Source organism: Spinacia oleracea, chromosome 3 (genome assembly GCF_020520425.1).
Source record: "Spinacia oleracea cultivar Varoflay chromosome 3, BTI_SOV_V1, whole genome shotgun sequence".
Classification (NCBI taxonomy): Eukaryota; Viridiplantae; Streptophyta; class Magnoliopsida; order Caryophyllales; family Amaranthaceae; genus Spinacia; species Spinacia oleracea.
The window spans coordinates 6,877,317-6,948,609 of NC_079489.1; the positions used below are offsets into that span (position 1 = coordinate 6,877,317).

At 34.2% G+C, this 71,293-nt stretch overlaps 7 protein-coding genes, 1 long non-coding RNA gene and 1 other non-coding gene across 9 annotated transcripts; 5 read left to right on the plus strand and 4 right to left on the minus strand.

Annotated features, from left to right (window-relative positions):
- Nucleotides 1-5,207: 5,207 nt before the first annotated feature.
- LOC110797355 (growth-regulating factor 7) lies at nt 5,208-8,337 on the plus strand. The gene is made up of 4 exons (XM_022002465.2): nt 5,208-6,004; nt 6,685-6,864; nt 7,038-7,446; nt 7,551-8,337. Exons 1-4 carry the CDS (start codon nt 5,563-5,565, stop codon nt 8,098-8,100), a joined length of 1,581 nt encoding a protein of 526 aa, XP_021858157.2. The 5' UTR covers nt 5,208-5,562; the 3' UTR covers nt 8,101-8,337.
- A 4-nt stretch (nt 8,338-8,341) lies between these two features.
- LOC110797365 (protein IQ-DOMAIN 17) lies at nt 8,342-11,823 on the minus strand. The gene is made up of 5 exons (XM_022002477.2): nt 11,423-11,823; nt 11,012-11,320; nt 10,009-10,218; nt 9,773-9,901; nt 8,342-9,035 (listed from the first exon to the last, which is right to left on the minus strand). The coding sequence occupies exons 1-5, from the start codon at nt 11,558-11,560 to the stop codon at nt 8,502-8,504; spliced, it is 1,320 nt and encodes a 439-aa protein (XP_021858169.1). The 5' UTR covers nt 11,561-11,823; the 3' UTR covers nt 8,342-8,501.
- A 3,559-nt stretch (nt 11,824-15,382) lies between these two features.
- On the plus strand, nt 15,383-18,676 carry LOC110796551 (small heat shock protein, chloroplastic). Its single transcript, XM_022001614.2, has 2 exons — nt 15,383-15,813; nt 18,002-18,676. The coding sequence occupies exons 1-2, from the start codon at nt 15,522-15,524 to the stop codon at nt 18,418-18,420; spliced, it is 711 nt and encodes a 236-aa protein (XP_021857306.2). The 5' UTR covers nt 15,383-15,521; the 3' UTR covers nt 18,421-18,676.
- A 1,861-nt stretch (nt 18,677-20,537) lies between these two features.
- On the plus strand, nt 20,538-27,219 carry LOC110796899 (subtilisin-like protease SBT5.4). Its single transcript, XM_022001993.2, has 11 exons — nt 20,538-20,771; nt 20,933-21,039; nt 21,155-21,261; nt 21,562-21,729; nt 21,819-21,930; nt 22,560-23,154; nt 23,249-23,361; nt 23,885-24,142; nt 24,230-24,344; nt 25,437-25,632; nt 26,487-27,219. The coding sequence occupies exons 1-11, from the start codon at nt 20,688-20,690 to the stop codon at nt 27,131-27,133; spliced, it is 2,502 nt and encodes an 833-aa protein (XP_021857685.2). The 5' UTR covers nt 20,538-20,687; the 3' UTR covers nt 27,134-27,219.
- Nucleotides 27,220-29,814: 2,595 nt separating this feature from the next.
- LOC110796909 (subtilisin-like protease SBT5.4) lies at nt 29,815-37,668 on the plus strand. Its single transcript, XM_056838041.1, has 7 exons — nt 29,815-29,924; nt 30,049-32,086; nt 32,496-32,602; nt 34,693-34,950; nt 35,510-35,624; nt 35,960-36,155; nt 37,094-37,668. The coding sequence occupies exons 2-7, from the start codon at nt 31,592-31,594 to the stop codon at nt 37,666-37,668; spliced, it is 1,746 nt and encodes a 581-aa protein (XP_056694019.1). The 5' UTR covers nt 29,815-29,924; nt 30,049-31,591.
- A 2,485-nt stretch (nt 37,669-40,153) lies between these two features.
- Nucleotides 40,154-41,180, minus strand: LOC130469332 (uncharacterized). Its single transcript, XM_056838502.1, has one exon. The coding sequence runs from the start codon at nt 40,941-40,943 to the stop codon at nt 40,494-40,496; it is 450 nt and encodes a 149-aa protein (XP_056694480.1). The 5' UTR covers nt 40,944-41,180; the 3' UTR covers nt 40,154-40,493.
- Nucleotides 41,181-55,429: 14,249 nt separating this feature from the next.
- On the plus strand, nt 55,430-55,501 carry TRNAK-UUU (transfer RNA lysine (anticodon UUU)). Its single transcript has one exon. It is a non-coding gene; the product is annotated as a tRNA-Lys (tRNA).
- An 864-nt stretch (nt 55,502-56,365) lies between these two features.
- LOC130470643 (uncharacterized) lies at nt 56,366-58,375 on the minus strand. The gene is made up of 3 exons (XR_008931354.1): nt 57,839-58,375; nt 56,831-57,214; nt 56,366-56,661 (listed from the first exon to the last, which is right to left on the minus strand). It is a non-coding gene; the product is annotated as an uncharacterized lncRNA (long non-coding RNA).
- A 5,464-nt stretch (nt 58,376-63,839) lies between these two features.
- LOC110797371 (polyadenylate-binding protein-interacting protein 11) lies at nt 63,840-68,454 on the minus strand. Its single transcript, XM_022002487.2, has 11 exons — nt 68,123-68,454; nt 67,361-68,041; nt 67,159-67,269; nt 66,991-67,035; nt 66,825-66,897; nt 66,628-66,740; nt 66,445-66,504; nt 66,285-66,332; nt 66,119-66,187; nt 64,395-64,456; nt 63,840-64,303 (listed from the first exon to the last, which is right to left on the minus strand). Exons 2-11 carry the CDS (start codon nt 67,940-67,942, stop codon nt 64,246-64,248), a joined length of 1,221 nt encoding a protein of 406 aa, XP_021858179.1. The 5' UTR covers nt 67,943-68,041; nt 68,123-68,454; the 3' UTR covers nt 63,840-64,245.
- Nucleotides 68,455-71,293: the final 2,839 nt, after the last annotated feature.

Genomic DNA, 71,293 nt, shown 5'->3' on the forward strand with positions numbered 1-71,293 from the left:
TGGACATACACCTTTCCCACTTTTCTATACACTTTTCTCACTTTTCTATACACTTTTCCCACTTTTCTATACACTTTTCCCACTTTTCTATACATCATTGTTACCTTTTCTTACACATTATACACTTTTCCCACTTTTCAATCACCACCTCCACTTTTATTTATACTTTATCAATAAACAATTATCTACTTTTTCTTTTCCCAAAAAAAAAAAACATTCCTAATCATTACCTCTTATTCACCATTCAATTTTATTAATTACCGTGTACGTGTTCAAAGTGGACACGTATTTAGGAACGGAGGGAATAATACTCAAATAAAATAGGTACTCTATACTCCATCCGTCCTTAAATAGTTAAATGTTTGAACAGTGTACTCTTTTAAGTTGAACTGTTGAATTTCCACCAACTTAAAAGAAAAAACATAGTCATATGAGATAATGTTAGACTTGGTTTAATGTTCTCATGTTGTATCTGCGTAGAAATTTTAAGTATAAAATGAGTGGGAAACTCGTCCAAGTGAGAGACCGCCGTCCTATATTTCTATCCTTTGGGACTTGTGACCTACAAAGTCATCAGAGTGAGCTACCTCGGAGGGTGTTCCCGATAAACCCTCTCCAACGCTCAAGTCAGTTCCGTGTTGCAAACTAGAGAGAGCGAGAGAGTTTTGTGGGGGGGGGGGGGAATTGATCGAATACCTAAATAGCTACTCCAATGATGTGATGGATCACTATTTATAGGGATGCAGAGAATGACATACTCCGTATATAATAAATACATGCATTTGTAGGGGTGTAAATCTTTGGGCCTCTAGGAGGACGATGTTTGGACCTCAGAATTGTGGAGAAGGCTCATCTCGAGGTTGTCGTCCTAGTTATTTAGGTAATTTCACCACTTGAGGGTATTTTGGTAATTCCATAGTATTTTGAGTGTGGGTCCCATGGCGGGCACGACCACTTAGAGTTTAGAATATCAAATTTTCAATAAAATTTACGCGTACAAAACCAGAGAAATTTATGGAGTACGTTTTAAGTCATGTCTTAAAAACGTGAAAAATCAAATGGAACAAACAATTAGAGTAATAGAACTTCACCACAACGTATAACATTGCAGTTGTACGTATACTAACCACCAACTTGATGATCTTTTAGATCAGACATTACATGATTTTGTTTGTTCTTGTGGAGAATGGATAGACGGCTAACCGTTATGTGTTTATACTATTGATTTTTTTTTTTACTATTGTTTTCATTTTTGACACCATTGAAAGTTTAATGTATTTACAGAATTGTCATGTTATATTTTACTTATACATAACAATTATTGAAATTTACTTCCTCGTTCTTGTGAGGTAACGACAACTACTCTTTCCAATTCGTTAAACGTATAAGGTATTTTTTCACATTTTTTTAAAAGGTGTTTTTTTTTAAAATAAAATATAAAAGGCCCTTAAATTATCCTAAATTTCACAAGATTGTTTTAAAAGTTTTGTGTATTTAACTGTTAAATTTAGGAAGTCATCTATTGGTATTATTTATGTTAATTTAAATTATGTTTTTTTCTTTTAAGTTTTACAAATATTCGTATTCAAATTTCAATACCTTTTGGCTTCCTTGACAATCGATTAAACCTGACTCGGGTAGTATGCTAAAAACCCCCCAAAAACTTGTGTTAAATTCACAAGGTTTTCCACCCTTTATTGGGACATTGTTATCTTTTCGGTTCTTTCCTTGTCTTTCAAGCTCTACAGGTTTTTGAATGAGACTCCAATGGGTAATCATCCTTGCTTCTACGCTATCTCTTACTCCGTATAAAGGATTCACACTCACAAATAGTCTTAGCACGATAGCACCTAGTTAGTGGTGTAAACAAGGCAGGTTCGACAAGCATGAGATGACACAAGGAGAGCATACTTCCCTCTTGGTGTTGTGGCCTATGTATTTTTATTTTGTTAGCAATGCAAAGTCTGTAATGGTCTATAAAGACCTAAGTGCTTTAATAGTTTGTAGTATGTAGTTTGTAAAACTTTCTCTTATTATGCAAATTAAGCCTATGTCAAAAAAGAAAAAAAATAATACTACAATCGATTAAACCACCAATAAGGTTTTAATTACCAATTGTCGGTTGGTTGGTGATTGAGGCTGAACTTGGTAGAGAAGACTCCGTGTTCGATCCCCCGCAACAACAATTAGGAGGAGATTGAAACCTATTAACTCAAAACTCGTCCCGAATCCGAATTATCCATAAAGGTAAACCGGGTGGTATGCCCAAAAATAAGGTTTTAATTTAAAGAGTTGCGTACAACAGTCACTTTATTAAATTGTTTTAATCGATCACACATTTACACCACTCCATCTATAACTAACAAATAACACCCTTCCTAACCAGTAACTTGAGTTAATGAGCATTTGTTGGTTTGAATGTTTTGAGGATTGACAATTGGCCTTACTCATCAACACATGTCATTCTACATTTGACATTTCTACTGCTCTCTCCATATTTACTAGCGCCACCCACCCAATGAGTGCGTCGAGGCGGATATCGGGCATGCAACAACAAACACATATCAACTAAAAGACAAATAGCTAAAAGACAAAAAAGGAAGTACCATTCATGTAAAAAAAGTACCATTCTAGTACCATTCTGTAAAAAAAAAATACCATTCTGTAAAAAAAAGTACCATTTATGTTTAGAAAAGTACCATTTAATATTTTTTTTGTCCTTTTTCCTATTTTGTCTTATGTTCTGATATGTATTTGGACACACATATCAGATATGTGTTTTTACTTCCTCCCCACCCAATGAATACAACACTTTTAACTTACTTTTACCTCAAAAAAATACTTCGAATTTCATATTCACTTTATCTCAAGTTAACCTAAATTTCAACGGTTTGTCTAATGAATGTCCGTGACACTTTATTAAAATGCATTAATTGAGTAAACAAAAACAAATTCAAATAGAAGACGACAATCAATCAAGTGATTAACTCGGTAAAATACACAACATTATTATTGACATAAAATTACTTTTCCATCACTACAAGCATCGAGAAATCTAAACTCGTGAATGAAATAGAACAACAAATTGAATACTTATAAGTAGACCTAGTAACCTAGTTATTGGATGAGTCAGGTTAGGGTTGGTGTGGGAGTCAAAAGTGGGTCATAATGTAATGAAATGATTAGTTTTACCGGGTTAATAAAGGACGGGTCGCAGGTCATTAGCGGGCCGATAGTGGACGAGTCATGCAAGGAAAAATGAAAAGAATGAGTTGTATGCGAATACAACTGAATATGAAGTATATACATTTTTTTTATATCATAATTATTTTAATTTTCAAAGTTATTGTGTTATAAGTTTGACCGTGTATTGAACTTGTCGAATAAAGACTCTATCTAATAATAAAAACCTATTAAATTGGCCCTAACTCTATGTCCAATTGTCCATTGAGCTACCCTGTCTAATAATGAGTTCTAAATTCTAATCTAATTCTAAGGAGAAACAAACTAACACTTTTTTTTAGGGAAACTAACACTTACTTAAAACTTACTCCCTCCGTTTCAAAATGTTTGTTACGTATTCCTTTAATAGTGTTTCAAAACGTTTGTTACATATAAAATTTTTCTATTTATAAACTTGTTACTATTATTATTTTATGAGCCAACTTTTATTTCTAATTGGTCCAACTTTTCAACTCAATAAATGTCATTCACAATTTGACAAGTTAGCAATCTGTGTGATTTTTAATTATTGGTTCATTTTGATAATAAAATAATCTTATTGGTTGTTTCAATGATTAGTGGATTGAGGTATATTTTTTTTAATAAAAAGATGAAAGAAGATTTGCACTATATTCATAGGGAGTAATAAATGTCAAAATTTGAAAAGATGAAATCAGATTTATAATTGAATCTAGAACATTTAAAATTAAAAAAAAATAAACTTAATTTACGTTAATAAACGTGCCAAATTCCAAAGGTAACAAACATTTTTAAACGGAGGGAGTAATAAATGTACATAAAACACTCGTGAGTAGGTGTGTGCACAAGTTGGTACGGATCAAAAAAATGGATCGGGCTGGACGGACTCAGACCAAACAGTACCGGATTGAAGGCAATCGGTTGTGTCTCCGGGTCGAAAAATATCAATTTTCGGTCTTCGTTTCGATCCGGTCCAAAATTTAATTTTGGACTGAACCGATTTTTCCTTAATATTCTGTAAAATACAATATAAACTATTAAATTTTTTTAATTCCCTCCGTTATTATGTTGTACTCCCTCCGTATTTTTTTAAGAGATACACTTGGTTGTGCAGGGGTCTTAAGAAGAATAAAAGAAGTGGGGTTGGGGTGGATATTTTAATAAATAAGTACATTGGGGACCATGTCCTTTTGAACAAGTGGAGGTGGGGGTGGGGTGGGTGTAGTTGTAAAATTATTTTTTAATTGGATGGTGGGTCATAAAGTGTAGTAGATATATTATTTAATTAGCTGGTGGGGTTGATAAGTTACCAAAAATGGCAAGTGTATCTCTTAAAAAAATACGGCCGGAAAAGACAAGTGTATCTCTTAAAAAAATACGGAGGGAGTAAATATTACTATTATATTGTGATATATTTTATTTTATCTTCAAAAAAAGCCTTAACCAATTGGTTTTTTTATATTTTTTTTTCTTTTTTACTATAATTTTTAGAAAAAATAAAAACATATAGAATAGGTCTACAACCGATTCAAACCGGTCCGGTTCGGGTTTAGGACTGATTTGTCCGATCCGATCCGATCCGATCCGAATCTGATCCAAGCATAATCGGTCCGATCTTCAGATATTGAATTATCAAAATTTTGATTTTCTGTCCAATCCAGATCAATCCGGTCCGGGTTTGAACGGATGAACATCCCCACAACCCTACTTCTTCGTTTTTTCCAAAATCTTTTCTACATGTAAAAATAGTACTGATTTTTTAAAATTTCTTTTTAGTTTCTAACTCCAATAAATAGGCAACGGTAAAAGGAGTAGTACTGTAATAAAATTTTAGGCTCAAGTTCCTATGTCATTAAAATAAATTTTACTCCTCGGTACGACGCAACATGCATAAAAAGATAGCCCTCTCCAATTGCGTGGCATTTCAAAAAATAAATATCTATATACCCAGATTAAAATTTAAAGTTAAAATAAAATTCATTTTTACTCGCAAGTTGACATAAACATCGCAATTATGTCATATATCTAGAGAGGGAAAGTAAATATATCTAGAGAGAGAAAAATAAGTGTACTTTTTTTTGCAAAATGGTGAGAATGTTGGAAGCATGGAAGCATATCAAAGGCCTAGAATGGCGGCAACCATTTCCTCTCTAATCTTCTCTATTTATTAAATCCCTTTTTTCTTACAAAAAACCCAATTTCTCAAACACTCAGAAAAAAAATCCTAAACAATTTTCATTCTTCTATAAAAGAAATTTCCTAGTTTCCTTTTATAGAAACTAAAAAAACAGGGAATTTTTTTTCCAACAAGAAAAAAAATAACAATCTGGTTATAGTATTTACTTTTCTATCTTTAAAAGCATGAAGAATAATACTGAAAATGGTAATGAGAGTGGAGTTTCAAGGAAGAAATTCCAAGAAAATGAACAAGTTGTTGTAGTGGAGTTGGGTCTGAAACTGCATCAGCAGCAACAGCAAGATCAGGACCGTTCATTTCTGTACAATGAAACAAGAAGATCTGATCATCATGATCATGATTATGATTATCATCACAGTGATGAAAACAGTGGGCCCAGATGTAATGTGTACAACAACAATCTGATGATGATGAGTCCACATATATACAGTTGTAGTCCTGTTGTAGCTGATAATTCCCCTTCCTCTGTTCATTCTTCTTCTACAACTACAACTTCAACTTCAACTGCTGCTGGTTTTGTAAGAGGTTTGCAGCCTTTGGATGTTTCTTCTTCATATTACAACACTTCTTCTCCTGCAATTGCAAATCCTTTCTTCAGAAACTCAGGTATTTTTACTTTTTTACCCCTTCTCCCCCCACTCTCATTTTTAATAATTCATAGGAAAAATGACAACACATTTTTAATATTGTTGACTTTATTGTTATTTTTCTGGTAAAAAGATCAGAACTTTAGAATGTTTTTCTGGGTAACTAGTACTTGAAACAGAGAAGTTCTTTGTTACTAGTACTTAAAACAGAGTAATTTTGGGTAATTAGTGCTTGAAACAGTGCAAGATCTATTTTTTAATTATTTTCTTTTCTATAGATTAGATTTTTATCATCTATTTAAACTCAATTTTATATTCTAATCTTGTTTTTTACTGTCTTGATTATAAAAACGAAAACTTTACAACGTTGTCTGCTCCCAAATATCTAGAAAATATCATTAAAAAAACAGAGCAATTCTACCTAAAACAGAGCAATTTTGGGTAATTAGTAACATCAAACAGAGCAAGATCCAATTTTTAAATTGTTTTCACTTCTCAAGATCAAAATCTATTTTCTATTCTAAACTACACTTTTTACTGTTTTGAATATAAAAATGAAAACTTTACAACATTATCTTCTCTCAAATATCAAGAAAATTGTACTTAAAAACAGAGCACTTCATACCCATTTTTGGTACATCATTTTTGTCTTTTTATCTATAATTTTTGTTTAAAATTTAGGGGTAATGGATGAAACAGGTGGTATGGCTACAGCAGCAATGGGGTTTCCATTTACAGCAGCACAGTGGAAAGAATTGGAGAGACAAGCAATGATTTACAAGTACATGATGGCATCTCTTCCTGTTCCTCCTGATCTTCTCTATTCCTCATTTCCCACTCATTTATCTCCTCCTTCCACTTTTACCCCTGCCTCCTATTGTATGTCACTCACTCCATTCTCCCCCCTTTTTATTTTTTATTGCATGTACATTGATTATCTCATTATCCCCAAAATCACATAAAGAGGTCAACTTCAATGTGATTTATAAGATCTTAGTGTTGTACTAACTTGGGCATGTTCTTTTTATGTTTTGGAATTGGTGGAAGGGCAGTTATGGGAAAGTATGGGGGTGGACTTAGCATGAGATGGGGTGGAAATAGTAAAGATGCAGAGCCAGGGAGGTGTAGAAGAACAGATGGGAAGAAATGGAGGTGCTCAAGGGATGTGGCGCCTAACCAAAAGTACTGTGAGCGTCACATGCATAGAGGACGTCCCCGTTCAAGAAAGCATGTGGAACAACAACTTCAACAACAACAACAACAACAACAACAACAACAACATTCTCTCTCCAGTTTTTCTAACAACAATAAACAAAAAGACAATGTTACCCCTACCAAGAAGACTCGATTGAGTGATGATGTCTCCTCTCTAAACCCACCTCAATGTGTTGGATCATCATCTAAAGTTTCAGTCTTTGATCATCCCTTGGTTTCTCCTGCTAACCCTTTTGAGGATTCCAGGTGGGGTTTTCTTAATCATGTTTGCTTTTGTCTAATTAGTGTAATATTGATGGGGTTTTGTCCTTTTGAGTGTTAATTATGTTGAATTTTATGTCTGGTTTTAGGAATTTGGGTTGGAATGATGAACAACAATGGAGTCAATTGGTGCACACAAACATGAATTCTTCTGTTTTTCAGCAACAATTTGAAGGGGAGCCCTTGAGTTTGAACTCCCATACTGGTTACAATCATAAATCTGGTGAAATGGGCTTGTTAGAAAGGCCTTTAATTGATGCTTGGTCAATGGGTGTAGCAGGAAATAATGAAAACAATGGTAGGGATTCATCCTCAAATAATGGAGGTAATTCCAATGTTATTGATGAGGAGATGTGTCAAATCCACATGGGCCTTGGGCTTATTGACTCATGGGTTTCTACTTCCACCACACCCGGTGGGCCGTTGGCCGAAGTTCTGAGACCCGGTAATCTGACAATGTCTGATGTCAGTGAGGTTGAGTTTATCACTCCACCGGCGACTGCAGTCTCGTCGCCTTCCGGTGTTCTTCAGAAAACTCTTGCTTCATTTTCTGATAGCAGTGAGAACAATAGCCCTACTACTACTACATGCCATAACTCGAAGGCGAACTCTGATATGCCATTCCACTGGTTGAACTAGTATGCTTGTTTTTTTTTCTCTTGAAGTTAGTTGTTTGAAGCTTCAAAGAGAGTTTAGTAGATGAGGGGTGATCCAGGATTAGTTGGATGTTTCCTGCAACTAATCAGCTGGAAATTTTGTATGCTTTTTTAAATTTAATTTGTTCTTGAATGTTTTTTGATGTGTATGAATTCCAACTTGTGTAGAACTTGGGAGTTTGGTGGCAGAAAGAGTGCAAATGATGTGAATTATGATTTATGCCCTGTTATTTTACTGTAAAATGTCAGAAAAACTCCTGAATCTCTAGAATAAAACATGATTTCTGCATCATTACATGATGCTTCTAAAACTTCAATGAGTTCTACTAGATTAAACACACTTCTATAAGAATTACTGTTAGAGATTTCATAGTCCAATGTCAGTCATCTCTGCATCCTTGGAGTATTTCTGCAAGATGGCGAAGCTACCTCTTCCGAAGAACCAAAAAACAACCGCCTTTTTGGAATTCCTATCCACTCTCTTTCGGGTGTGGAAGGTCTTTCTTCTCTAGGCACACTATGTGACCTGATTCGAGCCTTAGCAGATGCCGTGTCTGCCATGTAACTCGGCACTGCAGTGTTGTTTCTGTAAGAGCAACTCAATCGCGGTGTCTGAGACTTTGAGTAGAGTGGTGCCTCTTGTCTCGGGCAACGCGGGCTTGCAGAATGAACTTGTAGATGTTTTAGCCCAGGTTGGTACAGTTTGATGGGTGTTTGGAGAGATGAGTAGGAACTTTCCTCTTCTCTGAGTTTCAGAAAATTTGACATTAACCTGTGACTTGCATTGTCTGCTTGAAGTACTTTGATGGGGTTTCTTTGGTCACAAGAATATCTTCTTGGTCTTTCCCACTGAGTTTCTTCCCTCCAGTTCAAGTCACCATCTGACTTTTCTGATTCTTCCATGTGGGATTTCCATATCTGCCCATGGAACAAACATGAACACATATTAACTGATTAATGAGTATCATATTGTCTCAGTATTAGGGGTGAACAAAAAGTCAGGGTACCCTGAATCGGAATTGAAATCTGTTGTGCAGGTTCCGGTAACAAATTTGGGAACCTGTTGCAACAGGTTGCGGTTCTCAATTTTTTTGGAACGGGTACTTTGTTGGGTACCCTTTACACACTAATTCTAACATGAAGTACCCAAATAAGGAACCGGGCTATATAAAAATGCTTCATATGCCCAAAATATAAAATAATCCAAGCTCATTTTTAGAAAATATAAATATAGAATTACAACTAAAGCCCAAACTATAAAATAATCAAAGCCCAAACCATAATGTAGATAGTTTTTAAATAAAATTTTAAAATGACAGGTACCCTGAGTCTAAACCTGTTGCAAAGGTTCAGGTTTTTATTTTCAGGAACATGTTGCAACACGTTACACGTTCCGATTACGGTTCCCATTTTCAGGAACCTGTTGCAACAGGTTTTAACAGGGCACCTTGTTGTTCTCCTACTTAGTATCGAAAAAGAAAACAAAAAAGGCGAAGAAAAGGAGTCGTTTCCTTCAAGTACAAGCAATGTAGTAGTTTGATCAACAAGATTCTAAACATGTTTCTGTTTGCATCTTTAAACTAAAGCATAAAGAGCAGCATTAGTAAATTGTTGATGCAGGAAAACAATTTATAACAGAGAAAGAGTAGGAGAACCTTGTCAGAGAAGGCGTAAGCAAGATCCCTTTCAGATTTCCAACCAGCTTCCTGGGTGATTCCAAGCAAGGAAGTCGAATCGATTTCTCTTTCAACACTCTGAAATTCATCCCAATCTTCATATTTTGACTGCATTGCAGCATACAGGGTTAGCTAAATTCAGAACAACCCTGTAAGTAACATAAAAGTTGGATACTGAAACTGGTTAAATTTGCTGCAGATTTTCTCAAACTTACCAGGGGAATTTTGTCAGTGAAAGAAGTGGAACTGAGGCTGCCTTCGCGTGAGACTGACAGTCTTCGACGTTGATCACAAACTCGAGCTTGAACCCGGACAAGAGCTTGCATTCGCGTCAGAGCTAATGTTGTTCTCTTCCTTACATTGTGACCTCTTACTAATGCTTGCAGCTTTACCAGCCCTTTCAGTGCAGTTAGCGCGCGTCTTGCCTAGCAGGATTCACATATGACACAAGTTAGTTCACATTGTAAACTAGCTTTCAAAAAATAATAAAAAGGTATTAATAAGGTTGAAAAGGTAGTTAGATTAGAAACCTATACATGGTTTGTGATTTTCTACATCTTACATTCTATCAAAATTCATAACAATAAGAAGTTATGCTCACAACGCGTTATCAAAATCCATATACACGAATACACACACTTCTAATTTTCTAGAGCCATTCTTACAGAAAGAGCAACAATAGTTAGAGTTGCATAAGTAGAAAACACAAGAAAATCAGCTCCAAAACTGTTATAATGAGTAAAAAAAACAGCTTTTTATCAGTAAAAACCAATATCAATATCAGCTCTGTTAAAACAAGTGAAGAGACAGGGATTAGTACTAATCCTGTTAGTGCCAGTAGATGCTGCATTAATCTTTAAGCTATGAACCTAGCTAGCTAGTAGCTACACAAATTTTCTGTTCTTAGCCATGACACAAATTAATGTCAGAAAAGCGAGTAAGTTCTAGTTCTGCTGAAACACTGAATCAGTTATTCTATTGTTTAAACTACACAAAACACCTTAATTTTGGTTCAAATACACAAAATAACACCAATACAGACTAATAATGACACCACAAAATTCCCACAATATTCAAGATTTTGTAGGAGGAATGAAGTTTCTAGATTATGATTTCAGCTTTTGCATGCAACCTAAGAAGCTCAATTACTACATATAGATACACTACAGAAGAACAAAGAGTTAGTAAGGGGGAATTAGAGGGCCCCAAGTAACCTACCAGATATCCTCTGAATGCTTTCTGAATGACAACAACAGCTTGATTTTCTTTAACCAAAATGCATGGCCTAGTCATCCTGATAAACTCAACTGCCGCCTGAGCTGTCGCGACAGCCGCCTCAGCCGCTGCAGCAGTTGCTATCGCCACCTCAATAGCATTCCTCTTTTCCTCCTCCCCCACCAATTTTGGTGGTCCAACACCACCATTTTCAGTTCCATGACACTTAATATTAGTAGCTTTTGTCCCTTGATTTTGTTCCTTGGTGTTTAAGGCTGGTTTTCCGAAAAGCCACCTTCTCTTCCCTCTTCTCTGCAACATCACATAAAAAACCCAACAAATATTATAAAAATCAGATCAAAACTGCAAAACAAACCACAAGAAATGATGTTGTGAATGAAAATATATGATCACCTTTTCTTGTTCTTGTTGTTCAAGATCTTCACTTCTACAACTTCTCTTATCACTATTCTGCTTATCCTTGCTAGGAGACCTAAACGCCTTCTTCACCGCGCTTAGCCACGAAGAACTTCCTCCATTGTTCTTCCCCATTTTTAGTACATAGGTTTATGTTTTAGTAGCATACAATATATATTTGCTTTGGATGCTTTTAATTGGGTACAAAGAATTAAAGAAGAGAGTTCAGAAAAATTGTCCTAGTACAGAATTGAAGGGTGGTATCTGAAATGTCATTGTAAACTAAAAATAGGATGCAGGTTGGTGGTGGTGGTACTTGCAATATGAATGTAAATATGCTTACTGTGTGTTTTAAACAACTTCTGCAAAACAAAAAAGTGCACAAGTTCTTCTGTCGGGTATTTGCTGCAAAAGGAAATAAAACAATTAAAGATTTGAACTTTGAAATACAGTAAGGTCCACTAAGAAGAGAGTACAAAGCTAAGCTAGTACTCCGTAGTTTATGTGCATAAAAAGTCACAATTGCGACAATTTTATTTAAGGACGGAGGGAGTACATATACAAGATCGTGTTGAGATCTTGAACTATGGATCACTACGTACGGATGCAAATCATAGATTTGTAAACATCTTACCAGTTTGTTCAATAATTTTGTTGCATTTCTATGATAGTTTGGGGCCTAGACTTTCAGTAATATTATCCATGCATAAGGAAGAAAAGAAATGCACTTGTACAAATCGAAAATTTTGTACGGAGTAGCACAAGAATGTTTTAGTACAGTCTACTACACAAAAGAAATGTGATCGAAGTAAATCATAATATAAGCTTGTAATCTCATATAACAACACACTTTTGCCTGCATCTTACAGTTAAGTGTTACACTTTACCCTTACATTAATACACTCCCTTATGATCCAAATGCCACTTTATTTTCCTACTTCTTCCAAACCATTATATTGTGTTTCCTTAATTCCATTCACAAATATAAATATTAGTCCTCATTTTTTTTTATTTTTGTGTAAAGGTTTTCAAGAACGGAGGAAGTATATATCACCCTTTCAGTATGGAATTTCTTGTAATTATTAGTAGGAATTATGGGTAAATCAGCCTAGCTACATACGCAAGTCTCATCCCCAAGAACCACGTACAATTTTATTTTATTTTATTTTACATAGGCTTAATTTGCATAAAAATAAGGTTCAGAAATTACAACAACGAGCTTACGTAACACACTAAAAACAAAACTACTTAACGCTAAAGTTCTTCTCAGTTGGCCCCCTGATTGTTGACTTGACTACCGAGCAAATAGCACACCAAAGCCATTTTTGTTGATTTCCTTGTAGTTCTTGAACCTTGTAGTAGTGAATTAGTGAGACAAATGGTTGTTTGTTTGAAAAGCAAAAAATATCATTATCCCTGGTAATGGTAAATAAAGAAACTATAAAAAAAAAAACTAAAGAAATGATTTAATGAGAGTTAAAGGTACCTCGAGACAATTGAAGTGTGTGTGTATAAAGAAAGAAAAGAAAAAGAGGAAGAGAGAGAGGGAATAAGCTTAATTTGCTTTAACTTCCTTTCTCTAAAGTAGTTCAGTCCAGTTACTAAGGTCCTGATAAACTCTCATGGTTTCACCTTTCACGTGTTGTTTTATTACAGTATTTTTACTGTAATATCGAATGGTACGTACTTGCTGCTTGTTATTAGTAACTTAGTACTAAGTAGGAATATTTTCAAAAGTCGAAACTCTCGCCTCCAGGGCCACTGTCCGGTCTCTCGAGCATCGTAAAGGAAATAAAGTTGTGACATTTGCAATTGGTCAGTTTATAAGGAGTTGTGTTTCTCACGGAATTTGAACCCTGCTAAACATGTCATACATTATTGGTCAGTTTACAAAGAGTTGTGTTTTTCACGGGATTTGAACCCTAAGCACGTCATATATTTTCGGACTTGGCCCATTTACTTCACCAAATGAGCTATGCGTTGGATGAGTGTTAGTAGGAGTACTTACTAGAACTAAGAACCAACAGTAAAGGACAATGATTTGAGCTTGCAGCAGGATTCAAGTACCCCTTTTGGTTAGTGGAATTGTGCTTAATTTTGTCCTTATGTTGATAGTTAGTTTAGGAAGTGAGATGCTGTACTACTGCGATACTCAGATTACTATTATTGCTCCTGGTGTTCTGTTGTAGACACCTCATGTTAAATGATACGGAAGTACTCGTAATCGAATTTAATTGTTGTGTTATTGTGCTCTCTCACTGGTGTACCAAAATTCATTTTTGTTGTCATAAAAACATTGAATTATACACAAGTCCTTACAAAAGAACAGATTGGTCACATATAAGCCCAATAAGTTCTATTCTAGAATTGATTGGTGATAATAGGTGGAGTAGTCCATCAATCTTACTTCGTATATATTTGTCTTATTTTTTTTAATGGGAAATAAGTAAATAACTAATGTAATAGTCACACGTGGATAACTGTCTCACTATGTTGTGCCGAAATCACTTATCCTATACTAATTTGTGAAGTTCCATTCGAGGAGTAATAAACTTTGCCATACAAATCAAATGTCACATGAAGTACTCCCTCCGTCCCGGAATACTTGACCTGTTTTCCTTATCGGACCGTCCCTTAATACTTGACCTGTTTCTAAAAATGGAAATATTCTAACAATATTATATTATTTCTCACTCCACCCCTATTAACCCACCTACCCCCTACTCCATACAAAAAATAATTAAAAATTCAACCCATACTCTCCACCAACCTCACCTCTTAACCCACCTCTCACTAACTACATTAAAATAATACCCCACTATCAACTACTACCTATTAAATTAAATAAGTCAATTCAAGTTCCTTAAACTCTGTGCCGGTCAAACCGGGTCGAGTATTGCGGGACGGAGGGAGTAACTAGGTTGGGCATGTGACGGGCCAACACACGGGTTGTTATTTCAACATAAAATTGGCTCAAATAGAGTGCGAGAGGCTATCGATGGGCCATTCTCCATTTTTTTTTTTTGAGATTTGGCACGAGTCCGACAGAAATCCCCAATACACTTACTTTTAACCAACTTACAAATACGCTTAAAATTAGTAAGGGGTTTGATTGCCCAAACACGTGAGATCAGTCATACATGAGCCTCATTTATTAAAAGACAGACAAAAGCATGGTACAACTCATTTTTCCTTGACCCATTCTAAGTACAATATGGCAAGATATACATGGGCCTATACGTCCCAACAAAAGATGGCTGTGGGCCGGACCGGCCCGAAGCCCGACCCGACACGAAAATAGCCCGGCCCGACACAAGCACGAAAAAAGCACGGTTCGGCACAAGCACGAAGTCATGGGTCGTGGGCCGGGTCTGGGTCAAAGCACGACAAGGCACGACACGACTCGACCCGACACGACAAAACACGCTAAATTTAGTAAAAGTAGCCTAAGCACGACGGGCCGACATGGCCAGCACGAAAGCCCGTGGGCTTGGGCCCTGTTTTTAACTTTTCGGCCCGGCACGAAACAACATGGGCCCCGTAACCCGACCTGACCCACAACCATCTTTAGTCCCAGCACGTGCCCACCTCTGGTTAATTTTTTTTTTTTTTTTTTGGTGTAGAGAGAGGCACAACGTGCAAGATAAACGAGACTCGATTCCAAATTTTGTACACCATTCCCACAAGACTTTACCAACTAAATTACTTGACATCTATCTAACTCTAATTAATTGATCTGTAAATAAGATGATCTGTAAATAAGATGTTTCTTTGTAATAATACAAAGTGAAGCCAAAATACAACGTTCGACGTGTATCGCAAAATCAAGAGGCTTCCCGAATAAAAGAGACAGAACTAGCTAGAACCCAGAAAACGACACCGTAAAACATCACAACCTAGAAACTTCATAGTTGCACTCAATCCTTCACGATTTCTCCCAACCAAAACACATTTCTTCCTTCTTTCAATATATAAACCCACTTCACTCTTCTAGTCTTCTCACTTTCGTACATAAAAGATTAATTAGACAAATCAACAATTACTTGGAAATTTGATCTTATTTTAAAAGAAAGTTAATTTTTTGTAAGGGAAAAAAATGGCAAGCAAAGGTATGGTATGCAATGCTTCAACTGCACCACTAGTTTCAAGCAGGAGTTTTAGCAAACTAGTTGGTCTAAGGCCGTGTTCTGTGGCTTTTCCGGTACCGAAAAAGCCGTCTTTGGGATCACGATTAGTCGTAAAAGCTCAACAAGCAGGCGGTGCAGAGAATAAAGAAGGTGGTCATCAAGTTGATGTACAGCTTCAAAAGAGTAACAACTCTAACCGCAACCAGTCCGCCGCTGTTGAACGCCGCCCTCGAAGGCTCGCTGTCGATATCTCTCCTTTTGGTAAGTTCAATTAAATGTACCATTAGTCATTATCAAATTCTTTCATATGAGACGTATTTGCACGCAGCATGTTTCAGTTATGGGTTTGTAACAAATGTTAGCAAGTGAATAACAATAAAACAACCATTATACTAAAATGAAGGCTTAGTTTTGGGTTGTTTTTGAACAAATGAGTAAATGACCATTATTTACATTTTGACTTTTGACTTGGTTGGCATTTTATTTTAATTAGAAAATATAATCACGTAGAATCATAATTAACATAGTTAGGTACTTAGGTCTTAATTAGTGTGTAGTTTATTAGTATACTTCATGGGTTCTATTTTATTTATAACTAGTTTTTAGGCTTGGGCGATGCCTTGGGTTACTACATTAATAAAATTTACGTTTACTTATATATATATTTTTGTAATGATAACATAAAGAATGCAATAGCTTAGTGGTAAAAGCTTTATTGTTTAAACTCAAGGTCATGAGTTCAAACCTTACACAAATCATATTTGCCATTTTTTTTATGTAGATGAATATTACATGGAGAGAACGACCCATAAGCAGAGCGTCACGTGTCACGTATACTTTCTTGTAAACGCCTTTTAATATATAGTATAGATGTTTTGACTTATATGCACATCTTTGATTGTTTATATCTTTAATTATTTAAATAAAAATTGAAAAAAATGATATTGTAAAAGTATAAATTGATGAATTTAATAAGTTTTACTCGATTATATTTTAATTTATGAATAATATAGATGTCAAAATATTGCAACTAATAAAGAATGACGGACGTGATTTTTTTTAAAAAAGAATCATTTTTGCTTACTGATACGGGGATCTTTTATCAAAATGACTACTTTTACAATTTTATTTACCAAATAGCTATTTTTGAATTCTATTTCCCAAATTAGCTACTATTTATTTTCCAAAACGACTAATTTGACTTTAAGACAATAAATAAATAAATAATGAATCGGTTTGAGTTTTTTTTTTTTAGTAGTGAACCGCTTTGGGTGTTTTTAATAATGAACCGGTTTTATTTGATTTGGTTTTTTTTTAAGACTAAAAAACGAGTAATTTTTGCTACTAAAATCAAACCAAACCATTTAACAAACATTCATTCTATTTCCCCTCTTTTTGCTATTTATTTTATATACCAAAATAGCTACTTTTAGACAAAGCATACTCAAATAAAATCAACTCAAAACATAAATTACAAACTAAAGAATAATTACTTTATTTTAAAGAAAATAACTTGTATTATACTTAGAATAAAGGACCATGCAAACATAAACATTGATCCAATCGCACACATATCATAATAAGCCCTTAGTTTTAGGCAAAACAAAAAAATACTACGGTATGCAACTAAGTTTTATTGTCTTACACAATAAACCAACCCAAAGTGTAGAAAATAAAGGAAAAAACATATCTGAGGCTTACAACCTCGTAAGCTAAAATCTCTCTTATAATAGACGTTAACCCTCAATCAAAGTATACAATTCTCAAATTTTCTCAACCCAAAGAAATTTCTGATTTCTTATTAGAATTGAAACCAAAGTTCCATAAAATTGAATATAATTAAATATAATATGCATGAATAATAAGCTTTAAATATTCAAAGAGAAAGAAAATTACATATTTTTATCAATTTTTCTATTGGAATCTTCAATCGAAAAATATTAGGGTTTATGAATGTCGATGGTTAATTGGAAAAATAGAAATAGTCGTTTGAAAAATGGAAAAATAGAAATATTAAAAAAACCCAAACCGGTTCACTACTAAAAATAACTCAAACCGGGTCATTGTTTTTTTTTTTCTTTTTTTTTGCCTCAAAGTCAAAATAGTCGTTTTGATAAATAAATAGTAGCTAGTTTGGGAAATAGCATTCAAAAGTAACTATTTTGATAAATAAAATTGTAAAAGTAGTTAATTTGATAAAAGATCCATGATATTGCTAAACTGCTAAAGTTGCATTAATAGGTGTGATTAAAGAATACAACAACTAGAAAGAAATAGAATACAAAAGCGATTTTCATTTCCTTTCCTTTATTTTATTTTATAATAAAAAAGTGCACTTTAATTTGCTGAATAAAATCACATAGAACAGAGGAAAACAGGGGAAACAGAGGATATACTCAAAATGGTTAAACATTTTAATGCTTAAATGCATGGTACTTGAACTTTGCAGGGCTTAACGACTCATTCTCACCAATGAGATCAATGCGCCAAATATTGGACACAATGGACCGCCTCTTCGAAGACACCTTAACAATGCCAGGAAGAATCGGCGAAATGCGATCCCCATGGGACGTAATGGAGGACGATAACGAGTACAAGATGAGGTTCGATATGCCGGGACTCGACAAAGAGGACGTCAAAGTATCGGTCGAGGATAAAATGCTTGTAATCAAAGGAGAACATAAGAAGGAAGAAGGAGGTAACGATACATGGGGTAAAAGAAGCTATAGCTCGTATGATACTAGACTTCAATTGCCTGATAATTGTGAGATGGATCAGATTAAGGCTGAGCTTAAAAATGGTGTTCTTAATATCTCGATTCCTAAGGCTACGGTTGAACGCAAGGTTGTCGATGTACAAATTCAGTGAGATAATTGTCTTTCATAGTTGAATGGTTATGTTCTAATTGAAGGGAGCCTAAGTTTAAGATTGGAAAGAAGCTCGTAAAACATTGTATTATGTAACTAATGTAAGAATGTATACATCATCTATTGTGTAACCGAGTGTATTTAGCTCTAGCACATGTGTTTGTTCACATATTTTGTATGTGAATCTATGAACCTTGTTTAGTGAAAGATCGAAAAAAAAGTGTAATTACACAATTAAGGCTCTGTTATGTTCGACTTATTTTGACTTATTTCAAACAAAATAAGTTCAGAAAATTTCAGATAAATTCAGATAATATAAATTCTGCTAAAAATAAGTTATTTCATATGTTTTTACACACAAATAAGTTTATTTCAGACAAAATAAGTTTTAAGTAAAATAAGTTCAGATAAGTTCATTAATATAAGTTCTACAAAAATAAGTTTTTTCAGGCATTTTCACACAAAAATCAGTTTATTTCAAACAAAATAAGCTTTTTTCAGATAAAATAAGTTCAGATAATATAAGTTTAGTCAAAATAAGTCCAATAGAATGGAGCCTAAGTTTAAGAAGAATTATACTAATTGATACGGAGTATAAATTAGAAGGTATTTTCAGGATTAAATAATACAATTTCTCAAGTATTACTATGACACCGGGCCGGCCCAGCCCGAGGGATGGTGTGGTCCAGCACGAAAAAGTAAAACTAGGTATGAGTATGGAAAAATCACGGCCCGACATGAGTACTAAGTCGTGGGTTGGCCTTAGGCCGCATATTTTTGAGAAAAACACGATTAAACATGTTAAATTGATAAAATAATGACGATATGGCCCGGCCTAGCACACGAGCACGAGGCTTCAGCGGTGTTTGTGCTACAATTTTGAAACTTTTGGTACAACATGACCCGACATTATTTCAATTTTCATCCTATTCAATAAGAGTTAGAAGTATAATTTTGCGAAAGGGCAAGTTCGTTATGAAACAACTTCGACCTTGGCGCCAACAAAGTGCCGCCACAAGTATGCGACCCTCCTAATGTTACCATTACAAGCAGACCTGTCAAAAATCGACCCGACCCGAAAACCGATCCGAACCCGATCCGAAAATACTGGGTCATGAATAAGATTTTGTGACCCGTAACCCGATTTTATCCGAACCCGAGCAACCCGAAAAGTAATGGGTCAAAACCCGACCGAACCCGTTTTGGACCCGATCGATTGAAAATCATTGTATTTATACTAAAAAATGAGATTATGAGATAATTTAAGCATAATAAACACGTTGTTTTTACTATTGTTGTGTGTAGTATGATTTTAAATTGAATTATACGTCATTTTATGGTTGAATTTGACTAAATATAAATTTGTGTAGGAAAATTTGTTAATTTCTGCTCATATTTTATATATTTATCACCTAAATTAATGAAAATATAATGTGCGTTTTAAAATCTCTCAACCCGTTGGGTCGACCCGAACCCGAAAGTTCTGGGTCATGAACAAGCATTTATAAACCCGAACCCGAAAATAATTTTTTACATCCCGACCCGACCAACCCGTTTGACAGGTCTAATTACAAGTGATGATATACTCCTTTCTCAGTCGAAAACTCCTATTTCCCTGGCCAATCCCTCCTCACCACGGAGAATGACAACCTCCCCTCGGATTTACTCAAGAATCAAAAGACGTATTGAAGCTTTGAAGAACATACGTCCATCGATCTACTGCTAACAACTCTTTGTGTTGCAGGATTAATATTGGTTCCAAGAAAAGTTCGACATGTCTCACAGAAGTGGTATCCCAACAAAAAAAAGTTTAATAGCTCTAGCGGCTACCAATGTGTTTTAAAGTGTAAATCCAATTGTGATAACTTAGTTTTTGTTTAAGTTGTATTGTACGTTTAAGCCGTCCAAAAAATTTGTTTAGGAAGCTAGGCAGTCTTCTTACACGGTGATTTTCGTAAAATTATTTTCTACAATGTAGACCTCATGATTATGTGTGGACGAAATCTTACTCCATGGTAAAATGTGTTCATAAAGAAAGACTGATCCACTTGTAATAAAAAATAACTAACTTAGAGAAAGACACTCCTATTATCTTGGTTGTAATAATGTTTGTGCACCACAAATGGTAATTAGTTAAGGAAATTAGTGTTTTAATTTATTGATAATGGAAAAAAGAAAAACCTCAAAAATCAAAAATTTTAAATGATAATTTGGGAAAGAAGAAGAAGAGATAAAAGAAGCAAATGAAACAAGGAGAGACACAATTCAATGGAGAATTCGATCATTTTACATTGTCTCTTATCGATTCTTCTTATACCGCTATTACAAGCACCCGTTGTTGCGGTTCATAAGGCAAAATCTTAAGCCTACATGCCTTTTTTTTTTTTTTTTGCTTAATTAGAAAACAATTTTCGATAATTTGTGAAATAATCTATGTTTTGATAAAATAATATGAATTGTTTTCGTAATTTGTCTAGGTGAAGAAATAATTTCTTTAATTTTACATTTTGCAGCATTATATCGTTTATTTAGGATCGTTCGATGGGGGAGATCCCATGCTAGATGATCCCAAAAATGTAACAAGATCTCACCACGACATGATTTCCTCCGTGTCAAAGAGGTATACTCGTATAGGTAGAACACAACATACTCTTACCCAATTTATTGTAAAAATTACTTGTTTATAAATAAAACATCTAACGTGACTAGTTTTTATTTTTATGGATGTTTACTAGGAACGTCGATTCTCACGACCTTTCGAAAAAGCTAATTTATTCTTACACAAAAATATTTAACGCTTTTGCTGCAACTTTGCAAGAGGAGGAGGTTGCGGAACTTGCAAGTAAGAGATACAATAGTGATTTAAGCTTAGTTCGCAGCCAGAAACCGCGTTTTTAATGTCTGATTTTACTGATAGGTCATAAATTAGTCGGTAAAAAGAAATTTATCGAGAAAAAATTATAGTCGAAAAAATTGTAGTCGATAAAATAAATAAATTGTAGACCATTTTCGTACTTTTACCGACCAATTTATGCCGTCGTTAAAAATGCGGTTGCTTGTTGTGATTACTTCTTTTATTTTAGATTTTTTTTTTGGAATTTACACAAAAATTTACATTATTTTACCATTGCTTTTATGGTAGAGCATCCTAATGTTATATCGATTTTTGAAAATCGCGATGTTAGACGACAAACAACTCAATCATGGGAGTTCTTGGGATCATTTCAACATCAAGTTATCCCTACTAAAGAATCCATTTGGGAGAAGGCAAACTTTGGAGAAGACATGATTATAGCAGGAATTGATACTGGCAAGTTTTACTTAATTGTATTTGGATTCCTCTTTAATGAGTTTCTTAATTAGGCCAAATGTCTTTGACAATATAATTTGTGATGATAGGTGTTTGGCCTGAATCTAGGAGCTTCTCGGATGAAGGCCTTAGTGATTGTATTCCCAAAAGGTTTAAAGGTGGATGTTCAAACAAAAATGACCCAACATTCAAATGCAACAGGTTAGTGTATGTATAAAAATTTTTGTACAAATAAGGTCTTGGCATAGTGGTTAAAACTGAGGGTCTGTGTACGATAGGTTTCAGGTTCAAATCCCCCTTCCCCATTTGTAATTCTCTTGTCTTTCATGACTCATTCGCGCAAAAAAACACAAAAAAAAAAAAGAAAAAAAAAAGAGGAAGACACGGTCGGAAATAAGATAATTAGTAACTCCTCAATCCTATAAAGTTTTTCAGCAGTATATTTGATGGTAACGTGAGAAACTTTTCACGTGATAAAGTGAGAAGTTACCATTTATAACTATGTTCTTTTTATCGGGTTTATTCTGATTTTTCTAGTTTCTGGTCTGTTCTGGTCTATTTGATTTTTTCTGGTATGATTTGATTTGGGCTGGTTTGAATTTTTCTGGTTTGGACTGGTCCGGTTTGAATGTTTTATGTGGATGCCTTATCTTTTTGTGATCTGGTCTGGTGACTCTGGTCTAATTTTTCTAGTATGGTCTGGTCTCATCTGAAATTTTCTCATCTGATTTGATTTTAAGAAAATATTACTAATAAGCAATCATAATAAGATGAAGAGAACAAAGTCATTTTGTATATAATGTCTAGTGACAAAATTCTTGTGATGATAGAAAGCTTATTGGAGCAAGATACTTCAACAAAGGGTTTGTGGAAGTTCTAACAGCAAACAACTTAACCTTCCAAACTGTGGCGAGCCCTCGTGACATGGGTGGGCACGGAACGCACACATTATCAACCGCCGGTGGAAGTGTTGTCTCGGCACCAGAGGCAATCTCCATAACTCAGTTAGGGCTACAAAATAGCACGGTAAAAGGTGGTGCACCAAAGGCAAGAGTGGTTTCATATAAGGTGTTATGGCCAGAAGCCATTCCAAAATTTAGCAATATGGGGGAAGGAAATTTCATGGATTGCTTGGCAGCCATTGAAGCTGCTATTATTGATGGTGTAGATATTATCAATTTATCTTTAGGGTTCCTCATCCAGGATTCCATGAAAGGTGGAGATTTCTATTTTCATGATGCTTTCTCTATTGCGTCTTTCCATGCTATGGCTAACGGCATCCTGGTGGTTGCCGGGTCCGGAAACGATGGACCGGCCCCTGGCACCGTAAACCATGTTGCCCCTTGGATGCTCACCGTTGGTGCTAGTACTATTGGGAGAGAGTTTGCATGCGATATCTTATTAGGCAACCAACAAAAGATCAGGGTATGTAATCTATTGACTTTATTTTCACTTATTTTGAAAAATAAATTCAGATAAGTAGGACTTTTTAACTCTAATCTAATTATAATTTATGCAGGCTGCTCGGTTTTTGAATGGCAATAATGACAATAAAAGCATAAGTGATACTTCATTTTACCCTCTAATTACCGGTGGAAATGCCCATATCAATGCTAGTGACTTGACCAGAGCGTGAGTGTTCAATAAAGGTTAAAAAAACATTGCATATACGTAGGATGTTTTTTTTTTTTGTTTTTTTTTTAAAATTTTATTTTATAAAATGTGACATGAAGATCATTGGTTACTTTCATTGCATTTAAATTTGTCCGAAAGTACAAAGTTGAGTTTGGGAAGACCTTTTCTTTATCCAAAAGGAAATGACGTTATTGTCAAAGTACATGTTAAGAGTATAATTCACATGTGAGTGTTAAAAGCATAAGAGTTTTGTAAGAGTTTATACTAACATTACTAAAGTCTTATGTATTCAGCGGCGGAACTAGGAATTATAATCTTACTAACATTACTAAAGTCTTATGTTAGTATAATTCACACGTGAGTGTTAACAGCTAAGAGTTTTGGCCCCTAAATGTAAATGTATAATTCCTACTTCCGCCGCTGATACTAACATAAGACTTTAGTAATATCGTTACATTTGAACTTAATTACTTTACTTCGTACTTCGTATATGATTATGGATCACATTTTATGTATCTAGATCACACTGCAAACCTGGATCTCTCGATCCATTGAAGGCGAAGGGTAAGATTCTAGTTTGCCTCCTAGATGAGTGTAGCAACTTAGCAGCACAAAATGACATGGGCAAAGAGGCAATGGCAGCTGGAGCTCTGGGCCTCATCATAGCAGACCATGTTGCTGGATCTAAACTGCCCTTTGACTTGATGCATCCACTCCCTACCGCACACATTAACTACAAAGACCGTAAAACCATTCTTTCTTACTTCCACTCTACAAGGTAGGTACATAAGTTTGGATTCAGCTGTCGCGTTACTAGTTTAGTTTAATCACGATTATTATTATGACAATCGTTAAAATTATATAGGGATCCGATTGCATTGATGACTAAAGCAAGAACAGAGATGGGGATAAAACCCGCTCCGTATATTCCCTTCTTCTCATCCAGGGGTCCCAATAAAATCACCCCCGAGATTCTTAAGGTATGAATTCTAGTTCAGAGTAATTTCCAGTTGTAATGAGCTATTAAGGCAATATTGTTACATGAGTGGCGGATCCACAATAATATATTAGTGGTGCAATTTTTTTCTTTTCTTTATTTTAGTGGGTGTAAATGGCTAAGCCTTTGTTTTCTTCATCTGTTCTGGTCTGATTTTCTAGTTTATGGTCTTATCTAAATGTTTATGTGAGTTCTTTTTTCTTTTTCTGGTACGGTATGTCTAATCTAATAAGCAATAAAAATAAGGTGAAAAGAACAAAGTCTAAATTTGTTCTCCCTCCGTAAAGAAATGATTGATGCACTTAATCGGCTGTAACTAATGATCGGTGTACTTTCTATTTTTGATAATTTTCCCGTTATTTTATTATATCCTTCTTACACCCAATACTCCACTACAAATATTTAATTATTTAATCCACATTTACCCCACTTATCACACTTTCATTATCTTTTATTTCAATTATTTAATCCACACTTACCCCAACTTTTTTCATTATTTAATAAAATCAACTCATTTTCATTAAATTACTTGCCGATCACAGTGCATAAATTATTTCCATACGGATGGAATATACAGTGTAAAAAACTTGAAATTTTCTGATTTTATAAAAAAAAGTGCCTAATTTTCTATTTAAGCGGAGTGAATTTGTGATTATTGATCAGGTTAATTTGTCCACATTCTTGAATATAGGGAGTAGGGTAATTACTTCCTCTGTATTTATTTAAGGGATACACTTGTCTTTTCCGGCGTATTTATTTAAGAGATACACTTGTCTTTTCCGGCCGTATTTATTTAAGAGATACACTTGTCATTTTTAGTAACTTATCAGCCCCACCCTCTAATTAAATAATATATCTACACCTCACTCCCATCCCCCACTCCCTAAAATGACATGGTCCCACTCATTTTTCTTATTAAAATATCTACTCAACCCCACTTGTTTTATTACTTTACTTTATTCAATTCTTTTTCTTAATACCCGTGCCCGGCCAAGTGTATCTCTTAAATAAATACGGAGGGAGTAAATTAAGTCCTCCAATTAACGTTTACTCGTATATTAATAACCTACCACAGCCTGATGTAATAGCTCCGGGAGTAAGTATCATGGCTGCATATACAGAAGCTAAAACCGTTCCCCTGCCTGATAAATTTCTACCACTGTCCGGGACATCTATGTCGACTCCTCATATCGTCGGTATTGCTGCTCTTCTAATAAAAATACATCCTCACTGGAGCACCTCCGCCATCAAATCCGCAATCATGACTACAGGTATGCCCGTATATAGATAGTGTAACGCTTTTATAAAATTTGAAATTCATATTGATCTTAATAAACCTGCACAAGTTGGTGAGTTTGGTTGGAGAATTCACTTTGTGGCCTGAAGATCACTAGATCGAGTTCAATCAATTGCAAAATGTTTGCGTAGACCTGCTGCAAGGCTGACTAACATGTGATTGGTAGTGGCACTACAAAAATTTGTATCTTTTACGACAACCTAATAACGACGGGTAAATCCCGTCGTGAAAGGGCTTTTGCGACGGGGATAACAACCCAACAAAGACGGGAACAACCGTCGCAAATGTCTTTTACGACGGGTTAACGACGGGATTTTCCATTAACGACGGCCCCCTTTTATGATGGGTTCGCGACGGAAAATCCCGCCGTTAATCAACAATTATTGGCCTTTAGCGACGGGATTTCCCGTCGTTAATAGTACAATTTCTTGTAATGTGGTCCAGGCTGACTAACCAGTATTGATGCTGGTTGGCTAATCTGTGTACTACAAAAAACTAGGCATTGATAGAAAACGTATTTTGAGACAGATACTATAAGAGCATCTCAAACATGAGACGTATTGTTAAAATTTTGTCTCTAAAAATAATTGAAATGAAATTGTATATGGAGTTCCAAAATTCCTGTCTCAAATTAATGAAATTACCTCTAAAGGGACGCCCTATTTTATCTGAAATCCGTCTCTAATTAATCATCATTTTGAAATGAGTTTGGACTAATTAGAGACGAAATTCCTAGTCATTATTTTAGTAGTGGTGATTGTTGCTGGTTCACTAGGGTCCTAAAAACAAAAAATGATTGATTTTAGTTGTAATTGGTTGTATATGCAGCAAGCTCAGTAGACAGCAATGGGAAGCCATTCCTTGTCGATGACATGGTGCACGAAGCTACACCATTTGATTATGGTACCGGGCTCGTACAACCCAACCTAGCCATGGACCCTGGGCTAGTTTACGATATGAATCACTATGATCACCTTGCATTTCTCTGTGCACACCATTACAACACTACAATGCTCAAAGTCTTCACCAAAAAACACAACTACAAGTGTCCCGAATCGTTCAATCTCTTGGATTTCAATTACCCCTCCATCACTATTCCCGAGTTTTCCGGCGCAGCAACTGCTACGCGGAAGCTGAAAAACGTTGGAGATCCGGGCGCCTACACTGCGCGCATAGAAGCGCCACACGGGATCTCGGTTGTAGTGGAACCTAATACCCTGGTGTTCTCTGAAAAAGGTCAAGAGAAAATGTTTAAACTTATCTTTTCCGGCGATGCCCATCATCTTCCGACGAATTATACTTTCGGGAGTTTGGTGTGGTCAGATGGGAAGCACATTGTAAGAAGCCCTATTGTATTGAAGGGCAAAGCTTGTGTTGAAAAAACACCAAGTAATGGTCATCATCAGAGTGGAAATAATGTTAAGAGGCTAACACAGAACAATGATCAGGGTGAAAGTGACATTTCCCATAACTAGTTATTGGTTCGGGTGATGTATGAGATCATTGTATGAAATATGAAATATAAAATATGAAATATGAAATTAAGTACTTTTTGAATTAACGCTACCATTGAATAGATTTTTGTCTAGGAACGTAATATAGTGTAGCAATCTATACTACTAGCCTTATATGCACGCGATGCGTGCGAGATTATATAAAAAACTTAAAATTGTATTACATAGCTACATACTGTCAGGATTTGATTTACCCAATGATCAAAACACATACCAAATAGGATGATATAGAAGTACAACTACAAATTAAACAAGACCAAAGAAAGAGTGACAGAAGATTGAACCCCCCTACAATGCTCATGATAAAAAATAATCAAGCAACGATAATATAACCTATGAATTATACTATATATTAAAAAACGTTTATGAGAAAGTTTGTGTGACACGTGGCGCTTTGTTTACGAGTTTTCACTCCATATAATTTCATATACATAAAAAAAATGTTAAACGTTTGAGTTTAAACAATAAATCTTTTACCACTAAGACATGACATGTTTCATGTTATCTTTGGCAAAAGAAAATCTAACTAAATGTTAATGTTATTAATGTAGTATTCGGGGCATCATCCGGACCCAAAAACTAGTTAAGTAACTAAAAGTATGATTGACAATAAGTTATACTTCCTCCGTTTAAAAATAGTTGCATCACTTTCACTTTATGCACTATGCATATATTAACTTTGACTCTCTTTTTACACATATATAAAATATAAATGTTATTATATAAAAAAATGGTTGGATTAGTCTCAATGTCTACTTTTCAAATTATCAAAAAAATAATTATTTTTACTAATGGATAATTAGAGATGTTAACGGTCAAAGTTGTGTGTTGGCAAACGTAAAAGTCAAAGTGATGCAATTATTTCTAAACGGATGGAGTAATATAATGTACGTAGTATATGCGAAATAGAGAAAGTTAGTTGATATTTTTGATAGAGTATTAAACTAATCTTGGGGCTTCAACCATCAGCTAAGCTTTTGGTTGAGTTGGTCATTTGACATGGTATCAGAGCCAACGTGACGCAAAGGTCACGGGTTCAAATCTCATCCACCCCTCATTTCAAAGTGGTATATTTCCCCCTCGGTATGAGGAGGCCTATGCTGCATCCACACTTCAAGCTCAAAGGGCTTTCATGTGAGGGGGATGATAGAGTATAAACCTAATCTTGGGGTTTCAACCATCAGCTTAAGCTTTTGATTGAGTTGGTCCTTTGACAATTTTGAACCAATATTATTGAGACGAAAGATCTTACATGAGTAACATGACCTTATTTATCATTTATAACTAGTATCAGCTGGATCTGGGCGTACCCTGAAATAATACATAAATATCAATTTCAAATAAATTCAAGATTTACTAAATTATCATTTTATTATATTTTATTATAAAAAGATGACATATAATTTGATTTGGATTAGTACGTGTATTATTTGGTTCACAAATCAGAGGTCACAATATAGATATCAAAAGTCAACATTTATATGGTACGTACAACAAAAATGGAGGAAATAATCTTTGCATAAGATAGTAGTTCCACATTACATATCTCAAGTTTGAATCTTCTCAAAGTAAGATAAATGATCCGAGGCATCGCCTTGCCAAACTGGGTTCTACACCCACAACAATTGGATTATAGGGTTTTTCATTGATATTGTTACAATATTTTCTCGATTTTAATCTGATTCGACAACAAATGTAGTTTTGTAGAGAAGTGGCCAAGTGTACGTACAAATTTGTTTTCACATTTGCTAAACATAATGTAATCATTATAATTATAATGTTTGTGCACCACAATTTATAATTAGCGTTTTTATTATTAGGGAAAAGAATTTTTAAAAAGTTAGTAATGGAGGAAATAAGAAAAACATAAAGAGTTTAAATTTTAAAATTTAATTTAATTAGAGAAAGGAAATGAGCTAAAAGAAACAATTCAAAACATACAATACAATGGAGAATTCAATCATCTATAGTCTCTTATCAATTCTTCTTTTACCGCTATTACAAACACCGGTTGTCGCGGTTCAAAAGGCAAGTCGATCTTTAGTCCCGCCACTACGGCTTTGTTTGGTACAACCTTTGTAAAGGAAGAGAAGGGAAGAGAAAGAAAAAGAAGAGGAAGGAAAATTTAATTTATTTTCCATTATTTTGTTTGATAGAAGAAAGTGAGGAGAAAAGAAAGGAAAATAATTTGACAACTTTTAATTTTCTCTTTACTTTCGAATTCCCCTGTTTTTTGGAGGAAAGGAAAATGAAGATTTATTAATGATGTTTTCGTTTCATTTCCTTTTCTTTCCCATCAAATCCCATTTAATTTTTATAACCAAACGTAGAAACTATATTTTTCTTTTCTCTTCATTTCCTTCCAATTCCCCTTTTACCAAACAAAGCCTATGTTTTGTCACGAAGAACACTCCAATTATAATGACAATCATAGTATTTGCAACTACTAATCAAATCATACATGGAAATCCTAGATTGCAAGTCACTATTTAATCACATCACCAATCAACAAATTAACTCTACATTCCCAATTACTCCCCAAGAAACACCCCTAACCCTAACAATTGGACTACTCACTACACATTCTTAATTAGCAATGATTTTTTGAGGCGAAGACGTAACTTCTTTAATATAATCTCTTGCAGCATTATATCGTTTATTTAGGATCGTTCGATGGTGGCCGTCCTTCACGAGATGATCCCGAAATTGTAACAAGATTACACGAAGATATGATTTCCTCTGTCTCAAAGAGGTATACTTGTATATGGACAGTTGGACACTTATTTTTTATTTTATTTTATTGACATTTATTTTTCTTTGTGATACTTCTTTTATTATTAACTTTATTTTATTTTTTATTTTTCGACACTTATTAGGAACGGAAGTTCTGAAGACCCTTCGAAGAAGCTAATCTACTCTCACACAAAAATATTTAACGCTTTTTCTGCAATTCTACACGAAGAGGAGGTTGAGGAACTTATAAGTAATAGATTAATAAAATCATGTTTCAAGCTTTGTTTTAAAATTTTCGAATTTACATCACAAAATGTACGTACCCTATTTCACTATTTTTTTAATGGCATGCAGAGCACCCCCATGTTATATCGATTTTTGAAAATTGCAACGTTAGACGACAAACAACTCATTCGTGGGAGTTCTTAGGATCAATGCAACATCAAAATACCTCTACTAATAAGGAATCAATTTGGGAAAAAGCAAACTTTGGAGAGGACGTTATTATAGCATGTTGTGACACCGGCAAGTTTCGATAACTTGCATTCTAATTACTCCCTCCGTCCCGGAATACTCGACCCGGTTTGACCGGCACAGAGTTTAAGTGACTTGAATTGACTTATTTAATTTAATAGGTAGTAGTTGATAGTAGGGTATTATTTTAATGTAGTTAGTGGGGGGTGAGTTAAGAGGTGGGGTTGGGGGAGAGTAAGAGTTGAATTTTTAATTATTTTTTGTATGGAGTAGGGGGTAGGTGGGTTAATAGGGGTGGAGTGAGAAATAATATAATATTGTTAGAATATTTCCATTTTTAGAAACAGGTCAAGTATTAAGGGACGACCCGATAAGGAAAACAGGTCAAGTATTCCGGGACGGAGGGAGTAGGATTTTTCTATAATGACATTCTTAATTAGACCAAGAGTGATGGATAGCTTAGTTGGTTAGAGCTTCCATCTCAGTTTCAGGTGATCCTGAGATCGATTCTCATTTCCGCCCTTGTGGCTCATTCGCACCAAAAACAACATTCTTAATTAGACCAATTAATTAACCGCGTTTTAATAATATAATTCGTGATGATATAGGAGTTTGGCCTGAATCTAAGAGCTTCTCAGACGAGGGGTTTAGTTCTGTTATTCCCAAAAAGTTTAAAGGTGTATGTTCTAACGGAAATGATACAACATTTAATGCAACAGGTAAGTACGTGTTTTTATACGGCATAAATTCTTATTTACATGGGTGTACGATAAATATTGTACATCGAAGTTAAAGTTAATGTAAAATGCTTAAAAGTAACACTTATATAAGTAAAAGTTATCTATTTTTTACTGATAAAATTTTCATTTTAATAAAAAAAAATTCTTCAAAATCACTACAAAATTTATCATTTAGCCCTATCAAATGTTTATCTATCAACTTTTTTTTTTAATAATATAAAAGTTAGAGAAAAATGGGTAAAAGTTATGTTGATATATAATAAATTTATTGTAAACCTTGTGCATGGAAAACATTTTGTCTATACAGACCTTTTGTGGTACGTAGATGAGTAACTTACACGTTATAACGAATTTCTTGTGAGTTGTGATCGATAATAGAAAGCTTATTGGAGCAAGATACTTCCACAAAGGGTTTCTCGAATTTTTAAAATTAAATAAACTCTCCTTCGACGCGAGTTTGAGCCCCCGTGACATGGGCGGGCATGGGTGGCACACGTTATCCACCGCCGGTGGAAATGTTGTCTCGAAAGCGGACGCGATGTCTTTAACTTCGCTAGGGCTAAAAAATAGCACCGTAAAGGGCGGAGCACCGAAGGCGAGAGTGGTTGCTTATAAGGTGTTGTGGCCGGAAGCCACCGCTGGCGGTTTCGGGGAAGGAAATGTAATGGATTGCTTGGCAGGTGTTGAAGCTGCAATTTCTGATGGAGTTGACATTATCAATTTATCTTTGGGACCCATCGTTGCCCATTCCGGAGATGATGAAGATTTTTATTTAGGTGACGCTTTTTCAATTGCTGCCTTCCATGCTATGGCCAACGGCATCCTAGTGGTTGCCGCCGCCGGAAACGACGGGCCAACCCCTGGGTGTGTAACCCATGTTGCCCCTTGGACGCTCACCGTTGGTGCTGGTACTATTGGTAGAGAGTTTATTTGTGATATTATCTTGGGCAACAAACAAAAGATTAGGGTATGTGTACTTGTACTGCATTCTTTTATAATGATCTTTACAGTTATATTGTTCACACAAAAGTGAAAGCATACGTAAAAAGGCGGGTGAATATAATAAAATATGAATAAAGTAAAATTGAGAGTAAAGATGGTTGTCCGATAGGATGCATGTAAGGAAAAAAATGAATAAATTAAGACAAAGTGAGTAAAAAGTTGTAAATGTACATTATGATCAAGATAAAAGGGTAAGGTAGTAAATTTTTAATGTCAAAAAATAATACACGTATAAAACATAATGTAAAGGTCACTATAAAACGGACTAAAACTAGATTATTTGAAACAAAGGTAGTAGGAAATATTTCACCAAGTAAAATATGTCCAAGGTGCTCGATTTTTTATTTCTAATATTTTCGATTTAACTTTTGCAGGCTGCTCGGTTTCTGAATGGCAATGATACCGACATAAACGATACTTCATTTTACCCTCTAATTACAGGTGCAGATGCCCGGCGGGGCACAACTGACTTGACTAGCGCGTGAGTGATTAACAAAAACACCATTGCATATTTGTATTTGCTTCGTATTCTATTCCAATAACCGTCTAGACTAAAGAAAATTGTGGGTCGACCTTCATATCTTGGGCCTAAACGGGCTTGGCCCATACCGCCTGCTTGTTGTATGTCAATTCATGCCTGGAATTTTAGCAAGGGGTCTAGGCACCAATTGCTAACTGCTGTACCCGGGTACAGCCAGCTCTGGCTGTACCCCCAAAAACGACGCGCTCATATTGTTTGTTCATTCTTGTCGACTGTTTGTTCTTTTTTATTGTACTGTTTGTTCATTCTTGTTGTACTGTTTGTTCTTTTTTGTTGTACTGTTTGTTCTTTCTTGTTGTTTTTTAAATTCATCATCAAATTTTCATAATTGTTGTATTTTTTGTTCTTTCTTCTGGAATTTTATGTTCTTTTTTATATTGTTTGTTCTTTCTTGTTTATTTGTTTGTTTATAATAATCATATGGTTAATGTTCATAATTAAACTCTTCATTCATCTTTTATTCTTTCTTTTTGTATTGTTTGTTCTTTCTTGTTGTACTATTTGTTCTTTCTTGTTGTTTTTTAAATTCATTCATCAAACTTATTGTTGTATTGTTTGTTCTTTCATGTTGGCTTTAAAATTCATCATAAAATTGTTCATAATTGTTATATTGTTTGTTCTTTTTTTCTGGAATTTTATGTTCTTTTTTATATTGTTTGTTCTTTTTTGTTGAATTATTTGTTCTTTCTTGTTTATTTGTTTGTTCATGATAATTATCTGCTTTATTATTTGTTCTTTCTTGTTGTATTGTTTGTTCTTTCATGTTGGCTTTAAAATTCATCATAAAATTGTTCATAATTGTTGTATTGTTTGTTCCTTTTTCTGGAATTTTATGTTCTTTTTTATATTGTTTGTTCTTTTTTGTTGAATTATTTGTTCTTTCTTGTTTATTTGTTTGTTCACAATAAATATATGGTTAATGTTCATAATGAAATTGTTCACTTCATTGGTCTTTTATGTTTTTACAAGCGCCTATATTGTTTATTTCCAAATAAATAAATAAATGTACATTTTCAAAATAGTAAATGTTCATTCCAAATATATAAACAAATGTTCATTTCCGAAATAGTAAATGTTCATTTTTGTAGTTTATTTCCAAATAAATAAATAAATGTTCATTTCCAAAATAGTAAATGTTCATTCCAAATAAATAAATAAATGTTCATTTCCGAAATAGTAAATGTTCATTTTTGTACTAGTGTTTGTTCTTTCTTGTTGTATTGTTTGTTTTTTCATGTTGGCTTTAAAATTCATCATAAAATTGTTCCTAATTGTTGTATTGTTTGTTCTTTTTTCTGGAATTTTATGTTCTTTTTTATATTGTTTGTTCTTTTTTGTTGAATTATTTGTTCTTTCTTGTCTATTTGTTTGTTCACAATAAATATATGGTTAATGTTCATAATGAAATTGTTCACTTCATTGGTCTTTTATGTTTTTACAAGCGCCTATATTGTTTATTTCCAAATAAATAAATAAATGTTCATTTCCAAAATAGAAAATATTCATTCCAAATAAATAAATAAATGTTCATTTCCGAAATAGTAAATGTTCATTTTTGTAGTTTATTTCCAAATAAATAAATAAATAAATGTTCATTTCCAAAATAGTAAATGTTCATTCCAAATAAATAAATAAATGTTCATTTCCGAAATAGTAAATGTTCATTTTGTACCAGTATATTAATGTTCATTTTAAACAACACAAAACGACATCGTTTTGGATGGGGGTACAGCCAGCTTTGGCTGTACCCGGGTATAGCCAAAAATTTGCAGTCTAGGCACAACCCAAGGCTACGGGACATGATGTTGGGTCGGACCTTCATACATAAGCCTAATTTTACTCTATTTGAGGTGATTTGTTGTGTCTGACCATACCTTTTCAATCTTTTTCCAAAGAAAATGCGGCCTAATTTCGGACTGAACCCTTTTCGTGTTACGTTGTGCCGTGACTCGAGTCGGCTCTACCCAATGCCATCTTTACCCTAGGCCCATTGTCTGACATTTAATTAATTTCTTTTTCTCTTATGTTAGATCACAATGTAATGCGTTAACTCTTAATCCAACGAAGGTGAGGGGGAAGATTCTAGTCTGTATGGTGGAAGATCCTAGCAGCATAAAAGAAAAGGATGATAAAAACATTGCGGCAAGAAAAGCTGGTGCCCTTGGCCTCATCATAGCAACCAAAACTGCTGGAACTGAAAGGCTAAAAGACATGATGCATCCATTAGCTACCGCGCAGATTAACTACAAAGATACCCAACTTCTTCTCTCCTACATCAACTCCACAAGGCAAGCACTCTGCTACCAAACACTTGTGCATCATCTTCGATTTAGTTGTCGTGTTATTAGTTTACATCACCATTACTATTATAGAGAAATTAACGTATATAAGTTGGTGGAGTCGGAGGGAAATTCACCTTTGTAACTTAAGGGTCACATGGTTGAGCCCCATCAGCTGCAAACACTGAAAGTATACCATTAACGACGGGAAATTTCGTCGCTAAAGACCAATAATCATTAATTAATGACGGGATTTCCTGTCGCGAACCCGTCATAAAAGGGTGCGTCATAAATAAAAAATCACGTCGTTGACCCATCGTAAAAGACATTTGCGGCGGTTGTTCCCGTCTTTGTTTGGTTGTTATCCCTGTCGCAAAAGGCTTTTGCGACGACTCGTTGTTATTAGGTTGTCATTAAATATACAAATTCTTGTAGTGAAAAATGATTGAGAATGACTCGCGTTTGACTTGTATAGCTGAGCTGACTAACTTGTAATAGGTGTTGGTTCAGTACGTTTTTCTTCTTATCTAATAATAATAAAAAAAAATTACTAATAATATACGTACAGAGATCCAACCGCGCAAATTACTAAAGCAAGAACAGAGATGGGGATAAAACCTGCTCCAGTAATCCCCGACTTCTCATCCAGGGGTCCTAACGTAATCACCCCTGATATTCTAAAGGTATGTTTCTGAACTTTTTTTTTTTTTTTTGACATTAGCTTATAGAAAAAGGAACAACTAAAACATATTAGAAAAGGACTAAAGTAGTTGTTGCTCCACTGGCCAAGTCGTGAGCTTGTTGGACTCTCGGTCTGTCGACCTTGTTAATGCTGCAAAATGCAAAACTCCTGCCGAAGTTACGGATTTCCCGTTTCGTCTAACAGAGACGCAATATGTAACCGTCTTCATATATATAAGAATTGTTCAATAAGTCTGAATATTAGGTGAACAAAACTGGGTCAAACTTTTTCATACATGTAATTATTGTTCATTGATACATGATTTACCACATGCAGCCTGATGTGATAGCTCCCGGAGTAAGCATTTTTGCTGCTTATACAGAGGCTAAAACCGTTTTCTTGCCTGATAAATTTCTACCACTATCTGGGACATCGATGTCAGCTCCTCATATCGCCGGTGTTGCTGCTCTTCTTAGAAAATTGCATCCTCAATGGAGCATATCCGCCATCAAATCTGCAATCATGACTACAGGTTCGTATACTACATCCATTGATTGACGGTTTTGAATTACTTTTATGATCACATATGTTGTGTTATTGGAATGATGGTTGCTGATTAGAGTTCTAATATACTGAACATAGGTTTAAAGATTCAAGTATTAATTTTAGCAATTCACCATTTTATTGTTTGTATGAGAAAATATTATTTGTCAATTTGTGAAGTGACTTGGCGCCATATCACATGATAAGATAATAGCAACTCCAATAGTGAGCTACAAGGTGGTGCGGCTAGAGATGACCAGTGGGTCGGGTTTGACTCAACCCACCCTGACACATCCCATAATGGGATACGTGGGTCGGACACACTTATGATCCATGACACAACTCACCTAACCAGGATTTTTTTGATATGTTATGGGTCAAATTTTTTCAACACCGCCCATTTCGACCTACCCATAGAACCCGACACAACCCTCCAAGGCACACCCTACTCACCCAACCCAACACACGAACCCAACCCATACAACACACAAACCCAACCCACCCAACACACGAACCCAATCCACACAACACACAAACCCAACCCACCCAACACACAAACCCAATCCACACAACACACAAACCCACCCAACCCAACATGACCCATTGGAATCACATATGTCGTAACCCACCAAACCCATCAGCTAGACCCACCCGATCCACACAACCCACCTCGATCAACGACTCACGTAACTCACGACCCATCATGTAATGTGTCCATTTTTTCCGACCAACAACAAGGTTTTAACAGCTGCTTATGTGTCATTGTTATACCAATGGTAGGCTACTTGCTCACATTTTATTTTTATTTTTTCACCATAGTCTAATATGTATTGCCATTGAATTTTCATAATGCACATTGTATATATAGGATAAGATTCATAATAATGTACTCCGTACTAATGATCAGTTCGTTGTGCTTGTATGCAGCAAGAGCAGTAGACAACAACGAGAACCCAATACGTACAGATGACATGGTGAATGGAGCCACACCATTTGGTTACGGGTCGGGCCTCGTACAACCCAACCTAGCCATGGACCCTGGCTTAGTTTACGACTTGAATCTCTCTGACTACCTTAACTTCCTCTGCGCACACCATTACAACTCCTCATCACTCAAACTCTTCACCAAACAACACAATTACACGTGTCCCGAATCGTTCAGTCTCTTGGATTTCAATTACCCTTCCATCACCATTGCTGAGTTCTCAGGCGCTGCAACTGCTACGCGGAAGTTGAAAAATGTTGGAGAATCCGGCACATATACTGCGCGCGTAGAAGCGCCACACGGGGTCTCGATTGTAGTGGAGCCTAAGACTTTGGTTTTCTCTAGAAAGGATCAAGAGATTGGGTTTAAACTTATTTTTACTGGTAATGTTAGTCATCTTCCTAGGGATTATAGTTTTGGAAGTTTGGTTTGGTCAGATGGGAAGCATATTGTGAGAAGTCCTATTACAGTGAAGGGTAAATCTTCTGACGGAAAAGCACCAAGCAAAGCACCTTAGATTTAGAATTGTTATGCCGTAATATCATGTTAGAAAGCCTAGAATGATTTAGCAATGACAAAGATTTTAGAAGAAGGTAGATCAAAATTAATGTAGAGAAAAATTGATCATACTCTAGGTTTTCAGACTGTAAACACAAAGTTCAAGTCTGTAAATGCAATTTTTACGTGTCTACATATGCTACATGCCTATATATGTATAAGAAAAGATGATTGTGGGTCAGGTCGTGCTTCTTGCCTTAGGTCTGAATGGACGGTCGGGCCAATATATCAAAAAGGCAGCCCGGCCAGGCACAACCAAGCTCGTGTGCCTCGTGTGGAATCAGATAGGACTATGCCTTTGTTTCTAAACCTAGTCTCACTCAATTTAATGTGATTTGTCGTGTCTTATCGTTCTTTTAATCTCGTCCTAGTATATGACGTTGTCCTCGTGCTAGTCCGTGGTTTTATCGACCTGGGTTGGGTTGTAGCCCGTAGGGTTGAGCATGGGTCGGGTAGGTGAACCAATAGCATTCGGATCGGGTAACCGATAACCAATAATATTATCATGTACTTCGGTTACCCAAACTTTTGGATCGGATACTAGGTACCCGTTTTGATATCCAACTAAAAAGAATAAAATTCATAACTAGACTATTGAAATATTATTCAACACTAAATACCAACATTACCACATGATTTTGACTGCATTACTAATGAAATTATAATATACTAATTGTACATTGATTATTAACATTTTGGATTTTGAGCTATTGGGAAAAAATATTTAAAAACGTTAATAAAAGACTTATCAGATCGTTATCGGATACCCGTTATTTATAAAACGATATACATAACCATATATGTAACCATATCCAATACCCCAATTTCGAATCGGGTACCCAAACCGATAACCATATCGGTTCGGATACCCACTTGTTCGGATAGGATACCGATTTAGATTTCGGACTTTTAGTTATTCGGATAGTTACTTACCGCAAATTTTTGGCTATACCCGGGTACATCCAAAGCTGGTTGTACCCCCATCCAAAACGATGTCGTTTTGTGTTATTTAAAATGAACATTAATATACTGGTACAAAAATGAACATTTACTATTTCGGAAATGAACATTTATTTATTTATTTGGAATGAACATTTACTATTTTGAAAATGAACATTTATTTATTTATTTGGAAATAAACTACAAAAATGAACATTTACTATTTCGGAAATGAACATTAATAATTTATTTGGAATGAACATTTACTATTTTGGATATGAACATTTATTTATTTATTTGGAAATAAACAATATAGGCGCTTGTAAAAACATAAAAGACCAATGAAATGAACCATTTCATTATGAACATTAACCATATATTTATTGTGAACAAAATAAATAAACAAGAAAGAACAAATAATTCAACAAAAAAGAACAAACAATATAAAAAAAAGCATAAAATTCCAGAAAAAAGAACAACCAATACAACAATTATGAACAACTTTATGATGAATTTTAAAGCCAACATAAAAGAACAAACAATACAACAAGAAAGAACAAATACTGGTACAAAAATGAATATTTACTATTTCGGAAATGAACATTTATTTATTTATTTGGAATGAACATTTATTTATTTATTTGGAAATAAACTACAAAAATGAACATTTACTATTTCGGAAATGAACATTTATTTATTTATTTGGAATGAACATTTACTATTAGGGAAATGAACATTTATTTATTTATATGGAAATAAACAATATAGGCGCTTGTAAAAACATAAAAGACCAATGAAGTGAACAATTTCATTATGAACATTAACCATATATTTATTGTGAACAAACAAATAAACAAGAAAGAACAAATAATTCAACAAAAAAGAACAAACAATATAAAAAAGAACATAAAATTCCATAAAAAAGAACAAACAATACAACAACTATGAACAATTTTATGATGAATTTTAAAGCCAACATGAAAGAACAAACAATACAACAAGAAAGAACAAACAATAAAGCAGATAATTATTATGAACAAACCAATAAACAAGAAAGAACAAATAATTCAACAAAAAAGAACAAACAATATAAAAAAGAACATAAAATTTCAGAAAAAAGAACAAACAATACAACAATTATGAACAATTTTATGATGAATTTTAAAGCCAACATGAAAGAACAAACAGTACAACAAGAAAGAACAAACAATACAAAAAGAAAGAATAAAAGATTAATGAAGAGTTTAATTATGAACATTAACCATATGATTATTATAAACAAACAAATAAACAAGAAAGAACAAACAATATGAAAAAGAACATAAAATTCCAGAAGAAAGAACAAAAAATACAACAATTATGAAAATTTGATGATGAATTTTAAAAATAACATGAAAGAACAAACATTACAACAAGAAAGAACAAACAGTACAATAAGAATGAACAAACAGTACAATAAGAATGAACAAACAGTACAATAAAAAAGAACAAACAGTCGACAAGAATGAACAAACAATATGAGCGCGTCGTTTTTAGGGGGTACAGCCAGAGCTGGCTGTACCCGGGTACAGCAGTTAGCGATTACTTACTTACAAGCGTGCGTAATTGCCAATTTATTAAGCCGTACAATACATATAATCATAGGATTACAAGCATTTTGAGGATTAAATCCCTCTAAAACCGTTTTATTTCCCTCTTTTCTTTACTAAATCTAGAAGATAATCCCAAAAGACGAAGATTATCTTTGTTTGATATGAAATATATGCTCGATCTAATGATTCATTATCTACAAATTACCTCATTATCTACATGCTCTTCTTGATCTTTAAGTACTTGAAGTACTTGTCACTCACTTTCTTCCCCAATAGGATGTAGCTTTTGCATACGAGGCAACGACATCGAAATCGGACTACACAATTTCTTACCAATATCCAAAAGTATTGTATCGATTTTCACCGTATGATTCGACAAGAGTTGTCGAAGTTGCTTCTTTGTTATGACCATTTTGATCCTTACAACTCCATTTCTTGGATTTGGAATGGTAGCAATAAAACAAGGAAGAAGGTAATAAATCTTCCCAATTTTCAACTTGTATTCAAGAGGTAAAGGTTGTGTAGCCTCCTTAAATATGCCTACATAAAAATTTGGATAGTTTTTCAACAAATCTTTCACTTTAATAGGAGCCCTAAACTCTAATAACTTCCCATCATTAACCTTCATAACTTGTAAAACCTCGTCTTGCTTCGACGACGTTGAGCCGCCTCCTACGGCGCACGCCGCGAAAAAGTTCCCCATTGATGAATTTTTGTGTGTTGACTATGATCAAGTTATGTGTATAGATATGGTGAAGTTTTGGTGAAATATAAGGAGAAGCTAATTAAGGTTTATTTATCATAGAAGAAGTGTGAGTGAATAAAAGGGGTTAAACTAAAAAGTCGGAGAACTTTGTGTGAAGGAAGTGGTTCTTTTTTGGTTTAAAGTGATCTACTTTTGTTTGAGAAAAGGCATGATGGGCTATGAGATTAAAAAAAATTAAGAGACGGTTAAGGAAATATATATATATATATATATATATATATATATATATATATATATATATATATATATATATATATATGAATTTGTAGGATTTAGGAAAACGAGTTTATGCAAACACGTTTCGAATTAAAATTGGTTTTCCTTCTATTGATAGAATGACCAACACTATTTCTCGCTTATCTAACATGAACCCACTTAAATAATTTAAATAACTCATTCATTCTAATAGTGTCGTTATATATCAAGTAAATTATTTTTTTTTTATAGGGAAACTCAAGTAAATTGGTGTAGGCCCCTTTTCTCTCTCATAATTTACGTGGGGGTTTTATTTGATTCGTTTCGATGTATTTTTTCTAATCATCAATTAATATTTTATTTTTTATAATAAGTAAAAGATATTTAAGCTTAAATATGTGCTTTAAAAATGGTGTAAAAACTGAAAAAGAATAACTTTTCTGAAACAGAGAAAGTACTCCATCTAAATTAAAAGAGTTAATTTATGATCTCCATCTCTTTAATGGATGGTCCATCTTTTATATTAACGATTGGGTATTCACTAAGAGGGAAATGTTGTGATTTTTTTGTTTTCAAGTCTATAATTTAGATGTCATAATGTTAAGATATGAAATTGATGAAACTATTAAACCTAATTGAAGTTAGGATTAAATTTGTCAAATACGCATGCGACTTAGGGAGGTTAGTGTGGGCCAATTGGAAGCTATTTTAGGCATTGCAAAAACAATTTGGTAATTCCATTCATACTAATAGTCCAAATAGCTTCATCTAGACGTCTATGTAGTTAAAGGGGCTAGTCTAACCTAAGTTATGGGCCGTGTAGACTTGGTTTCTTGTCTTTGATGTCTACATAAAGTAGGGTTCGTTGGACAGATTTAAAAAGTTGAGTATGGGCAAGGTCTTGTCACAACTCACGAGTCACAATTAGAGGTGAATCGGACTATTAAAAAATTTTGTAAAACTAGCTAAAACTTGTTTAAAATGGAAATATTGATTAGTTACTTTTTCTGTTTTCGAATATTAGTCTTTTTTGGAATCTTGACAATATTTACAGTTGAAGAGAATCTTCTAATTTCTTTGCAATATGTACTTCAAAACATATTCATGTGAGACCTTATTTTGTTCGTCTTAATGTGTAGTTTAACAATATCAAATTTTTATATTTTTTCTAACATACGTATTTGAATATATTTACGTTTAAATATTGAGTTGAAACGAGTTCAAAGTCAAAACATGACTAATATTTAAGAACGGAGGGAGTACTTGAATTTAAACCAATACTCTTTGGTAGTCATCTTAATCAAGTCATATGCTTCGATATATACTTCGTATTTTGTGGGAAATGTGTGTCTCGTTCTCGTATGTTAAAGTCATATCAGGTCTTGTCACAACGCACAAGTCTCACAAGTCACAACTAGAGGTGGATCGAACTATTAAAATTAAACGGTTCTAATTTAAACGGGCAAAAAGGTGTATAAAACGAAAATATTGATTAGTTATTTGAATTTAGACGAAAATTCTCTGATAATCATCTTAATTAAGTCATACGTCTGGGTATAATGATTTCACGGGAAACGTGTGTCTAATTTGTCAAAGTAATATTGTAAAGTACAAGATTGAGAGAAAACAGTTTATCCTTTCGTATACACAGAGTGAAATAGTTACACAACCCTAACGTATTAACAAAGGTGACCACTAGATGCATGCATTCGGGCCACTTTCTTTAGGGACCTCCTTTAGCTACGCCACAATCTAAGTTATTACTATCAAGAAATACTAATAATTTAACAAAATAATCGGAATAGAAAGAAAATGAATCAATAATTTAATTTTGTCAAATGCATTTTTGAAATGGATGTCACTATCCAACCCATAATTTAGGGGAGTTATGGAGTGAAGTGAATCAAGGAAAGTGTGTCGTTACCGGTGTCAAGAAGCACACAATTAAATTGTATCTTGATCTTCATTTTCTGGTTTGAAATTTTGTTTTTTTTTGGGTCATATCTACTTGTATTGTACGAGGTTTTATCATACAACGAAATATTTTGGTTGTTTAGTTTGTTACACACAATAGCTTGTATGAATATGATCAAAAATCAAATTTTGTCAATTAATATGAAATAAAAGCGTTAGATATCGAGGGTATAATTAACTTCAAAGTTCATGTAAGGACGAATTCATGAATTCATTGTTAGGAGGCCAAATTTTACAGGTTCGGATTTCCATAACATGTTTGTTGAACATGGATATTAATGGTGATTAATTGATTATTTAAATTTGTTAATACAAACTACTCGGTAATTAAATTAGAACTTACATAGTTCAAAAAAAAAAAAAAAAAATTAGAACTTACAAACTCTGACACACGAACTGAACACAAAGAAACAGGAAAATTAAAAACGTGATCGTTTTCACAATTACTCCGTAGAAGAAACCGTTAATAAAGAGATAGAGTACATCATCATATGGCCATATGGGCAGCTAGTTATGTCATTGGGAAGAGTTTCTTCATAAAATGGTAAAGGGGTTACAACTTAATTTCTACACAATAGAGTACGCTACTACGTAATTAGTAGTTTTCCAACATATCACGTTCTCCATTTTACACTACATAATTACATGTGATACGTCAGCGTTTTGAATTAACTTCATATAACATGCAATTTCTTAAGAAAATTTATCAAACATTCTTTTCACTAGGGTTTAAAAAGAATTTATTAAACATTCTTATCACTAGTGTTTAGAACATCGATCCAAGCAAATGTATGCCAAAATCACGGGGTGTTTGATTAGGAGAGATTTAAATGAAAAATAGTTTTTTGAGGTGAATTAGAGGTTTGACTTTTTGAAATAGCTAAGTATAAGTGTTCGGTTGTGAGAGGTTTGGAAGTGGGGATGTCAGTGGGGCGGGTTTTACAGGAGACCCGCCTCGCATCCGCCCCAAGTAGGCGGGGATGGAGGGAGGTTTGGCGGGTGATGAGTATAAAAATCATACTCGCCATGGGTGATAGGACCGGTGTGGATTTTGTGTTGGACTCGTTGTAAGATTGAAGAAGAAAACGAAAAATATTGAGGGAAAGAAATCTCAATGATAGAGTTTATAATCTGATTTTCTTAATCTGAAAAATGAGCTTAAAGTAGCTTTATATACAAGCTAAAAGTATCTCCAACAAACCTCTAACTAACTCTAACAAACTTGTAATAAAATAATAATATAAATATGCTAATGTTGACTTTGACTTTCCTATACTCTCCTATACTCCCCCTTCAAGCTGGATTTTGGATACAAGTCCAAGCTTGGAAGAAAGAAGATGATGTTGAGAGGAAGGAAGAGCCTTTGTCAGAAGATCAGCAAGCTGATTGGAGCTAGAAACATGCTTAGTCTTGATGAATCCATTTTCAACTTGTTCATGAACATAGTGCATTTCTCTTTTTAAGTGTTTGGTTTTGTCATGAAACATGGGATTTTGAGCCAGATGTTCTGCTGAGGTATTGCCACAATGCATACAAACAGGTAATGGTACAGTCACATGGAGATCTTCAAGCAGACCTTGAAGCCAAACAAGTTCACTGGCAGTTGCTGACATGCTTCTGTATTCAGCTTCTGCAGAAGACTTACTAACACTGCGTTGCTTCTTAGTTTTTCAAGAAACCAAGTTGTGGCCAAGAAACACTGCATATGCACTGAGAGATCTACTACTGAATTGGCAAGAACTCCAATCTGCATCACTGTATGCAGACAGATTGATGCCAGAATCAGCAGAGTACCACAAACCATTATCCAAGGTGCCCTTGAGATATTTGAGAACATGAAGTGCAGCTCTTAAGTGAGGTACTCTTGGTGTGTTTACAAACTGACTGAGATGTTGCACACAATAGGAGAGATCTGGTCTTGTAATCCCCAGATACAAAAGTCTTCCAACAAGTCTTCTATACACATTTGGTTCATCCAATAACTCTCCTTCTGTAATTGACAACTTGAGACCACAAGGCAAAGGAGCAGGTGCAGCATTACACTCTTCCATATCTGAATCTCTAAGAATATCATTGATATATTTCTTTTGAGAAAGAAAAATGCCCTTAGGTGTTCTGTGTACCTCAATACCCAGAAAATAAGATAACTGACCAAGATCTTTGATTGTGAATGCTTGATCAAGGGCACATTTTACTTCTTGAATTTGAGATGCAGATGTACCAGTAACCAGAATATCATCCACATAAACCAGAATCACTAGAAATTCCCCATCAAGTGTTCTAGTAAACAATGAGTAATCTTGTTTAGACTGCTCAAAATGTAAAGTTCTCAGAAATTTGCTAAGTTCTTTGTTCCATTGTCTAGATGCTTGCCTTAATCCATAAAGTGACCTTTTCAGTTTACAAACTTCCCCTGAAGCAGCCTTGATGTAACCAGGAGGAGGCTTCATGTATACCTCTTCATCAATAAACCCATGCAAAAAGGCATTGTTCACATCTAATTGATACAACTCCCAACCTCTGACAGCAGCAAGTGCAATAACAACTCTTACAGTTGCTAGTTTAGCAACAGGTGAGAAAGTCTGAGTGAAATATCTCCCCTCAACCTGTTGATAGCCAATGGCAACTAGCCTAGCCTTATACCTATCAATGGTATAGTCTGGATTTAATTTTGTTCTGTAAACCCATTTAGATCCTATGGCTTTCTTCCCTTCAGGCAGTTGAGTGAGTTCTCGTGTGTCATTGCTCTCAAGAGCATCAATTTCTTTTGTCACGGCTTGCACCCAATTGCTGTCATTCTTAGCTTGATTATAAAACTTGGGATCATTACCAGAGGGTAAGACAGAAAAAGCAAGAGATTCCCAAGTATCAAAAGAATCAAGTGCCATAGCTAACAGCCAAGAATCATCAAGCTCAGTGTCAGATAAACAAGAATTTACAGAGAAAGAAAGAGATTCATTGCTAGAGGATGGATCCACATGCCTATGAGGAATGTAACCCCCAACAAAATCCTTTAGAATAGTGGAAGGTTTAATCTGTCTGGAAGATTGTCTAACAGCTGTGTTAGTTGGCTGGGTTAGAAGAGAAGTAGAATGAGAAGAATGATCAGATTGAATTTGAGGAGAATCAGGAGAGGAATTATGAGGAGAGATAGAAAGGTTGTTTAATGAAGGTTGATGATTTGTGTTTAGAGAAAGTTCAGGAGAAGAGATATCAAGAGAAAAAGTATGGTTTGGAGATGGCTCATCAAATTGAGGAGTAAGATGTGTAAAAACATCAGTGGTGTCAGAATTATTAGTGCCAAATTGCACTATATCAGTGGGAGAAGGGATAGGATGAGGTGAGGAATGAGATAGTTTGTAAGGAAAAATAGTTTCAAAAAAGATCACATCTCTTGAAACAAAGACACTGTGAGTGTCCAAATCATATAATTTAAACCCTTTAAAACCAGCAGGGTAGCCAAGAAAAATACACCTCCTTGTCCTGGAATCAAACTTATCCTTCTTAACACCAATATTGCAAGCAAAGCAAAGAGAACCAAATATTCTGAGTTTGTCATAGACTGGAGAAGATTGAAACATAACCTCAAATGGTGTTTTCCAATCTAGGATCTTTGAGGGTATTTTGTTAAGCAAATATGTAGCTGTAAGAACATACTCTCCCCAGAATTTCTTTGGTAAACCAGCATGAAACCTTAAGGATCTAGCAATTTCAAGCAAACTTCTGTGTTTCCTTTCTACCCTTCCATTCTGTTGTGGAACATATGGAATACTTCTTTCATGGACAATACCTTTGCTGGCAAAAAAAACTAAACAAGAATGCTTGACAAATTCAGACCCATTATCTGATCTCACCCTTTTTATCTTCTTATGAAACTGAGTTTCCACCATAGAAACAAACTCACAGATGACTTTTTCTGCCTGCATTTTGTTGTTTAACAAGTATGTCCAAGTAACTCTACTGTGATCATCAAGGATAGTCAAAAAATAAGAGGCTCCATCTAAGCTTTTAACCTTATATGGCCCCCATAGATCCAAGTGTATCAAATTAAAACACTCTGCAGCTTTATTGTCATTCTTAACAAATGGAAATTTATGTTGTTTGGAACTACAACAAACACCACAATTATATTTTGTAACATGTTGACAATATTCAGGATATACATGTTTCATTTTTGACAAAGAAGCATGTCCTAGTCGAGCATGTAACAAATCAAGCTTATTCCTATGCCCAATCCTAGATTCAGATACACTAGTGGCAGTCTTATTTGGCAAACTAAGCATATGTACATCAGTAGTAGTTTCAGTAGCTACACTAGTAGCAGTACTAAAACTTGATTGTATATTCTCTGGTTGTCTGACAAAATAGTATAAGCCTTGTATCCTTTTTCCAGCACCAATCACCATGGAATTAGAGGGGTCCTGGAAACAATATCCATTTCCATTAAAAATAACACTCATGCCAGTTTGTTCTATCAGTTTACCAATAGACAGCAGATTATGCTTGAAACCCTTGACTAACAAAACATCAGTTAACATCAATTTGTCAGTCAGATATGTGTCACCCATGATATCAACACTCAATTGAGTTCCATCTGGTAGACCAACCTTAATAGGTACATTCATGACTCTTTTGTTTATCAATATACTTTCATCATAAGTCATGTGATCACATGCACCAGAATCAACAATCCAAAGACACTTATCATGAGATTTATTCACAGTGCAGTTGAATGAATGAGAGATTATACCTGCATAATTGGCATAAGAACAGTTTGCTCCACTAGCATCCCCATTCTGCATCTGTTTACCCTGCATTGCTTTCAAAACCTCATGACAAATTGCATTGAGCATCTCATTGCTGACACCTCCAGTGTTTCCAGAAATATCATCATCCAAGGGAGTGTCACCATTTGCAGAAGAACAAACATTAGCAGCAAGTCTGTCTCCATGTGCCTGTGAAGGTTTGGATGCCTTGATTGAATTATACCAATCAGGATAACCAATCAGTTTGAAACACTGATCAGCTGTATGACCTTTTCCTTTACAATGTGTGCAGACTCTATACATCTTTTCTTTCTTCAACTCCTTCCAGTCTTTCTTTCCAGAACTACCACCAAACTTCTGATACTGTGCAGATTTGTGAGTTTGTGCTGCCATTGCACTGCTGTTTAGAGCATTAGTTTCAATGATCATATTATTCACTTCCTTCTGTTTTTCTATTTGCTGAGTAATAGCAAATACTCGATTGATACTTGGTAATGGATCCATAGATAACACATTTGTGACAGTGTTCTCATATCCTCCATTCAATCCAAGTAGAAATTTCATCATCTTGTCTTCTTCTTCAAACTCAGCAATTTTCTTCAAGAACATACAACTGCAAGTATTTAGAGCTCCACAAATACAAGTAGGAAAAGCTCTCAGATTCTGCATTTCATCCCACAATTTCTTTAGCTTCCCATAATATGTGATTATAGTCAAATTTTCTTGATTAAGATTGTCAATCTCTTTCTTCAACTGATAAATCAGAGGTCCATTAGATTGACCAAATCTTTCACCTAATTCTTTCCACAATTCTCTAGCATTATCTATATATCCAAAATCATCAGCAAGTTCACTATTCATTGAACTCATGATCCAACTCACCACCATAAAATCAGCTCGTTTCCACTTAGGATAATCCTTATGATTCACAGCAGGCTTTGTGATCTCACCACTAATGAAACCTTCTTTATTCTTAGCTATTAGTGCTCTCTTAATATTTCTGCTCCAGCGAACAAAATTCATGCCATTGAACACTACAGCAACCAGAGATGAAGTAGGACTATCTGAACTAGCAACAAAATATGGATCAAAGTTACCTCCATTGACTGATTGATGAGCAGAGTTTTCAGAATCAGTGTCCATTGCGATCAACAATTCGATCCTACTGCAAATATTCTGATTGTAGGTTGAGGATTTCTGCAAGAAATTTCGCAATTATAATCGCAAGAAATTTCGCAGCAATTCTTCAGCAAATCGCACGATTTTTCATCAACAACTGTGAACAATTTTGCAAACAAATTTGTAACCTAAATCTCAGAAGAGATTCAGCTCTGATACCATGTAAGATTGAAGAAGAAAACGGAAAATATTGAGGGAAAGAAATCTCAATGATAGAGTTTATAATCTGATTTTCTTAATCTGAAAAATGAGCTCAAGGTAGCTTTATATACAAGCTAAAAGTATCTCCAACAAACCTCTAACTAACTCTAACAAACTTGTAATAAAATAATAATATAAATATGCTAATGTTGACTTTGACTTTCCTATACTCTCCTATACTCGCCCCATCCCCGCCCGCCCCGCCCCATCCCCACCCGCCCCACTTGATACTCTTCAACCCTATCCAAATATCATTCCCCACGTGAATTGAAAAATTTAAAGAACATAAAAAGTTGAACAATTTTTTTATGCGTTTGGATTGGTTTGTAGTATTTGATATTATGAATTAAGGCAAGACTTCTAATTTTATGTGTTTGAATTTTTTTGTTATGGAAGTTACTTTTTTCCATAATGTTGGCGAAATAAGAAAAACAAGGTGGGTATTGACGCGGATATGGGGCGGGGATGAGACGGGGATGGATACCCAGGTGGGTGGTGGGGCAGGGATGAATTATAGTTCATACCCATTGAGGCGGGGATGGAGATGAATTTTGTACCCGCCATGCCGCTCTTCTAACCCGGTCATGATGGTGCTTTAGTATGCAAGGATCCCAAAAGGAAAGATTTATAGGACCCACAAATTGCTGCGTAAAGAAGCATTTGAAAAGTATAGTTGCTAGAACAATGTGTTGTGTCATTCCTTTTGTTGGGAAAAGCTACCTTGTAGTTAATTAGCCTAATTCATGATGTTTAATTAAGTCAATTAAGCTGCCTTTCAACAACTTAACGCATAAAATAATTGTTCATTGAACCGAACCACAACACCTTTGGCCCTTTGCTTATGTTTCTGTTTACTATGGCAACAACCCAACATATATATGCTCCGACCCTACTTCTTCTTTGTATCCTTTTGTTTTTGGCCTTCTTTTAAGACAAAATTGTTTAAAAGAGTTTTCTTTGACTTTTGTCGGTTAATACTCCCTCCGTACCTTAATATTCGCACCGTTTTTCTCTTTGAGTCGTCCTTTAATACTTACACCGCTTTTATAAATGGAAATTTTTACCAATATTATATTATTTCTCACACTTACCTACTCACTCACCTACACCCTTACTCCCTACAAAAAATCATTTACAATTCACACTCCCACTCACCATTCCCCACCTCTTACACATTTCCCACTAACTATATTAAAAAAATACTCCATTGTCAACTAACACCTACTTCGTATTAAATTAATAAGTCAATTCAAGTGTTTTAAACTCCGCAATGGTCAATTCAGTGCGAGTATTAAGGGATGGAGGGAGTATTGGCAGGTTAGGGGAGGGTGATACGGACTTTAATTTCATTCACAAGTAAATGGAGCATGGAAGAAAGTTTGTTAAAGCGAAGACATGAGATGGGCAAATTCGGCCTCGTGCAATATGGTATACGATTTTGGAGGTGCTGCTGTGAGTATGACACTTTCTGCTGCACATGCTGAGCCTCTAGCTTGTTTAATGAATCGGGTTTTGTCTAATTCTCCATCTTTACGAACTCACCGGCCCTGGTTAACAATTTGCAGCTAGCAAGGGTGAGTTTTGATATCCGTCAGACTTGGACGCTCTCCAAAATTCTAAGTCAGGGTAAATCTTTCGACAGATGTATCATCTACAAAATGAAACGGTGTCAGATCTATCAAGTTCACTTGCGCGCGTGCTAAATCAGTAGTAGAGAATTGAACTAAGTCAATTCTACGATGTATCATTTGGAGTCTGATTAGCTTCTTTGTTTGTTTCTCATTTATATGTTTGTTGTTTTTTTTAATTAGTAGATTAATCCTATGTCAAAAAAAAGTGTCCAAAAGAAAATGATGACACAGTTACTGTTTCACATAATTTAAAACTTCCGTGTAACCGTGTTACGTTGTTAATTAAGCTTCCTTCTCGACTACAACTAAGAACTATATATGGGACCCATACATGACATGTGATCGATAGACAGTTGAGTGCACGTAGGGTTGCCAATTTCATAAGGAAAGAATTCATGGTACTTATTGTGTGTACCTTGTGAATTTATGAAATAGTGGAGTTTTTTTACGACCTTTTTATTTGATCAACAATTAATTATAACTGGTGTGTGATCCGGGTGAATGGACATGCCCCGATTGCTACATTGAATAGTTAAATCTTTAATTTTTCTTGAGCTCAATATTTGATAAAATATATGTATAATATAAAGTGAACAACATCCATCAAGTTCGTCTACTACGTACACAAACACTACGTCGTTTGATTTTTAAATTACACCATCTTACAATTTGTATAATTTATTTTCTAGTGGAACTAAATAATTTAAATTAATAAACACCAAATTAGATATATGCATTCATGCAATGTATTTCTATATTTGATATTTATGAAACTTATCACATCATGTTTATTCATGTTCTCTTCATAGTTTTTTTTTCCAAAATAGTCAATAGAAATAAAATAAAAAAGTCACATAAAAATTTAGTTTTGTAGACTTCATGTTCAAACATCATTATACGTATTGATTTTTAGTTGTCTATGATATGACATATAATTTGGTGAGTGAATGATGTAGCGCATGGGAAGAGTACAAAATGACACATAGATGGTGGCGTATCCAGATTTTGAAACAGGGTAGACACTTTTAAAAGAAATAAAACTACAATTTTTTTAAAAAAAAGATACAATGAAAATGACAATTTGCGGAGCACTATTACATAAAATTTACCAATTTCATCGTTCACCGTTATTTTATAAATTATAAGATTTTAAAGATTATACAAAATAAATGTATATGGAGTACTCCGTCTTATATAAGCAAATAACAACAAAACTTTAAAAATATATGAAGTAGAAAATAAAAATCATATGAGAATATGACGTGCCACCCCCGAGAATTAAAAAATAAAAAATAAATACTGGAATTTAAATACTTGACGAACTAAAAATAAGGTTTATATATTTAATCTGCAACAAAAAAACATTAAGGCAAGATGTTGAAGTGGTAAACAAGGAAATTGAGTTATGTTATATTCGTCCCCTTTGGTGGTCATGGACTCATGGGTTCGAATCCTACCTTGCACATCCACCCATGCGCACATAAACGTTTTTCTCAATGTCTTTTAATATATTACTCCGTAGTATAGATGTACAAACTCTTTGAGATCAAGGAGAAAAATTGCAAGTGTGACATGTGTTGTATATAAACATTTTACTTTATTTTCCTATATGTGTTTTTTTTATCGTAATTAAAGATTTGTTCTATTCACTTGGTCTTGTCTTATTTTTTTTAGACTGTTCTGGTCTGATTTTTTCTGCTCTATCTCATTTATAAGCGTTTTGTTTTTCTAATTTGGTGTACCCTATTTTAAATTGGGAAATTCTCTATGATAGCATTATACTTTTGCAAATTCTCAATGGTAACCAAATTTCTACCACTTTCTCTAAAATAGCAAATGAAATCTAAATTCTCTCTAATATAACATTTTTCACTAATTTTAACCTAATTAACCTAATTATAATTAACCATGATATGATTAACTCATTCCCTCCAAAAGTTCTTGATAAAACCAACAAACGTACCCTCATTTCTCCCTTCATGTTCTTGTTTTTCTTGTCATCTTCTTCCATCTCCCATCCAATTTTTCCTGCGATTTCTTAATTTCTTTTTATATTCAAGTGCGTTCATTTTAACCCCCCATTCATCCGTTCTTTTCATCTTCATTTTCTGTTTTGATTTCCATTTTCGGATCAAGTTTTTGGTCAAAATATGAAGCTCGTAATTGAAAAAAGCAAGAAGATCGTAATCTAAAGATCAATTTTCTGTATTGATTTTTCTGTTTTACTAGTTTTTGCCTCTTTGGCGTTTATCTGATGGCTTTATTAATTTTACGATTCATGATTCTCACCCTTTAATCATTCATGACAAAACATAATTTAACCATGTTAAATCCCCTGCCTTAATTAAACCGACACTAGCTTCTTTTTTCTAACCATACTTCATCACAATACATAATCATAATGCAATCAAACTAATCCCACCCCCCTTAAATAATCGTATATAACCCAATTTAACAAAAATCAAAATTTCAAAACCTGAAGTACAGGAAACCGAGGAGGTGATGTAAGAAAAAACGGCGAAGTAGACGGCGTTGTGTTGCAGAAGGCAATGAAAGAACTTGAATTATTAGTGAAGTCGGTTGGGAGAAATCACTATAGTAAACATAGGTTCATTTAGTAAATGTTACTGATACTTAACCATAGTTAGTAGTAGATTGGTTAATTAGGTTAAAATTAGTGAAAAATGTTATATTAGAGAGAATTTAGATGTCAATTGCTATTTTAGAGAAAGTGGTAGAAATTTTGTTACCAATGAGAATTTGCAAAAGTATAATGCTACTATATAAAATTTCCCTTTTAAATTTTAGATACTGAGAGAGGTAATCGAAATCGTATCGATCACTAATTAATTACTTCCTCTATGTGGCCACTAAAAAAGTGCGCACACCCTTTTAAGAAAGTTTCCTAAACTTTTTCTAAACTTGGACTCACGTACATTATTTAACTTCTTTTTCTATTAATACTTCATGCTGAATATTATCGCGCGAGACAAGAACAGAAGCAGTTCTTACTTTTAAAATATAGAATACGATCGAAGTAAATATAATGCGAAGTACTCCGTAACATGATATCTTAGTATGTGTAACCCTTATTTTTCCTTTGCCGTTTGAGATAAAATCTGAGAATGATAATAAAAATAAAAATGGCATACTTAAATAATAAAGAGCTAATAATTTTTATTCATAAAAACACTCCTAACGCTAAATTTTCAGCTCAGTCATACAAGCTAGCTCCTTTCCCATTTTCTACAATTTCTTCTTCTTGACACCATTTTCTAAGAAAAACAAACCTTTTAAAATTACAAACTACTCGTTGTCTCGGCCTAATAATAAAAATTAAAAATATATTTATTATATTTTACTAGTTTGAATCTCCCTTTTCTATTTGAAATTTGTACTGCCTTCCTCACTCATTCGAATTGACAATTAAAAAAAAGTTACTCAAATATATTACAAATTAACAAACTACATCATTGCCTTCAGGAATAGACTCAAGCTTAGGAAACCAAGTGGAAAAAGAAGAAGAAGAAGAACCCTCATAACTTAAAACCTTCTTATTAGGAACAACCCCTAAAAGCAACTCCTCAACTCCCCCTTGTTTACTTAGAATTTGTTGAAGTTGCTCTTTTGTTATCACCACTTTTATCGTCGTCTTCGTCGCCGTTCTTCGATCCATTTCTTCATTACTAGTACCACTACTACTAGTAGTGTGATGAGGAAGTGAAGGCAAAAGATAATAAATCTCCCCAACTTTCAACTTATAATCAAGAGGTAAACCTTGTGTAGCTTCCTTAAACATACCCACATAAGAATTAGGATAACTTACCAATAAATCTCTCACAATTAGTGAATTTGTAAACTCTAATATCTTCCCATCAACTTGCCTAATTATTTGCAATATCTCTTTTACATTTAGAACTTTTCCAAACCCTGTGCTGAATAACGGGAGTCTTGTGGACTGGGTACGACCTTTTATCATTTGTTCCTTCAATAAGGTATCTTTTGATTGTATGTGATCACCAATTGTACACAAAGCTAGATAATTTCCCATGTTTTTATTGTTGGTTTTATGGAATTAAGGAAGTTCAATCTATTTTGAGGAAGATGAAGATGAAGATGTTTAATTTAAGAAAAGGATGAGGAATAATGGTATTTATAGTATGTGTTTGTGGAGTGGAAGAAAGAAGTATAAAAGAAAAGGGTAGTAGACAACACGCATGCAAATGGGTCGGTTTAGTGGAGTATGGAATATCACCCGTTTCTCACCTCTTCTCTGTTCTTTTTCTTTTTTTCTTTTTTTTTTTTACAAGGATTTTAGTGGATTTGGTTAAGTAAATGGAAAATAGAGATACTTGTAAGATTCCTCTAGGCTGCCTACGGTTTTCTCCGAAAGACAATTGAACTGTTTCTATCACCTTTATTTAAACTTATTTATACCGCATTTATTAAAATTAAACAAGATAAGATATATATCCAAGCCTTCTTAGCTCAGTGGTAGAGCGCGTGGCTTTTAACCACGTGGTCGTGGGTTCGATCCCCACAGACGGCGAAAAAGCTGAAAATAGTTTGTATTTTATAGATTTTAATTTTATTTCAAACAATGTAAATTACCTGTACTAATGATATTTTTACTTATATCCTAAATTGACATTGAGAAAATAAGGTCTTGCGCGCACAAGGTGTACAATAAATTTATCGTGCACCAAAGTAACTTTTACCTAATTTTTTGTAACTTTTACTATGTTTTGGTTAACTTTTATATTACGAAAAAAAAATTGATGGATTAACATTTTAAAAGGTTAAATGATTAATTTTTATACATTATTAATGATTTTGAATAAATTTTTTATTAAAATGAAAAAAAAATTACACTACTACATTTCTTATTAGATGCAACGCCTAAAATCGTTGCATTAGGCATCAAAATCCGTCGCATTAGACCTAATGCGACGATAAATGACCCTTGCATCCGGTGGCGTTGCATTAGGCCTAATGCGACGATCACTGACCTAATGCAACGGGGAATTAATACCGTCGCATTAGATAAGTATCTAATGCGACGGTCCTTAGATGGGGTGTCGCATTAGATCTTTAGCTAATGCGATGGGGATTTTAGCTAATGCGACGGTTATTTAAGCTAATGCGACAGTTATTTTAGCTAATGCGACGGTTATCTATGTTGGCTTAAAGAAATAATGCAACGTGTTTTAGCCTAATGCAACGGTAATTTATTGTCAAAATAAATCTATTGAGCACCTAATGCAACGGGTTCATTTATTCATAATAATAAATAATAATAATTAAAATTAAAATTAGTTTTCTAAATTAAGAAAGGATGTCAATAATAAAAGATTTTCATTGACTTAAAGAGTAATATTACAATATTAGTGCCGATAGGACACATGCATTACAAAATAGTTGTTCACTAACTTAGTGTTTTTAATGACCAAAATACATAAAATTAAGATTCATATAAACAAATTCAACGTTACTAGAAATCACAAAATGACCCAAAAACAAACAAGAGCCCCCATCTCATTTGCTAGATCTACATTTCTCCTCCATTTAGCTCACCATGCTCCTGCAAGTTTAAATCACGAATGGGCACAAGTTAAAGATGGTACACTAGCTAAAACACGATAAATAAAAAAAATAACCTTCATGTTTACTCAAATAAAAACATAAAATTTCACAAAAAATAAGCAATACCTAGTAAGAACTCATTCTGTAGGGTACTCCCATTAGACTTGAGTAATCTGCACCCGACTAGAAGAGAAGCTCTGCCAGCAAATGCAGAGTATGCAGTTGATTGAACTCACCTCAAGTTGAGGCAGTTAGTAATTCCTAATCTAAACTTCTCAAGCTAAAAAAAGGGTACATGACTATGAGTAACATAGGCGTGCAGGAAAGGGGAAAGGTCAGTAAACAGATTATAGATATATACTCCCAGTCCAAGGGCAACGGCAGCAACTGGAACATTCAACAAGAATATTTTTAAGTAGTCAACACTTAGGTCGATGTAAACCTGCAAAATTAAGCTTACACAAGAACATCTTTGAACGACTATTTGTCAAGAAATGTAAGTTAGTGTAGCAAAACTAACAGGAAATCGAAGGAGATAATTGAAGTAGCTACTACAAACTAAGCAATACCCCTGTTTAAAGTTTTCGTTGTTGCAATTCCAAATAACATCCATTAATAAGCTGCAAAGACTGTATACTGATGTCTTTAGCTCCTCTCGAGATAAACCCTTCAGCAAGACCTGTATAGGCAAGAAAATCTGAATTTTTGCTACCAGATCAAAATATTATCATAAGCTAAAGTCCTGCTTTTACAATTTTCTGCCTTCATATTTCATACTGGAAAAGAAAACTACCTTTGTATGTTAATTGACAAGATTAAGCATGCCTTTTAATGAATTTATTCAAAGATATATATGTACACATGCGATTTTATTAATGGATGGAAAGATCAAGCAAACCAGACATAAGCCTAGCATTACTGCAACCAATAAACCAGATCAACGTATAGCCATTTTCACTGGTCTATAAAGCTTTTTGGCAAGAATATTCTTATATGAGCAATTTAAATTCAAACATACAACATAGATCATCACATCAGAAGAATTCAAAATGTATTTTAGCTGACCTACGCTACATGTTAGAAGATTCTAAATTTATTTTAGCATCCTTTTAATAGCCAGCAAGCTGCAAAATTCAGAAGTCACAGTTTGCTTCCATAGTCTATTGTTCAGCCAACACAAGACTTTGTATAAATAGAATGAGGAAGCACAGTAGCCATATACCAAATACCAGAATGCACAAATGAATTCCGTCAGCCGACCAGAAAGCAATAGGAACAGGAGAACCAGGAACTGAGAGGATACCTTGACGATTTCATCATTCCTGGTCTTTACATAAAGACCAGCAACACTATCGGGGTAAGCTACTTGAATTTCGTCTTTCAAAAACATGCCACATGTAAGACCTGCAAAATTAAGCTTACACATCTGAGAAACTGAACAGAAGTTACAATATTACCTAGAGGTGTTGCCACAACAATGCAGAAAAGAACCGAGAAGACAAATTATAGGGTAAAGGAAGCCTCAAAAAGCGAAGGCCGATAGTCCAACAAAGTCAAAATCTATGCACATCATGCATTTGGGAGGAGCGATTTCCAAAGCTTTCAGATGGGTGGAAATCCTACATTTCTACAGTAGGAAATGGTGAAATGAAAACATAATCCAGCACCACAAATTAGGATTCCTAATTCATTTTAGGTTTTCCTTTAACAAGAGAAGTATTCGTTTAGGTCCATTATTAGTTTCATTTTTGTGATTAGACCTCAGACAACCTTTAACTTGTTATGCATAAACCACCTCCATCACAAAGTGAAATAGAAGCTTCTAGAAGCATTCATTGGATCATAAAACAGAAGCCAGGAATGCAAAACGCAGAAAATATTGGAGTGAATAGCACAATATACTCATATGAAAAGTAAGAATAGACACTGGACATATTACTTATCATGTACATTGGATTGAAGGTTACATAACTCCTATTTTTTTCTTTCTGTAAGAGCCCTATTTCACATTACACAAATATAACCTGTAGAGTTGCAAGCTACAGTATCAAATCCATTTACACACGCTCCATATCAACAGAACCAAGCTAGCCCTGTAATTACCTAATATCCCAGGCACCCTGAATCGATGCTCTAGCACATATGAAGAAGAAAACATAAACCAATATATGGGTCATCTTATTGACAGCATGTCAGCCGGGAAGACCTTCTAGTTACAATTTGCACACCTAGTTGCTCTTACGACACAAATTTGGGAAACAGGGGCTGACCTTTGTTAATTAATAAACAATCAATCAAGTAAACCCCAATTAGGCAGATACTCATCGCTAAATGGTTTCAATGAAGATATTCGGTTACTCCGCAATTTTGAACACATACATCAAAACATTTCCTGTACAACCTAGTAACACATATTCCATGATTAAAATCATACAACATATCAACATACATTCCACGGGTTTCTCTAATCTGAATTCGGCAAATCTTCGCTAAAACCCTAAATCATTCACGTATATAAGGGTAACTTTTATGTACTTTGAGTCAACTTTTACTTCGGTGTACAATATTTATTGTACACCCCTTATAAATAAGAACTAGTTTTTGGGCCCGGGCGATGCCCCGAGTTACTACATTAAAGACATTCACATTTACTTATATTTTCTTTTTGTAATGATAACATGAACACATGTAATAGCTTAGTGGTAAAGACTTTAATCTTTAAACTCAAGGTCAAGGGTTCAAACCATATGCAAACCATGTTTGATATTTTTTTAATGTGTATGAAGATTACATTGAGCAAACCACCCATAAGAAGAGCGCCACGTGTCACATAAACTTTCTTTTAAACGCCTTTTAATATATAGTATAGATTTGGGTTGAGAAAGTGAGAGACGTTTACTGTCTCAATGATAAATTAATAGATTTAATGTCTCAATAAGAAAGTGTAAGAGATTTAATTTGATTGGTTTAATAATCCCTTAACACGATTTGTAACAGGATGTATATTACCAAAGATAAACATTAAAATGCAAAATCCAAAACGAAATACGTAAAGAATGAAAAACGGTAGGAGTATTGTATTTAACATGTATAGATAGTTAGCACTTGTACTTATCGTTAGAATCGAGAATAACTTTCTTTTTGGTGTAGAGATAGTCATAAAGGAAAAAGCGACAAATATTTTACTCCAAGGAATTTGATCTCAAATCTTAATTAGGTATCACCCTTTAAAATTTTACCAACTAAACTTAGCAAGAAATAACTTTCATTATAAATTCTCAGATTTTTCGTACTACGTACAGAGTACGGTAAAGTTGTTTCATGAACCATAAATTCATAAAACATCACTCCGCTTAGATATTTAGACCCCTGATATTCTAAAAAATGTCCAAGTAGCAAAAGGATTAAAGAGGGTATATGGAGCGGACCCCTTAATTGTAAGCTATTACATCACTAAAGTATTATTAGAGTGTAGTAATAGTTAATTTGCATTCATTCATTGATCGAGAAGATGTACGTATATTAACAAGACAAGAAGCGCGTAAATAAACATTTTGATGATGAATAACACTTTTGTAAGTTGTAACACCACCCATATTAACACAATCATTACGTACCTTAAATAAAGTACCAAATGTTTGTCTAGATTCAAGATTTCATATGCCTCATCTCTGACGTCAGGAAGCAAGCCAAAGCAACGATAGTGGATTTTATGTAAAAATCCAACATGAAGTATATAGAATTAATGAATTATAGATATATCTCTCCCACAATTGAAAAACGTATGGAAATATCGGCACAGACAACATCAGCAAATAATAATGGCGAATTTAGAAAGTGCATGTAGGTAATGGAGTACATTACTTAAAAGTAATGAAAAATTAACTAAAATTAAGTATTTTTTTAAAAAAAAAATTAACTAAAATTAGGTTTTTTTTAAAAAAAAAAAAAAAGTCTTGCACACACAAGATATGTGCAATAAATTTATTGTACACCATGATGACTTTTATCCAATTTTTTGTAATTTTTATCCAATTTTTTGTAACTTTTACCTAATTTTTTGAATTTTTAAATGATTAATTTTATACATTCTTAGTAATTTTGAAGAAATAGTTTTTATAAAATGAAAAAAATTATCACTAAATGTTATATAACTTCTACATATATAAGTTTAACTTTAAAGCATTTTAAGTTAATTTTTTTTACTCCGGTGTACACCACTTGTAAATAAGAATTTGTGATTTTTTTTGTTAAGTAGGGTCACGTGGTCACGTGACCCTACTTAAACCCTTGTCTGGTTGTATCCGCCACTGGAAAATGAGCGTGACTCCTTGAAGTTAATATGGTTGATTACCTCAGATTAGGGATGGGCATGGGTCTAGAACCCAACCCAGATCATGTTAGACCCGCCCATTTTTTAGGGTCTAGGTCCAGTTTTGTTAGACCCATTGGTTCTGGGTCGGATCTGATTTCATTTGTTAATAAACGGATCTGGGTCTAATAAAATTAGACTCAGACCGTTCCATATCTGACCCATGGATCCATTTAATTAATAAAATAACAAATTTTATTAATTTAACTTATTTAAAGCATATTTTTGACATTAGATTGTATGAGAAGTAATATATAATAACTTATGATATTTTATACATGAATGTAATGATAAATGATGGTCAAACTAGTGGCCTAGGAAAATTTAGTAACAAAAGGTTAAAATTCATAAAATATCAAGATCCATTTCGGATCCATTTTAGACTCAAGACCCGCCAGACCCATTGTATCTGGGTGGGGGTCTGAATTTTTCAAACCCAATGGGTCTAGGGCGGGTCTGGATCCACGTAAAACATATGAAGATTGTCTCACACAACTTACTTAATTATCAAGCTACATGTCATATCACTCATCTCTTACAACTAACATATTGTATTATTGAATATGGTGTGACAGTTAAGTAAATTATCAGACGATCTGACACGAGACTGGGGATTAAACAGGTAATGAAACGCTCGTTGATGATAAAGTAATTGACAGAGTTTTTAACAGTTTCGCTAATTGACAGGCAATGATACTAGTTAATAGCCTAATACTGTATAGGATAGGCCGACATTATTGATTGGTTGATGATGAAATTAGACACTAATGATAAAACTTTGTTAAAAGTGGAGCTGGAAAATATATTAGTTTAGGTTGTAAAAAGGACATTAAGATAGTGGTAAGATAGTGATATTAGATTATAAGTTTAAGTTGGTGTGGTAAGAGTGAGAATCTATTAGGTTAATGATAGTGGATTAATTAAGGTTAAGTTAGTGCAAACTGAGTATTCCAAAGAATTTGGTATGTTTAAGATAAGAAAGTTGTATACCTACTCATAAAATTTATGGGATTCAACCAATCTACTTAGTAGGGTAGTTTAAGGATTTTTGGTTTTCACCTTATTTTATTGTATACTGTCCAAAATATTAATGTTGATAGGGGGGTCAACCGGGTAAATGGGAGGAATTTGGGTTGAACTACGACAACCAACATGTCAGGTCTAAATCGGATCATATACAAATTGGGTTTGGGCAGATGTTGGGTCGGATAATTTCGATTTCAGGTCCGATCATTTCAATTTTTGTAAGATTTTATGAGTTTTTTACGTGGCCTGACCTGAAAAGGGATCAAAGGAAGGAAGCCTTTCCAATTATTGCTAACAAACTCATCAAAATCATCATGACTCAGCCATGCTGCTTGAAAACGAAAGGGCTTGATGGCCATAGGTAACGAAGCGAAGCCACACGTACTAAGAATAATAGGGCAACGATCCGATTTATTCTTTGGTAGGTGTCTCACTGAACCCTCATCAAATTTGAAACGCCAGTCCTCCGGACCGGGCAATTATTAATCGGTAACAATTGAGTTGTTACCGTATTTTTTATATATCGTGTCAATATCGATTTGTAACGGGTCATTCTTTAGATCAAGTCAATGTTAGGTCACTCACGATCAATTGTTTCACAATATGACTATAAACTACTCGGTTATTAAAAGTATTTAAACCGCTTATTAAATATACATAAATAACAAGAGTTGGAGAGTATAAATGAACAAGTGATGACCTGGTGTTACTGTTTGGTAGTGTAGTGATAGACAAATACAATCATGAATCATGAGTCATAAGTCATAAAGCAAGAGGTTAACAACTTAATACTAACTTTACACGTGAGAACTAACAACTATAAGTCTATAATTGAATAAACCCGACCTAAAACAAGTTAAATTTTGGTCTACACATTTAAATGGGTCACAAATCTATCAGGTCGGGTTGAATAACATGTCTACTTGTCTAGTCAATAACATTTCGAGTCTATAATTGGATATAAACGAGTTAAGGTTAACTTCGGGTCACATATATATTGAGCTTTGAGCTTAGATCATAATTTATCAGATCAAATCAGTTTCAAGTTAAGTTCGGGTTGTGTACAGCTTGGTTGAGTCCAAGTTATACGGTATTGGGTCTTGTAAGGTTTACGTTGAGTATAGCTCAGGTCCAACCGAGTCAGTAAAGCTCGATCACTGTAGGAGTATTTGTCTTAATTTTTAGGTAAAATAAACTACCCTACCGACCAAAACCCCACACAAGCTAGCCTATTGTCCATTACGTTGGATTTTGATAAACCAACTTAGTGTATACCCAAAAAAAATAGAGTAAACAACTTTTTTTACACGAATGTGGAAGAAAATACGTAGTGTGTTTGAAGTAGAAACAAATAAAAAGAATACTCCCTCCGTCCCAAAATATTCGCAACGGTTTAACTGGACACACTTGTCGATGCACAACTTTGACCACCAATATCTTCAATATTATAGAAACTTATAAAATATTAATATTTTGAAAATATATATTAAGATGAATCCAACAATATATTATATGCTAACACTTATTTTCATATGCTATAAATAAAATAGGGTCAAAGTGAATTATGTAAATAGTGTAAAAAGTCAAACCGTTACAAGTACTCCGGGACGGAGGGAGTAAAATTAAGGCTAAGACTCTAAGAGGGAAGGCCTGAATCAAATGGCAAACCAGTTAAGGTTAACTATTATGGGCTCGCTTACAACAATAAGCCCAAATGATTGCCCAACATTTTTGTTGAACAGATGCCCAAAAGCCCACAGATAAAAAGCCCAAATTTTTTGACAAACAACATCTTTTCGAGGGAAGACAAACAACATCTTAGTTAGGGGCCGTGTTTAATCAATGTACCTACAAACTTAAGACCAAACAGAGAATCAATATTCAAAAATATAGAGCTGAACACATCTTTAAAAAAAACCAAAGAAATGAACCCATAAATTGATGTGGGATAAAGAAAGTGAGAGAACATCTGCAAAGTTTACGCAGACAAAACTCCGGCATAGTTTTTCAGTCATACCGTGCTGTGCAACATAAAAATAACTCGTGAAAGAAGAGCCTCAGGAAATTGCCTCCAAACTCACTACAAGTTCGAAATGAACAAAGCCTTGAAAATGAAACGTAAAATACCCTCCCTATAAAATTGAAGAAGAAACCAGGATACTGGGCCCAAGATAACAAAGGACAAAACTAACGACGCCACAAGTACCACCTTTCCATACTATTCTGTGTATCTATATATATATGTATTATATATGTAAGATAACGTTGAGCAGCAACTCGGTCCGGATAAACCCACCCAATGACCCACCCATTCAGTGCGATGGTGAGCGAGGAGGACGAGGGCGAACTGGAGTCTTTGACGGGCTCACCCTGTAAATATAATAACGATCGTATTACTATGATTTGACCTAATAGCGGATGGTTTTGTAGATAGTAAAGTGTTGCTAGAGTAATTAATTACCTGATAAGCAGCGATCCCAGCTTTGAACCACTGAAGTTGAGGGCAGCAATTGCACTTTCAGCCTGTTTTCACCACGAATGGCAAGTTAATGCTACTGATATACAGAAAACAAAAACAGGTAAAATGTTCACAAAACCAAACCTACAATTCTGACACGTATTATTCATAGATTATCCATCTAAGATGCCGACTAACCCCAAACAATAACTACACTTTAACGTTTGCATATCTCTTTCACAAGAAACAAGACAGTCAAGTTTGATCCACCTCCTGAGGTCTGCTATAATTCTGTCAGTCTGGAAGCGGGATACGGAATCGCAAACAAAACCTCACATCTACACAATGTTAGCATAGGCACCTACAGAACAAGTTTCTGTCCTAGCTGCGAAGGGCTGGCATAAGGAGGAGTGACTGACATAAAGATCGTAATGACAGTGAAAAGCAATCAAAAAAAAAAAAAAAGAAGGGCCATGCGCACAGAGCATGGCAGATAGAAATTGTAGAGCCTCCAGCAAATCCTAATCAGAAGACGAGGGTTACTAGAGTTTAGTACCATGATACTCGTATAAGTAAAGAACAGCATTTAGCATGCAGCGCACCAACTGTCATCGACTAAATGGGATTTCCACTAGCAAGTAAGCACACTAAAGAAAAGCACACAGCCAATTCCTAAAACCCAGTCCTCTCCTTTGAATGAGAAATGCTGTTCAGATCAGCAAAGCCTTTGCAAGAACAGCATTCCACTAAACAGGATACAGTGGGAAGCATGGGAAGCTCAGGTAATCACGTATACTGACATTCAGTAGACACATTGTGGTTCCCTATGCATAGACTAAGGGGCATTTTGTAAAACACATCCAAACACTTGTATACATTCGAAGCAACACATTACATACCTTATATTTTTCTAACACTCTACTTCTATCTTTGTTCCCACGTTTTTCTTACACATCCAAACCATCATCGAACAACTTAGCTTAGCTAATTCTTAGCTGCCTTCCTACGGGATTGAACAAGTAGGAAGTGTGTTCGACCACCAAAAAGAGTCACCACGTGACAAGCTTGGGATTGGATGAGTTTAAGAAATGCTTAATTTAATACTACATATTAACAACTTGTGATAATCTATTTGGAAAGGGGGATTTCTTTAAATATCTCATCTTATGCATCCATTTAATCAAACTCTTCAAATTTTGCTCGTTTACATGACAAGCATAGGATTTCTGTTCTGAGTTAATTCATTAAATTTGCTGTCTAGCACTCTAGCATTGACTGAGCTTGTTTGCAAGCATAGGGTTTGCACTTTCAGCTCAAACGAATTGGAAAGGCTACGATACCTATAAAAGTTTCGTGCTGAAAACCATGAAATTTAGTACCTCACAATATTATTAATGCCTCACATTATTACAAAACAGAAAGTCAAACCATATCTGTTTCAAAAATAACACGATAGAGGATTATAACTGATAGAAACTGCCTTAAACCACAGTAGCTATGATCTAAGGAAGAACTGAAATTTCAAAAACAGAAGATCTTAAGTCGCAGCCTAAGATGGAAGACAAAAGGCTAATACAGTCTAAAACATCATACTAAATTCAGGTAAGAAACGAAATGATGAAAAACAATAGAGAGAAATAGAGTACCCGAATGGACATCATGAACATGAGAATTTCAAACATAAACTAATCAAAGCAAAAAAGCAAGAGTAGAGGTTCAAGGATTACCATTACAAACTCCACAAAAGCAATGCGAGTTGAATGATGATAGTCTCCAAGCAACCTCAAGCGATAAACCTACAAAGTAAGAATCATAAACAAGCTGTACACGTCTAGTTCAAAAAAAATGACCAATAATGCAATATTAGGATATGGTGAACTACACATTACAAACCTCTCCACAATATGTTTCAAAGAAAATTTTGACTTCAGTTTGTGTAACCTGCAATGAGAAAACATAAAAGGCCACAAAAACTAACGATGAGAACTAGAGGGTAACCAAATGAAAGAATCATGCATATATGCAAGTGATGAATGGTTGATGAAAATAATACCTTCTTATCAATATTGGTGCAATAAACAGTTCTTGCACACATTTCTCTCTCGTCTTCAGACTGCGTACCGAACCTCAATGATAAGTGTTTAGCAATAAAACATAATCATTATGCTAAGACTGAAGCTTGTATCTAGCGGTAAAAGTACTCGTATGAAAGGGAGATTATGTGTTTAGAACCAACCTTGGGCAAGAAAGTAGGATTAACTGGGGCAATAGCAGTCTTCGATGGCAGCACCCTCACAGGATAGAACCCAAGCACTGAACCCGACAGGCTTAATGCAGCATTAGCACCCTCTGCCAGAACAGAAAAGTCAATAACATGACTAACATAACCAAGCATGATCCCAAAGTTAACAGCAGAAAAGCTAAAGTCATTACCTTCATCCATGAATTCTACAAAAGCAAAGCGAAGTATAGAATTTGGATCACCACAAACACGACAATCAACAACCTAAACCACCCCAAATCAAAGAAAATTATTCAATAACTACACCAACCTACATTCAACCAAAACAACATTTAGCTAAAAAGAACATCCAATTACCGGTCCACAATTGACAAAAAGCCCTGCAAGTCGCTCTTCAGTGATCTGAAACCCACCATTACACACAATTTACCCCACAAATCAACAAATTTCACAAGCAAATCATCAAAAAAACAAAAAACCAAATTTCACAACAAAGATTAAATTTTGATGGCTTTGCAAATATACCTGTTGATCAATGTCCGAAACATACACGGTTCTCCGGATTACATCCTCCCTCTGAGCCATACTAGTACGGCTGTTCATCCTCCTTTTCCCTTGACCAAAACCATTTCTTCTCTGTTCATCCACAAATTCACCCTAAAATCAATAATCGCTACCAAATTCAACCCAGAAAACTAGAGAGAATCAATCAGATAAATGAAATTACCCTTCTACCAGGAAATCCATTGACATTACCAGCAGCAGCATTCGGCGGGGGCATTAGAAAATTGTTAACATAACCAAAATTGCTATTATACATAACATTATTATTATTATTCACATAATTCACCATAGAAGGAGGCACAAATTCTTTAGCCATAGGGTTTAACTTGGATAACATCTCCTGTAAATCCCTAATTTCCTTCTTAAACCCTTCTTCACCGCCATTTGTCAGATGATGATGATTAACATGATAATTATTATCGTTTTTATTATTGTTGTTGTTGTTAATTTTGATGTTGTTTTGATGATCATCATCATCATCAAAATCATCATCATCAGTGACGCCACTGTTTTCACTACTGCCAGAATTTGTCAAAACAGCATGAGTATTATCAGTATTATTATTATCGTTAATATCAACATCGTCTTTCGCTTCAACAACCACAACGACGTCGTTTTTCGGCAAAGACTGAGGCTTCAAGCTGCATTTCTCAGTCTTCTCGATGTGATTCCCGTTTGATCGGTCGAGATCAGTCGTTTCGTAGTGGTTTCCGTTCGATGCGACACCGTTTTCAGCTACCGCCATGATCGCAACAACCACAACGAAAAAGCTCACACTTCCTTGAAACTACCGAATTTGATTTCCAGTGAGATGAACAACAACTACAACAACCTCTCAAATTTTCTGGAAAATCGCCGATCAAATTAATTAAAATCAAATTCTTAAAAAGAAAAAACAAATTTGAGAATAGTGAAATTAATTTACCTGAATTTGATGAAAAATCAAAGAGTGATGTCCATGGATTTGAGGAGAAGATCGATGAACAGAGAAAAAGTCTTTCTTTCTTTCTTTGCTTTCGTCTTCAATGGCGGAGGAAATTACAGTAAATTATAAATAAAGAAGAAGAAAAAGTGCAGCAGAAGAACAAAATACGACTTTATTTTTTGGGTTATTTAATTTTTGAGAGTGGCTTTTTCAATGTCGCAGTGATTCTTGTTTTGCAGAGTTTAAAGGGTGAGAGAGAGAGAGAGAGAGAGAGAGAGGGGAGAGAAAATAGAAATAAAGGAGTGTGCGACTGTGCGGGAGGTTCTTGGAAGAGTCCGTTTTGCTTTTGGGCTCTTGGTGACTTGAAATAGTTAGGTTAATTTTTTATTTATTTCTTTTTATTTCTTTATTTTAATATAGTAAAACTTGTTCACTTTTTATGTTTTTTTAATGTGTAATAAAAAAAATATTATGTTTTTAATACTTGCATCACACCCTCTTGGCAACGCATATTAAGTGCAACAAATACGACTATACAACGTAGGAGACTGAAGTAGGTAAAGAGATAGTTACTAAATAGAAATTACTGTAAGTTAGGAGGAAAGGTTAGAAGATTACAGTTGTATGATTTAACTTGTAATTAATCTTATAATCTATTTTTTACACATTCTACTCACTACATCAAATAACGTGTCAAGAAGGGGTGTTGCGAGTACTTAATAAAAATTAGGAATTATGTTAAAGTCGATAATGGTTTTTAAATTGTTTGGATACTTGGGTTTTGTTTGTATATGACTTATTTTGTTTGAAATAATTTCACCTGGACTTATTTTGTCAAGAATTATTTGTATTGTCTAAATTGTCTTACTATTTTTTTTATTATTAAGGCTCGGCGAGCTAACACAAACAAGAATTTACTACTCTGTACGGAGTATATTGGTAACTAGATTTGAGCTCGTGCAATGCACGAATTTTATTAAATTGTTAAGTTAAAATAAAACTCTTATTACAACTGCTATATTTTATATATTAGATTACATTAGTGTTTGATTGTGATTTTGAATTGAATATCATTTTTTGATTTATTTTTTAATTATTAGATTGTTTGATTTTGGATGGAGTTGTATACTTCGTATATTAGTAATTAGTTAATTAAAATATCTACGTGGATGACACCATTAGTTTTCCTACGTGCCGCTATAATATTGGATATATTTGAATTTGGACAGAATTTTATTTTAGATTAGTGTTTGATTTTGGTTTAAATTTTATTTTAGATTTATTTTTTAATTATTAGAGTGTTTGATTTTGGATGGAGTTGTACATATTATTAATTAAAATATATATATAACACCTAATAATTTATCTACGTGACACTCGAATTTTTTAATTCAAAAATAAATTTAAAAACTTTTTTTTTATTGGCCGAATTCATTAGATTTCCTACGTGGCGCTCTAATACTTATATTATATATTAGATTTATGTGAAATTGTTTGAAAATAAGATACTTCGTATTTGGATTAAACTAAGGCTTTCTGTTTAATTCAAGATATTTTTCTAACTGTATATTATATGAACTTATATTATTTGAACTTATAGTATCCGAAATCATTTTAACTTATTTGAATTTATTTTTATATGGAAAAATCTCATTTATTTAAAGTTAATTAATTTGTGTATAAAATTATGTGGAAAAAAAATTATCTGAATATATCGATCTTATCTGACCTTTTAAATTTAATTTTATCTTATACTTCGTATGAACTTATTAACTTATTTTTTTCTAAATGAGTCAGAATAAGTCAGACAAAACATGTCTTTATACAGAGTATAAACTTATTTTATCTAAAATTAATTAAATAAATATAAGTTGAAACAAACAAATGTTTGTCATTATAAATTGACTTAATCAAGAGTCTAATTTTATCATAGAAATACTATATTATAAGATGTTCAATTCATAAAATATGAAATTGTTATCGACCGGTTAATTAATTGTTAATTAATGGCTAAATGCCGATAATTCGATTCTTTTAATCTATAATTCCATATGTGACCTTTGACCGAGTTTATATTGAGGTACGTCTTTTTCTTAAGCTGACGAGATAACATCTTATAATTTGACTTTACATCAAGGATTAGCTTATATTATTTGATTAGCATTTAACAATTAATGAGACTTTGGTGTTGTAAAGCACAAGGTTTAATTAAGATTTTGATATTAATTAGACTTTATCTCACACATTGACAACATCACAAGATGCACCTTATATTTGACTTTACGGAAAAGGGTTAGGTTATAAAATAACTTCTGTTTTTCCGAGATTTACTCGTATTTTGTAGAAATTATAAAAAGTTACCTATTCCTTTCAAAAAAATTGTTTAGTTATCAAACACTATGCATTATTTTATACAAACTTTTCTATAAGGTGGTCTTACACAAAAGACCACCTTGGTATCATATAAGTTAAGCACTTGAACTAATTAGTTAAGCAATGAAACCAATTAGTTAAGCAAATGAATTAATTAGTTAAGCAATTGAACCAATTAATTATGTAATGTAACCAATTAGTTAAGAAATTGAACCAATAAGTTAAGCAACCAAAGTGGTCTTTCCGGTAAGGCGGTCTTACACAAAAGTTGCCGATTATTTTATTGGAAAAATAAACGTGAAAGGAGATTGTGGTTATTATTTTAATTGAATGTAAGAGAGTGTGTGACCTTAACTTTTTGGTAGCAAATAGAAATAATAGTAGACTAGTAGCTATCAAAATAATAGAGGTCTTTTCTAAAATAGAAGTATAAAATTAATTTGGGACGAATGAAAATAGAAAGTGTATAAACTTAATTTGATACGGAGAGAGTATTATGTCAAAATATATAACAAAACAAATTAAACAAAATCTCACGTGATAACGATTTTGTTTATACTTGCATCATGATACCTGGTCTAAAGAGTTTAGTTTAAACTTTTAACCACACAAAATAGTAATTGCATAAAACTCATGAAAAATAGGGAGTATGTTTGTATTTTAGTAAACATAAAATAAATTACGGAGTATTTATAGTTTTGAAAACAAGATTATGGTGTGTTTTTTATCACATAATTGTTTTGGATCATATCATTGCTAATTATTTTTATTTTTTTGGGACAAGTGTCATTGCTAATG

What these genes read in the sequence shown, in the direction of transcription:
- LOC110797355 (XM_022002465.2), top strand. Translation starts at nt 5,563, where the DNA reads ATGAAGAATAATACTGAAAATGGTAATGAGAGTGGAGTTTCAAGGAAG. An exon ending in TCCTTTCTTCAGAAACTCAG is followed by an intron (nt 6,005 to 6,684) that starts GTATTTTTACTT and finishes TGGATGAAACAG; the next exon opens with GTGGTATGGCTACAGCAGCA. An exon ending in TTTTACCCCTGCCTCCTATT is followed by an intron (nt 6,865 to 7,037) that starts GTATGTCACTCA and finishes GTGGAAGGGCAG; the next exon opens with TTATGGGAAAGTATGGGGGT.
- LOC110797365 (XM_022002477.2), bottom strand. Translation starts at nt 11,560, where the DNA reads ATGGGGAAGAACAATGGAGGAAGTTCTTCGTGGCTAAGCGCGGTGAAG. An exon ending in AACAACAAGAACAAGAAAAG is followed by an intron (nt 11,321 to 11,422) that starts GTGATCATATAT and finishes GTGATGTTGCAG; the next exon opens with AGAAGAGGGAAGAGAAGGTG. An exon ending in TCACTGACAAAATTCCCCTG is followed by an intron (nt 9,902 to 10,008) that starts GTAAGTTTGAGA and finishes GCTGCAATGCAG; the next exon opens with TCAAAATATGAAGATTGGGA.
- LOC110796551 (XM_022001614.2), top strand. Translation starts at nt 15,522, where the DNA reads ATGGCAAGCAAAGGTATGGTATGCAATGCTTCAACTGCACCACTAGTT. An exon ending in TGTCGATATCTCTCCTTTTG is followed by an intron (nt 15,814 to 18,001) that starts GTAAGTTCAATT and finishes TGAACTTTGCAG; the next exon opens with GGCTTAACGACTCATTCTCA.
- LOC110796899 (XM_022001993.2), top strand. Translation starts at nt 20,688, where the DNA reads ATGGAGAATTCGATCATTTTACATTGTCTCTTATCGATTCTTCTTATA. An exon ending in CCAACATTCAAATGCAACAG is followed by an intron (nt 21,931 to 22,559) that starts GTTAGTGTATGT and finishes TTGTGATGATAG; the next exon opens with AAAGCTTATTGGAGCAAGAT. An exon ending in GCTAGTGACTTGACCAGAGC is followed by an intron (nt 23,362 to 23,884) that starts GTGAGTGTTCAA and finishes TTATGTATCTAG; the next exon opens with ATCACACTGCAAACCTGGAT.
- LOC110796909 (XM_056838041.1), top strand. Translation starts at nt 31,592, where the DNA reads ATGGGCGGGCATGGGTGGCACACGTTATCCACCGCCGGTGGAAATGTT. An exon ending in ACAACTGACTTGACTAGCGC is followed by an intron (nt 32,603 to 34,692) that starts GTGAGTGATTAA and finishes CTCTTATGTTAG; the next exon opens with ATCACAATGTAATGCGTTAA. An exon ending in TCCTACATCAACTCCACAAG is followed by an intron (nt 34,951 to 35,509) that starts GCAAGCACTCTG and finishes ATATACGTACAG; the next exon opens with AGATCCAACCGCGCAAATTA.
- LOC130469332 (XM_056838502.1), bottom strand. Translation starts at nt 40,943, where the DNA reads ATGGGGAACTTTTTCGCGGCGTGCGCCGTAGGAGGCGGCTCAACGTCG.
- LOC110797371 (XM_022002487.2), bottom strand. Translation starts at nt 67,942, where the DNA reads ATGGCGGTAGCTGAAAACGGTGTCGCATCGAACGGAAACCACTACGAA. An exon ending in ATGGATTTCCTGGTAGAAGG is followed by an intron (nt 67,270 to 67,360) that starts GTAATTTCATTT and finishes GTGGATGAACAG; the next exon opens with AGAAGAAATGGTTTTGGTCA. An exon ending in ATCCTACTTTCTTGCCCAAG is followed by an intron (nt 66,505 to 66,627) that starts GTTGGTTCTAAA and finishes TTCGGTACGCAG; the next exon opens with TCTGAAGACGAGAGAGAAAT.